Raw genomic sequence first — 72,089 nt, forward strand, 5'->3', positions numbered from 1 at the left:
GTATTAACTATGTAACTATGTAACTATGTGCTGCACCTCCTACATCTCCTCCCTCATGTCTGTCTACCACCCTACCTGTGTTCTTCATTCTGCCAACAATCCAAGATTATGATCTTTCATAATCCAGACCTCCCACTTTCATCTCCCACATTTCTCTTGAACTGCACCAGTTCTCTGGAATGTGCCACCTAGACAGTGAGAGTATTTGTCAATATCCACAGTTTTAAAAAGGTTGTCCACCTCCAGGGGCCTTTTTTGCAGACCTGCTCTGTGCCACCGAGTTCTGGCTGCTTCGGTCTCCTACTGCTGCTGCCGTTCTCTGGTCGGTCCTGCTCATCAACATCAGGGATCACATGTGCTGTTGCAGTCAATGACTGATCACAGAGGTGAACTGTCCCCCATGTGTCTTGTGAGTAATTGATGTGGTGCATGAGGGACACATCATTGCTGCAGCCATTCATTGTCCCACATGTGTCCCCGGTCAAACCGAATGTTGATAAGTGGAAACGGTTCAAGCTAGTGAGGAACTTAAGGAGCTGGAACTTGGCAAGAAGTCAAATGTGCTGTTGCAGCCAGTGACTAGCCACATAGGTGATGTGTCCCTCATATATCACATGAACAATTGATGTGATGTAGTGGCACACATGACTCTGGTCAAATGGATATTGATGAGTGTAGGCAATGAGTGAATGAAGGAGATGGAACTTGGTGGCAGAGATAAGGCGAGTATACATCCCTCTGCAGGTCCAACAATGTGAATTTGGGGGGGGGGGGGTGCTATAAAAACACATTTTTAGACAGTCCTATTACATTCCCTAATGTAACCCAATTTCTGCTTACACAATTATTCCTCAGAATTCAACTCTTTGATTTAACATATACCCCATACTGTAGGCCTGATATCTGCCAGTACTGCCCGTGAGGCATGCACATGTGCTCCTTCTGGCTCTTAAAGGGCCAGCACATGCATCGTAATCTTCCACAGCCAATGGATGGTCACCCAGGGATAATTATGGCACCTTCCCCTGTGGGAACGTGTCTAAGCATTAGGTTCCAGTTCGCTATTTCTTGCATTGCTTTCTTTTTCTTTTTTTTTTTGCTGTATACCAATTCCTGCCTATTTCCTGGATTATGAAACTTCGCTGTCTGTCCTAAATTCTTTCTGATATCCACAATGACCCTGAGTTGCCTGCCATGACCTTGGGCTGTTTCCTGGATTGCATATACCCTGCCTGCCCTGATCTTGGCCTGTTCCTGACTATGGTTTTTTCCTGGTCCCTCTATGTTCCAGACTGGTGTATTTTTAGCCCCATGGGTCAACAGTCACTTGAACAAAGACTACTACTCAAAAATAGCTGCTTGGTTGTTCCCCTGTAGTGAAGTATAGATCCCTATATAGGGGTTAAAGGATAAATACCAGAATACCAGGGGAGGGCCACAAATCTGTTCAAGTGGCGCAGTGGGTCTGTACGTGTTGCATAACAGTGATCCGCCATCCATACTGCACTTATTACTGGGCTGTGAAAATGGGAAAATATTTTTACCTACTGTATTCACATAATATATCTGTCCTTTGAAGGAACCACTGCTGGCTCATAATATAACCTTTAAGTAATTAGCTTGATAATTATCTTAAAGTTATTTTAAAATGTCAATGTGCATTTAGTAGTCTTGCTTTCAAATTGTGGCTATATTTTATTAATACTAATAGATTTGATGACACAATGTCAAATTTGTAATGGGCATTCCAGTATAGAGATTATGTCTATCTACAGTATATGAGTGTCTAGGTATTTTGTCACCGTTGCATTTTTTGTCAATATGTTAATAGTATAAAAATAAATTAAAAGGGTTATACAATACTAAAAACTGCCCCCCATATGCCTCGGCTCTTCTCAATGAATATACTCACCCAGGTCCCCGCTCCGCTCCTGGTCGCTGCATCGCCGCTGCCTCGCCGCTGCCTCGCCGCTGCCTCTCCCTGTGCGCGAATGAAAACATCCGGAGTCCGGGGGCGAGGGGGGGCGAGCCACCCTAACATCGCAGGTTACATCCCCGCCTGCCAATGGCTGCTCCCCCTGACACCGGACCAGGAGCGGCGCAGGGAGTGCAAAGCAGGGTAAGTTTATTCAGTTTGAAGAGCCCGGCATATGGGGGGCAGTTATTCCTCTACCAGGAATAAAAGAATCTGTTTCAGCGCATAAGCGGTGAGTGCTGTCCTTTTGTCTATTATCTGTGCAACAGTGTTGGCTGGCTTACCATACTCCTCATATAGGCTGGCTGCCTGTGCTATTGTGTACTGGCTGCAGTTGACATATTCCCATGTATGCTGGTTGCTTGTGTTGTGCATGATAGCTGTGGACTTTTGTAGGTATGTGTAAACAGTTTTCTGTGTCTTGTATACTCTCACGTGGGGCTAATGGTTCCCTGGTAGAGTGTCTGAACACCATGTGGCAGGGGTCTTCATTGCTTTGCTATTTAGATCTCTGGGTGGTATGCCTGAGAGACCAGTCTGTCTTTTGTTTCCAGGAAAGCTGTGTGCGGGGTGCTTGCTGTCCTGACCAGAGTGTTTGTACTTTGGCCTTGACTCATGTGGTCAGCCTGATCGTTCATTGTGTGTATTATTATCCGCATGGGTTCCAGTTTATGCTTTGATCCTGATTCTGTGTCTGGTTTCATGTCTGTTTTATATGCTCAGGTCCTGGCTGTGTGAAAAGGTCCCTGCAGTTATTACTATGGTGCTTGGACTTGGTAACATAAGGACAGTCGACCAGCCGGGGGCTTTTCTTTCACAATAAGATTTTTATCTATTGCTGTGCTTGCATGTCCACATAATGCTTAGCTGGACAAGAGACATGCAAGCTAGTCTCCTTTCCAAAAGGAAAATAAATTGTCTCATGCCAGGAACCCAGCTCTTTCTGGGGAAAGAAAGAAAACTTGCTTGGCTGCCTGAGGAGTATTGTAAGCTTATCAACGCTTCTCTGGTTTTAATCAGAAAAATATCTCAAAATTAGCACATCTTATGTCTGCTGGCATAAAACAGGCTTAGAAAATCTAATTTAAACATATTTTCCAGAAATCCAGAGGGGCATTGCCTGGTCTACAATACTCTGAACATGTACTGTGCCTGCTCTCCATAATGAGAAAGAGTACCTTCAAAATGATGCATATATTCTATTGCCCAGAAATCCAGAATAGCATTTTATGCTCTTTCTCACACTCTTTCTCAGCTTAGAATATGTCCACAAAATATATACGTTCTTGGAGAGACAGGTATAATTGATTTGTATACGAATCAAACTTGGAGGTGTTATTCAGTCAGTGTATAGTGGATTTACCCAGTGGCGGCGTTATATGGTCACTATATGGTCTATTATTTATTCACTGTATAGAGGTGTTATTCAGTCACTGTATGGTGGTATTGTCCAGTCACTGAATGGTGGTGTTATGCATTCACAGTATTGGGTGGGTTTGGAGTAGAGCGGAGGATGGGAGTGGTAGTGGCTCTGGCTGTAACGGTCAATCACAGTGGAAATCCTCTAGCTAATGCTCGATAGGGCCAGGGCACTGATAGGAGGAACCACCTTTCTTCCTTCCGGGCACACACTGATGTTGGGGCTCATGCCTGATGGTAGTTGGGGTGCTCTTGATGTTATAGCTTTGGTGACAGTGTGAGGCAGGAGGTGTAGGTTGCAATGGCCGACGTATGGTGCAGGAGTCAGTAGCCAGGCCGGTTGAAAGTAAACGTCTCTCTTTCAAAACACTGTTCCAAATAATTCACAGTGCTAATTCTCCCAGGCAGCAATATATACATTTGAGTAAGGAAGAAAATGATAGTGTCCTTTACTCTCTATCTTTCCACAGTCTCTCTCTGCAGAATCTATGGCTGGAAATATTACTCTTGCAATGGTGGCTGTAATTTTTAACTGAAGGATAAAGGGTTAAGATATGACTTACCAGGTAGTGTCCAAGTGTTAATGGTGTCTAAGCAATGTCCCTCTCACCGCAGTAAAGTCAGTAATTTACTGACCAAAGTGCTCGGGTGCTCTGGCCGAACACATCAGGATACTGGAAGTCAATGGGGGAACCCGCGCATTAAAATGAGGGGAGGGTGCCTGGTTCATAGGAAAATGTCAGAAATTGATGGAAACGCCACCGAAATGGTTCAGGAACAGCATGGGGAGGATGTCCGGATGCATCTTGGACTCCCAGGTCGCTGCTGGGAACGATGTTGTCCGAGTAGTACGCCAATTTTACAGACTGACAATAATACACACAAACAAGAAGATAAAAGCGATTTTAGAGGAAAAATTGTTAGGAAACATTCTTTCCTGTATATTTACTTGTATATAAAGTGCAAATGTTGCCAAAAATTACAAGGATGAGGCACTCCGATACAACCTGTATATCACATAAAGGAGGGCCTCATTCACATTGTGGTACAATTGTTCATGTAGTAGGAATCCTACACTCATAAAGCCTATGCAGTGAAAGGGCTGCCAAAAATTACAAGGAATCGGCACTCCAATACACCCTTTGTTACAAATAAAGGAGGGCATCATACCCAGCCTTGAACAATTATGATTGATGGCCTGCTGGTTACCCTCAAAAACATTTTGAGCAAGGCCCTGCTGATCTGACCATCTAAAACATTATGGGAGAGATCCTGCTGACCTGGGGCCGATCGCCTATAGGGATGTCTGCCCTATCAACCTGCAGGTGAGCTGACCCTGTAAAAGATTTTAGGTACGAGCCTGCAGGTAAGCTGACCCTCTAAAACATTATATGAGAGGGCTTGCAGATGAGCTGACCCTGTAAAAGATTGTAGGCGAAGGCATGCTGGTGAGCTGACCCTGTAAAAAATGTATATGCGAGGGCCTGCTGGTGAGCTAACCCTGTAAAACATTGTAGGTGAGGGCCTGCTGGTGAGCTGACCCTCTAAAAAATTATATACGAGGGCCTGCAGCTGAGCTGACCCATTATATGCGACGAATAAGCATGTTGATATGATGGAAGAGGAGAAGGAGGATGAGAAAAGAAAGATTCAACCATATATCCTTGTTTGTGGTAGAAGGGGTGCAATATAAACAACTCATTTAAAGTGCCTTTATATTTATCAGCTTTCCTCTGGTGGACTCGAGAAGGCATTGTCAATCCAGGCCTTGTTCATTTTTATAAGAGTCAACCTGTCAGCATTTTCAGTTGACAGGCAAATACGCTTATCTGTTATAATGCCACCAGCAGCAGTAAATACCCGCCTTGACAAAACTCTGGCGGAAGGGCAGACCAGCACCTCCAAGGCGTAGAGCGCCAGTTCGTGCCACGAGTCCAGCTTGGACACCCAGTAGTTGATCATTAAGGACGCCGGTCTGCTATTTACTCCTTCATAATCTTCCAAAAATGTTCCCTCCTTGTGACACTAGGCTGCTCATCATGGTGAGGGTGCTGACGGGATGTCATTGAAACTGTCCCAGTCTTTGGAGAGTGTTGACCTGCCTCTTTTGGAACTGTTGTGTGTTCCCCTCGTCTCCCCTCCTAGGTTGGCCAAGGAACTACGAACTCTCCTGCCAGTGGAGCAATTTTTCAACACGGATCTTCTGGTATTGCACCATTATGCTTGTCTTCTCTACCAGAGGAATGAGAGATGGGGTCGAGAAGGTTGAACAACCAGTAGTCAGTGTTGTCAAAAATGTGTATAACGTGCGGGTCATGGGAAAAGCAGCCTAACATGAAGTCATCCATGTGTGCCAGAATACCAACACGCAAGACTTTACTGTCATCATCAGGAGGATCACTCTCAATCTCCTTTTCCTCCTCTTCTGCCCACCCACGCAGAACAGGTGGAATTAAACTTCAATGTGTACTACCCTCTGTAGTGGAGGCAACCGTCTCCTGCTCCTCCTTTTCCTCTTCATAGTCCAATTTGCGCTGAGAAGACAAACTCAGGGTAGTCTGGCTATCACCCTAAGTAATGTCTTCCCCTATTTCCACCTCTTCCACATGCAAAGCGTTGTCCTTAATTGTGAGCAGCGAGCGTTTGAGTAGTGGGATGGTTACGCTGATAATAGCATTATCGCCGCTCACCACCTGTGTTGATTCCTCACAGAGGTCAGACATCCATGCCCATTCCTCACTTGTGAATAGCAGGAAGCTAACTGGAAATGTTGCAGCTGGTATTCCACTACTGCCCTCTTCTGCTCACAAAGCCTGGCCAACATGTGGAACGTAGAGTTCCAGCGCGTTCTCAGGTAGCACAACAGACAGTGAGCTGGCAATTTCAAGTGCTTTTGCAGCATTGACAGACCGGCTGAAGCTGTCGATGACTTGCAGAAATGTGCACACAGGCAGCGCACCTTCACCAGCAGCACAGGCAAATTCAGCTAGGTTTTGAGAAAATGCTGAACCACTAAGTTGTTTAAGACGTGGGCTAGGCATGGGATGTGTGTGAACTTGCCGAGCTCCAAAGCCGCCACCAAGTTACGGCCATTATCAGACACAACCATGCCTGATTCTAGGTTGAGTGGCGAGAGCCACAGTTCAGTCTGGTCTTTATTCTTATTCTTATTATTATTTATTATTAAAGCGCCATTCATTCCATAGCACTGTACATATGAGAAGAGGTATACATACATAATACAGACAATTGCACTAATCATAAACAAGACGAGTTACAAACTGGTACAGAAAGAGAGAGAGCCCTGCCCGTGAAGGCTTAAAGTTTATATGTAAGATCCCCTGCCATAGCTCTGCAGAGGTCTGCTGTTTGTCCCCTAAGTATATCAGCTTCAGTACAACATTCACCCAGTATTCCGTCAGGGAAATGTAGAGTCGCTGGCCGAATGCATTTGTCCATGTGTCCGTGGTTAAGTGGACCTTCCCAGTAACTGCATTGGTCAGGAAATGTGTGATGTTACGGGACACATGTTGGTGTAAGGAGGGCATGGCACACCTTGAAAAATAGTGGCGGCTGGGGACTGCATAAAGCGGGACGGCCGCCGACATGAGGCTGCAGAAGGTCTCAGTGTCCACAAGCCTAAATGGCAATATTTCCAGGGCCAGTAATTTTGAAAACTGTGCATTTAGTGCTATGGCCTGTAGGTGGGTGGCTGGGTATTTGTGTTTGTGTTCAAAGGCCTGGGGTAAGGACATTTGGATGCTGAGCTGGGATACGGAAATGGATATGGTCGCTCATGGTGCTTGTGAAGGTCCAGGTGCAGGGCAGGAGGCATCTGGGCCTGCGCCTTTGACAGGGGATTGTCAAGCACGTAACACAGGGGAAGAGGAGGCAGTGGTGTGACCCGCAGAGACTGATTGTGGAACCAGGTGCTCCGCCCACCTATTAGGGTGCTTTGATGCCATGTGGTGGATCATGCTGGTGCTGGTGAGGTTGCTGGTTTTCACACCCCTGCTCATTTTGGTACAGCACAGGTTGCAAATGACAATTCTTTTATCGTCCGCACTTTCAAAAAAAATATATATAAATAAATAAATAATAAAAAATCGACAGACTGCGGAACATCTACCCCTTGGCAAGGGAGATTGCCGCAAGGGGGGCTCCAGGGAACAGTTGTGGGCCTGTTTGGTGTGGCCCACCTTCTCCCTTTTGCCACCCCACTCCCTCTTCCAACCTGTTGCGGTGCAGCAGACCCCTCCCCCCTGCTGTCCTCGCTCAGCTTGCCACCTTCCCAGGTTGTGTCAGTGACTTCATCGTCCACCACCCCCTCTTCCACTTCCTCACTATAGTTATCCTCCTGATTTGTTGACCTAACAACCTCAGTTATTGACAACTATTTCTCATCCTCATCATGAACCTCTTGAGACACTAATTGCGGTTGACTTATTGGAAACTGTGTCTCACTGTTGATGCTCAAGAGTTTGGGAATCAGGGCACAATATCTCCACATGTCCCTCTTCAAGCGGGCTTGTCGAGAGGCCCAAATCAAGGAATGGCGATGAAAAGAGCTCCTCGGAATATCCGAGTGTGGGATCACTTGTTTGCCAAGACTCTCCATAGTGGGAGAAAGGAGTATCATGGTGAGGATTCTGTTGACCAGACTCTTGGCTACTGAGACTGGATTTTGTGGAAGACAGGGTGGTGCTTAACCGACTGGAAGCATTATCTGCTGCAATCCAGCCAACCACCTCGTCACACTTGTTTGACTTCCAGAGTGGTGTACTGCGCTGCTCTGCAAACTAGGACATGAAGCTAGGTATCGTGGATGAGTGTGTTTATTGTGCTCTGGCAGCAGGCACAGTTTAACCGCGCCCAGAGCCACGGCCTCTGCGTGAACCATCAGTAGCACGGCCACTTCCCTGTCCCTTCCTGTTCGCCTTGCGCATATTAAATTGTATACAGTAAAGAACAGAAGTATTTGAACACCCTGTGTTTTTGCAAGTTATTCCACATTGCACCACATTCACATTGTAGGTGCATTACCACTCTGAGAGACAGAATAAAAAAAAATAATTCAGGAAATCACATTGCATGATTTTTTAATAATTTATTTGTCTTGCACTGCTGAACATAAGTATTTGAACACCTGAGAAAGAGCAAGAATTCTGGCTCTCAAAGACCTGTTACTGTGCCTTTAAAAAGTCCACCTCTACTCCACTCATTCATCTAACTTAGTAGCACCTGTCTGAGCTCTTTAAAGACACCTGTCCACCCCACAGTCAGTCAGATGCCAACTACTACCATGAGCAAGACCAAAGAGCTGTAAAAAGACACAAGAGACAAAATTGTGGACCTCCACAAGGCTGGAAAGCGCTACGAGGCAATTGCCAAGCAGCTTGGTGAAAATAGATCAACTGTTGGAGCACTTGTTAGAAAATGAAAGAGGCTAAAGACGATTGTCAGTCTCGCTCGGACTTGGGCTCCATGCAAGATCTCACCTCATGGGGTATCACTAATGATAAAAAAGGTGATGAATCAGCCCAGAACTACAAGGGAGGAGCTGGTCAATGACATGAAGAGAGCTGGGACCACAAAAGTCACTGTCGGTAGAACACTACGCCGCCATGGTTTCAATTAATGCATTGCACGGAAGGTTCCCCTGCTCAAGTCATCAAATGTCCAGGCCCATCTGAAGTTTGCCAATGACCATCTGGATGATCCAGAGGAGGCATGGGAAAAAGTAATGTGGTCAGATGAAACAAAAGTAGAACTTTTTGGTCTAAACTTCACTTGTCGTGCTTGGAGTAAAAAGGGTGAGTTGCATCCCAAGAACACCATCCCTACTGTGAAGCATTGGGGTGGTAACATCATGCTTTGGGGGTGCTTTTCTGCGAAGGGTACAGGACGACTGCACTGTTTTACGGAGAAGACGAATGAGGCCATTTATTGTGAGATTTTGAGCAACAACCTCCTTCCCTTAGTTAGAGCATTGAAAATGGGGCGTGGCTGAGTCTTTCAACATGACAACGACCCAAAGCACACAGCCAGGATAACCAAGGAGTGGCTCCGTAAGAAGCATATAAAGGTTCTGGAGTGGTCTAGCCAGTATCCAGACCTAAATCCAATAGAACATCTTTCGAGGGAGCTGAAACTCAGTGTTGCTCAGCGACAGCCCCTAAACCTGACAGATCTAGAGGAGATCTGTGGGGAGGAGTAGGCCAAAATCCCTGTTGCAGTGTGTGCAAACCTGGTCAAGAACTACAGGAAATGTTTGACCTCTGTAATTGCAAACAAAGGCTTCTGTACCAAATATTAACACAGATTTTCTCAGGTGTTCAAATACTTATGTTAAGCAGTGCAAGACAAATACATACTTTAAAAATCATACAATGTGATTTCATGATTTAAAAAAAAAAAATCTGTCTCTTAGAGTGGGAATGCACCTACAATGTTAATTTCAGACCCCTCCATGATTTCTAAGAGGGAGAACTTGCAAAATCACTGGGTTTTCAACCAGTTCTTCTGTTCCTCACTGTCACACGTACAGTAGCACAGGTTTTTTAAGTGTATGTGCAAATAAAGTACACAGAATGTCACAGAAATTTTTAGGATGTGCACACGTTAAATATAGGTATAGCGTAAGTAATGTCACTCTCACCAGCGGCTAATAAAAAATTGCACTGAATGAATGTCACTGATATTTAGGATGCGCAAACGTTATACAGGAGGCATAGCGCAAGTAATGTCGCTATAACCAGCGGCTAATAAAAAATTGCACTGAATGAATGTCACTGATATTTAGGATGCGCAAACATTATATAGGAGTATAGCGCAAGTAATGTCGCTGTCACCAGCGGTTAATAAAAAATTGCACTGATTGAATGTCACTGATATTTAGGATGCGCAAATATTATACAGTAAGTATAGTGCAAGTAATGTTGCTGTCACCAGCAGCTAATAAAAAATTACACTGACGGAATGTCACTGATATTTAGGATGCGCAAACGTTATACAGGAGGTATAGTGCAAGTATTGTCGCTGTCAACAGCGGCTAATAAAAAATTACACTGATTGAATGTCACTGATATTTAGGATGCGCAAATATTATACAGTAAGTATAGTGCAAGTAATGTCGCTGTCACCAGCGGCTAATAAAAAATTACACTGAAGAAATGTCACTGATATTTAGGATGCGCAAAGGTTATACAGGCGGTATAGCGCAAGTAATGTCGCTGTCACCAGCGGCTAATAAAAAATTACACTGAATTGATGTCATTGATATTTAGGATGCGCAAACGTTATGCAGGAGATGTAGCGCTGGTAATGTTGTTGTCCCCAGCGGCTAATAAAAAATTACACTGAAGGAATGTCACTGACATTTAGGATGCGCAAACATTATACAGAAGATCTAGTGCTCGTAATGTCGCTGTCACCAGCGGCCAAACAATTGCGCTTAATGTCACAGATATTTAGGCTGCGCAAATGTAAAATAAAAAATATGGCAGAGGTTGTGTCACTATCAGAAGTGGCACTAACAATTGCATGCAATTTAGTGCAGGTTGCGTTAATAATTATATTGCTGCCAGATACAACAATAGTCCTTAAAAGGACGTTTGGGTCTCTAACAATTCCAAGCAATTTAGCGCAGGTTGCGCTAATAATTATATTGCTGCCAGTCATACAATAGTCAACAAGTTTTTTTACTAAAATACTACTATTTCACTCCCTACATTATCTGTCCCTTCTTCAGCACAGCTCTCCCTGACTAAGACTGAGCCGAACACGTGCCATAAGGTGCTATATAGCACCTGATGACGCATTCCAGCCAGCCAATCACTGCAATGCCAGTAGCCAACATGGCTACGGCATTACAGTGAGTGCCAGTACCTCCGCGCACATTTATTGGCTGTGTAAAGCATACTCATCCAACACTAATGTCTATTAAATACCATAATAAGCCCGAAAATTCCTTAAAGGTTGTTTCAGTATGTGTTCACGTCTGAATGGTATAGGCTGAATAATGCAGACCATACACCTTCCTCTCAGCTTTATGCAGGTATCAACAACATGTATTTCTAGGAAATTATTTAATTACTGGTTCAGTTGCATCCTTGCAATGTATGGTTTTAGTATTTTTACAATTTCTATGAGAAAGAATTTTTACACTCAGTGTACTTTATATTACTCTGGTATGCTGTGTGAGGGCAACACGTGGTTGCGCATGGACTAAAATACATGCTTTGAACAACGTGATATAATATGCCTCTCTATAATATGCCTACAGAGTGTACATGAGGACTATGAGGACTAGATGTATACTTATCATATACTTACATCAGGAATTCACCTTTGGCCTCCAAAATCATCCCTTGAAAAGGAGCAAATGCTTCATTTTAATACATTAAAATATGGAGTATAGTTATATCTCATTATTATGTCCCACATATACAGTTGAAAGAAAAAGTATGTGAACCCTTTGGAATGATATGGATTTCTGCACAAATTGGTCATAAAATGTGATCTGATCTTCATCAAAGTCACAACAATAGACAATCACAGTTTGCTTAAACTAATAACACACAAATAATTAAATGTTACCATGTTTTTATTGAACACACCATGTAAACATTCACAGTGCCAGGTGGAAAAGGTATGTGAACCCTTAGAATAATGACATCTCCAAGAGCTAATTGGAGTGAGGTGTCAGCCAACTGGAGTCCAATCAATGAGATGAGATTGGAGGTGTTGGTTACAGCTGCCCTGCCCTATAAAAAGCACACACCAGTTCTGGGTTTGCATTGACAGGAAGCATTGCCTGATGTGAATGATGCCTCGCACCAAAGAGCTCTCAGAAGACCTACGATTAAGAATTGGAGTATGCCGAAGTAGAACAACTGTACAGATTGAAAAAAAAAGACGAATATTCTAAAAAAACTAATATATTCGATATAGTGCTATATATTAATTTTTTATAATATTCTAAAACAAGAATATTTGAAAAAACGAATGTAGAGCAATTTACCTAATATAATTCTATATTTTTTTTTGTCTAATAGTTATGCATGCGGTGTGCCCCGGCATCCTCCATTGTAGGCATTTTTTACTGGGGATTGCCGTTATCTGCGGACCGCATGCGGAGGAATTGCTCCCCCGGTTATAGACACGCCACAGTGTCTGGGTTTGGAGCATCTCCACCTGTTTAGGCCAGTGAGTTTTTGTCTTTATGTGTATGGAATGTGCCACTTCATTGTGGTGGTAACGTTCTTTTGCCCATGGTAGCTTCTGTGTCACATGGTCTGTTGTGGGTTCGGCTCACAACTTAATTCTACCGCACAGTGCATTGGTGATACCACTATGGAGGCATGTGAGAGTCTGGCTGTGAGTTGGTTTCTAGCACTGTTTAGACCCTGTTCACACAACACGGGTAGTTGAGTGGTAGGACCCCATGCTTGCTGAGACACCATGACGTCATGCATGAGGGGCTCCGATATGTTCCTGACTGGAAGATATTGGCAAAGTTCTCAGCTTTTAACATCGGCTTGAGGAATAAGCTGGTATTGTCAGTTGCGTATCATTTAGGTGCATTTTTTTCTGTGATTTTTGTCTAAAAGTTTTAATTTTTTTCTCATCTGAAGTTCAGAAAAAAATTACGACTATATTGTTTTTTTTCCAATATTCGCTATATTGCTATATATACTTGTTTTACAATATTACGAGTATTCTGAAAAACAAATATAGCGCTATCTATAGCACTAGCTATATTGCTCTATATATTTGTTTTTTAGAATATTCGTCATTTTTTTCCATCTGAAGTCATGATTCCTCCCTGCTTAAGTAACTTAAGCAGGGAGGAATCATGACTTCAGATAAAAAAAATGACAAATATTCTAAAAAACTAATATATAGCACTATATTCCATAGTGCTATATATTCATTTTTGACCCACGTCTGTATTGATCGCATAATGTTTGCATATTACGCGATCATTAGCTTGCCAATTTTTCGAGTAAAAAAAATGTAGAATATAACGAATATTCGAATTCGCTAATATTTTATGAATATTCTACAAAATATTTGCAAAATATTGCGAATTTAAATATGACCCCAGCTGCTCATCACTAATCAGCAACAGATGCTTAAGCAAAAGAAACTACTTGTCCTTAGTCAGAGCTATAGCCAGGGACAAGTAATTTTTTATTTCCAAAACATGTAAGCATCTTTTCAGAACACTGTTGATGTTTTCTAGACTGTGACAATAAGGCCCTGGATTTTATTGGGAGTGCTGAAAATTGTTTTCTTTTTAAACATAACTTCAACTGGACTGACATTTCATAGACATATCATAGATGTTAGATCTGACACGACTCATATTACTTCATTGTATCTGGACCCTCCTCACTTTGCAATCATTTGCCATGAATAAGAAACCTGTCTGTGAGTCTCTTGCTCTCAAGTCAAAGATTAATTGGTCATTTATTCTAATTTGTAGCTAATAGCCGATTGCTATTTTTATCATTAATTGCAACTTTTGATGGTGTGCAGTATTGATTTTCTGTGCCTGTCAGGTTGCTCTTTTCAGTAACATTCATTCACCAGTAATACCTGTCCTGTACCGTGGTCTTCAGAAGTGGAATCTAATTAAAAAGCACTGAGTGATTTAGTAAATATGACCAGACTTACTAATGTGCCCCTTTAATGAAATTTCAGCGTTCTATTGATTTAATAAGCCCTTGTGTGTTACATAATTAACGTGGGACTTTAATGCAAATGTAAACTCTGCTGGTCTGCAACATATTTCACCTGTTAATAGAGGTAATAATATTATAACAAGTCTGGTCCTATTATTTCCAAACCTAATCTAAGAGAAAATACAACTTTCCCCATTCGCTGTGCATATGTATAATTATTTGAATAGAGACAAGTTCATGCTCTTTTTAAAGTGTTTTAAGTTTTGTATTACTTTCTGGATATGTAATTTTCTGATTTGTTATTCATAAGCCTTATTTAGCTTTATGTAAAAGGTTGTTTGAAAATGCAGCACTTTTTGGCTCCTGTAATGACAGATCCAATATATCACTCACTATATCACTGGATGGTGGTGTAAATTTGTGTGTCCTACCACTGAATAGCATGCCCTAATAATATTATACTGATGCGCCAGCGTATACACAAATAAGATATGTTTCACATACCTGTGCAAAAATGTGGTCTGAAAATACATACATACGTATTTGATAGTTCAAGGAAATAAGTTTTTTTCATTTTCTTCATAACATTGCTAAGAATATTCAGTTTTGTGGCTTAACCACTTAAGGACCACAGGTTTATACCCCCCTAGTGACCAGGCCCTTTTTTACAAATCGGCACTTCACAACTTTAACGGTTTATTGCTCGGTCATACAACTTTAAACCCAAATGAATTTTACCTCCTTTTCTTCTCACAAATACAGCTTTCTTTTGGTGGTATTTGATTGCTGCTGAGATTTTTCGTTTTTATGATATTAATCAAAATAGACCGCAATTTTCTCAAGAAAAGTGTATTTTTAGCTTTTTCTGGTAAAATTGTTCAAATATAATTACATTTCTATACAAGTTTGTGTCAGAATTTATTTTGCTACATGTTTACAAACTATGGTACAAAAATGTGAATTTCCGCATTTTGAAGCACTTTCTGAGCACCTGTCATGTTTCTTGATAGAGACAAAAACATGGCTAAGACGCAAGGTAAGTCACCTCAAGAGTAAGTATAGGAGTATATGCTCCAAGAACCTCCCCAAATATGCTACTGCTATCTATAGTGGCAAACTTGCACAAATAATAAGAATCAAATAAACTGCCTTGATGATTGGTGATGAGTCACAAACCCCATTTCACTGCCTGCCCTGTGAGAGATCTGAGAAGATCGGATAGACTAGCAGTATGTGAGTCTATCTGACAGGTCTTTCTGTGTTTTCTTTCTGTTTGTTGTTGTGGGCAGGATCCCACCTCTCCACAGGTTCTGCTCGTTAGCCATTTTAGAGGCTCTATTTAAGTCCGCCTCTTACTGCTCACTTTGGTGTTGATATTTTCCTTCTGGAGTTCTATACTGGTTGTTTGTGGATCGTCTACTTCCCGTTCGTCTCAAGCTAAGTCCTCCTGTTTTCTCCTTTGTATGTGTGTTGCTGCTAGGTCTCAGGGAGATGCTGGTCCCTTCACGGTGGAAGGTACCGGCTGTCTCATTCCTTTCTCCCCAAGTTAGGGTTTTCTACAGTGTCAGCAGGGCTTAGGTTCCAGCATATGAGTACATTCACTATCAGGATTTACTCATACTGTAAGCAGTCGGGGAGAAGCTCAGGGATTGTTAGGAGGTTACCAATCCCTCCTCCCTAGCTTTAGGTCCTAGTCTGTTTACCTATTGCTGTTTGTTTACTTGGTGTCCCTCTTATCCCCACTTGCCGTGACACCCTAATGCAGTGTTTAACAAATATGATGTGCAAATGATATCAAAATGTTGTTTTGCAACCTCATTAATTCATCACAATCTCTAGTGCATAATTGTAACTAAACAATGGTGCCAAACGTGCAATTCCACAAAAAATCACCCCATTTTGGGCCATTACTGTCAAAGATTCCTTTTGGTACGTTTTCTGCATAATGGTTATGAGTTAAAGTGTCTCGTAAATTACGAAAATGCTTCCATGTGATCTGTGGGAATGTTGGCAAAAGCATAGCCAAATTTTTGTCAGTCTGGAGCACTGCCCATTGTTTCCTGAGGATTCCCTGGACAGTGCACCAATCATTGTTAAATGGAGTGATAAATCTTACCACAGAATCCTCTTGTTTTTATTTGTGAACAGCAATTCACGAGATGACTTTTTTGCTCTGTCATAACCCTCCTTTATGGTATGTGGTCGGTAACCTCTGTCCAAAAAGCATTTTGATAAATACGAGGATTGTCTCTCTAAATGATGCTCATCGCAGTAGATCCAGCCGCATTCTGGGAAATTGTCCAACTGGAATAGATTGAATGACCTTCGGGTAATGGGAAGATGTAGCATGCAGGTGACCCTTAGTTGGCAAGGCCCAGGAGCAGGCCCTGTGCCCTCACCTGTCCTCAATCTGCCTCTGTCCTTTTCTGTTCCCTCACCGCAAGAAGTATTATATGCTGTATGCGGGCAAGTAGTGATAAAGAGAGTGGCATGGGAGCTGGTGTTGAGAGCGGTCAGGCTCCAACCCAGAGACAGTTGAGGAGGACATCAGTGACGTACAGACACTACTAGCTGATGATGATGTAGCTGATTACACTTGGGAGCCGGGTGACAAAGTGGCTTCATCATCATTGGGAGAAGAGGGTGTCAGCTTGCCCGTGAGCCAGCAAGTCGCTATCGTGGCCAGGAGTCAGCAGGATGGCAGCAGTGGCAGGTCGGAAGCCAAACGTGCCCAGGGTAGACCATACGCTTCGCAGGAGCCTACCTGCCCAGGAAGTAGCGGTGCAGAGGCTCAAGGAGGCAATGGCAGTAGAAGTCAGTCAATGCATAGTGTTGGGGGTAAAATCACCTATCACGCTGTGGCAGTTTTTTTTTAAGCAGCTAAAGGAGGTGAACGTGTCCATATGTAGAATCTGTGGGCAGAGGGTGAAGCATGGCCAGGCTGCCAATGTTGGCACTACGGCCCTGCGTCAACATATGCAGCGCTGCCGTAAAGTGGCCTGGGAGAACCGTGGCTCCGATGTGGATCAAACTAGATGATCCATGGTACCACACCAACACTTTGACAAAAGAGACTGGTTTCTTCTGACTAACTGCCTCAGCTACTATTCTGATGCTGCCACCCACCTGATGCCGCACATCTGATGCCAAGTGCTCCTTCTTTCACCCACCATCTTCGGCGAGTACTGGTATTGCCACCACCTCCACACTATGTCACCTTGCCACTCTGTGGCCTCCTCATGCTGCTCCTACCTCCACTCTATGTCATCTAGCCACTCTGTGGCCTCCTGATGCTGTCGCCACCACCACACTATGTCGACTAGCCACTCTATGGCTTCCTGATGCTGCTGCCACCTACAGACTCTGTGATTGGGTTAATCTGTGGTCTCTTCATGCTGCTTTCACCTTGCCACTCTGTCACCTTGCCACTCTGTGGCTTCCTGATGCTGCTGCCACCTCCACACTCTGTCATTGTGCCATCTCTGCTGTACTCAAATGCCACAAGCTGTGACTTCATAAACTCAACCAGAATTCGTAGCTCTCAAAAGCCGAAATCATTGGAGCGATATCCAAACCACTGGACACCCAGCGGAGGCTCTGAAGAATAGAAAAATGGAATAACCAAGTATCCATAACTGATCATAACCTTGCACCTCGACCTGCCTCCCAAGAATAACCGCAAAGGGATGGGAGGGAGGGCCAATTTGCTTCCACTTGCAAGATGAAGTGACCGGAACAGAGAGGGGGTATATGTAACCTTCAGGATTCCTGCACCCCCCCCATGCTGTCTAAGGAGGATCCCCAGTAAATTAAACCTTAATGGCCCTAATCTGACACCTACTTAACCATTAACATGACCAGACCAGACTCCCTAAACGCCCTACGGGGAAAAGGGAGGGATGGGGAGGTAACACCTTTAACTCACCCTTGGCCCCTTTACCCAACCTTGACCCATAACAAAAAACACTGACAACTGTGTCACTTTTTTGCTGGATGGTGATCGGCTAAAGCTTCTTTGTTAAAGCGGCAAACCTTAATAAACGATAATATTGGAGCAATATGCCAAACGCGGGACTCCCAGTGGGCAAGTAAAACCTTAATCATCAGAGCGGTATGCCCCCGCTGGACTCTCAGCGGGCAAGTACGCCATCTGCTACCACTATATCTCCCTGTACTCAAATGCCGCCACGGAGGAGACCTGTTCTCCCAACAGGGCTCCGACCACCACCCAGCAGAACTGAGTCTGTTTAAACCTTTCTTACAGGCCGGAAAAGGAATTGTCCCAACTAACATCCAAGGGGAAGACGCCATCAGGTCCTATTAAAATACAAGGCCAATAAGAAAACGGGTTGCATCAAAAAGGGGGCGTAGATACCCGTGATGATAACATAGTCCAACCCCATTTAAAAATACTAGTCAGACCACAATGGAGTACTGTGTACAGTTCTGGTCTCCCGTGAACAAGCAGACATAGCAGAGCTGGAAGGGGTTCAGAAAAGGGGAACTAAAGTAATGACTGAAATGAGGGAACTATAGTACCCTGAAAGATTATCAAAAGTAGGATTATTCACTTTAGAAAAAAGACAACTGAGGGGGGATCTAATTACCATGGATAAATATCAGGGGTCATTACAGGGATCTCTCCCATCATCAATCTACCCACAAGGACTGAGACTGTGACAAGGGGACATCCTCTGCGTCTGGAGGAAAGAAGGTACACAAACATAGAAGAGGATTCTTTACGGTAAGAGCAGTGAGATTACGGAAATCTGTGCCTGAGGAGGCGGTGACGGTGAGTTCACCAAAAAAGTTCAAGAAGGGTCTAGATGTATTTCTGGAGTGTAATAATAATACAGGATATAGCTGCAAGAGAGGGTTTGTTGATCCAGAGGACTGTAACCACTACACTATATAGCTGCAACTTCCCAATAACGGTGATGAACTACCGCCCTTTGATCTATACCTTTGTATTGTTTTCCTAACACCTTCCCATATATGGCCCAGAGCAACCCACTTGGGAGATTACCACCAACCATCCTACCACCAACTTCCTGAAAAAGACAGGGATCATCATATGTAAGGACACATGAGGTCCTGAGCTCTGGAATTGACAAGGGGCATTACCACAGCATGGGTCACCAGCATCACCGCGCCCCTGGTACAACTCTATACCAAACACCTCCGGAAGAAGTTATGACCACCTGAATTCCCGGATCCCTTTCCAAAAGACTTCCACCTCTCGACAACCAAAAAACACCCACCAGGCCTGTGGTCCTCTCTCCTCACAGAAGATATACGAAAGGCCAACACTCAAACCGCTGAACGCTACAAACCTGAAAGAAAAAACAATTAGCCCAAGCAGCAACACACATAGAGGATTTTTTTTTTTTTTAAAGACCAAGGTAAATTGTAAAACCACATAGGGGAAACCACGCTGATGGGAAAAGGAATTGGAGCCCCACCAAGTCATAACCGAATACTTAACTAACCGGCCAGACCGGACCGAAACCGGGCGGAGGGGAGGTACACGCCCCTTTATATTAAGTGGATTGTCATGCATAGACGGACCCCAATCCCAAGAGTACTATTACCCCGTAAAAAATCCTGGGATAACACCCCCACAACGCAGTGCGGACTCGAATGAAGAGACAAACGCCCTGGAGGAAATATCAATCAGCAAGAACAGAAGGCTGAAAAAGATGGGACATGGCTTTCCAGACTAAATACTCCCTAACTATACACATATCGCCTACCGTATAATGGAACGATATCTGCAAAATGATGCCTAGAGGGTCACCATGCCGACCTGTGAAGTCCTGTCAAGAGGACCAGTCAGTGTGTCTGACCCGCATCAAAACCTAGATCCATACGGGGAATAAAAGGCTGCAGTTTTACAGTGTAAGTCCACATATTGTGTTTGCATCAAGGCTCTACCCTGAGCGACGTCTACGAACGGACCTGGTTATCCACTTCTGGCTTACCATCTGATTATACCTGCGACTACTGATCCTGCAATATCCACCCAACTAGGGGCATCCCAGCTTCATAGAAACCTTGCGACTGCTACGTCCCAATACCGCCCTCCTGGCAACCAACTCGGCTGGACTAGAATAAAGTATTTTGTACTGCTTACATAGTGTACCTCTCCCTTGGATTCTGCCCTACTGGATCCCACCGAGGGGGGGCACGGAGGGTGGGGTTGTCATTGGCGGGGGTATTTGTCGCCAGCATGGGATCCAAGAGGGGCACCAACTGCAGAAACAGGGGCAGCAGGAACACCCTTTGGAGTCAAGCTATAGTAGCGGGTGCATGGTAATCTGGGGTGGAGGAGGGGGGCCTAATGGGCTACCACTGAGGCCCCCACAGTACTGTAGGGGCGCTGACTACAGAAACGGGGGCAGCAGCAGCTCCTCTGCAAGAAGACTATATCAGCGGGGGCACTGCAATACAGGCGGATTTCACGCACGGTTGCTAGGAGACTATCGGGATGGGGACCCGATCTTTATTATTTTCCCTTATAACATGGTTATAAGGGAAAATAATAGCATTCTTAATACAGAATGCTTAGTACAATAGGGCTGGAGGGGTTAAAAAAAAATTATAAATAATTTAACTCCCCTTAATCCACTTGCTCGCGCAGCCCGGCTTCTCTTCTGTCTTCATCTTTGCTGTGCACAGGAAAAGGACCTGTGACGTCACTGCGGTCATCACATGGTCCGTCACATGATACATCACCATGGTGATGGATCATGTGATGGACCATTTGATGAACGCAGTGACGTCATCAAAGGTCCTATTCCTCAAAGAAGAAGACAGAAGAGAAGCCGGGCTGCGCGAGCAAGTGGATTAAGGGGAGTTAAATTATTTATAATTTTTTTTAACCCCAGCACCCCTATTGTACTATGCATTCTGTATTAAGAATGCTATTATTTTCCCCTATAACCATGTTATAAGGGAAAATAATAAAATCTACACAACACCTAACCCAAAACCGAATGTCTGTTAAGAAGTCCGGGTTCGGTTCTGGGTACCAAACATGCAGATTTTTCTCATGCGAGTGCAAAACACATTACAATGTTTTGCATTTGCGCGGAAAAATCACGCATTTTCCCGCAACGCACCCATCACCAAAAACATGACGCCCGTGTGAAAGAGGCCTTAGAGATGGTCTATTTTTTTTTTTTTAATGGAAGCAACTCACACAAACTGCTCATTTAACAACAACATTTGTAAAGCGCTTTTCTCCCATAGGATTCAAAGTGCATAGATATGTCTCCAATCAATACAGGGTTTCAGGCTGGACTGTGTTACAGAGGAAATAGTCAGGTGTTCATAAATGCCAGGGTAAACTGGTGGCTTTTCAGTTTGGACTCAAATGCTTCCAGGGATGGGGATGTCCTAATTGGGTGTGGCAGGGAGTTCTAAAGTGTAGGGGCAGCATGATAGAAGGCTCTGTCTCCAAAGGTTTTGAGGTGGACTCTGGGGGTAGTCAAGTTATTAGATCCTTTTGATCTGAGATTGTGGGGGGGGGGGGGGGGGGGCGTGATGCAGTTGCAACAAGTCGTTGAGGTATCCAGGGCCTTGATTGTGCAAGAATTTGAATGTCAATAAGCCAATCTTAAAAAGAATTCTCAATTTTTTCAGTAGCCAGTGTAGTGAGCGAAGGGTTGGTGTTATGTGGCAATGGCAGAGTTGGCTTGTTAGTTCTGTACTAATTGCAGGCAATGCAGGTCTTTGTTTGGAAGGCCTGTATAGAGAACATTGCTGTAGTCCAACTGTGATGTGATGAAGGCATGAATAAGGCTTGGGAGATCAGCTGGAGGTATGAGGTCAGGTGTTTAATTTTTGCAATGTTCCTTAGATGAAAGAAGGAAAGTTTCACAACAGCTGAGATTTGATTCCTGAAGCTTAATTCCCCATCAATCAAGAAGCCCAAGCTGCGTATGATGTAGTACATCAAACCATATATCATTATGGTGCCCCCCATAGTAATGATGAAAGTGTCACCACTCAGATGTGCTTGCAGAATACTCCTCATAGAGGAACCAATTTCTCCTCATTTTATATTCACAGGTCATAGAACAAATATTTACACTTATGAATTTTTGTCTTAAGTCAAATATATGAATTGAAAGTGATAGCTGATTGAAAATCACATTTGATTTAACCTGGAACAGTTTTGCATATGAAAAGATTTTTTTTTTTTAAGTGAATTCAAGAACATAGAACAGAATTCAATGAACTCCCCCAGAGACCAAAGCAGAAGCCTTCATGTCTTATATTGTCTGTGGATAACAAGGATTTGCAAGCAGAATCATTTTTATTCAGATGTACAATCACCACCTCATCAGCATGCTTTAGGCGGGTCAGTTTCTAGGCACAAGTCCCCCTGGGCCCATGTCTGCAGATGACTTTACTTTGACTTCTGTTTAAAAGGAATGTAATTTGATCAGGTAGAAACAGACTTAATGCTGCAATGTCTACTTTTGTTTGCTGGTATTTAATGACTATTTCAAATCCTTCACTTCAGATGGAAGGTTGATGGAATACAATTTGATTTCTTATGATAAGTCGACCTTAGAGAACTCAGTACAGATCCACTCTCTGGTTTCACATGAAGGAAAAATGCAAAATGCATATTTTGTAGTCATATTAAAGATGGTCATCAGCACGTTCATAATGATATACCCTCCTGCCTCTGCAGTTCCCCAGAATAGGCAAACTGTTCTTGTTATATACTATTATGTAGTGTTATTTATTCTATTTAATATGTTCATGCCTTGTAATATAGCCAGCATAGCTTTTGTATGGATGAGATGGGGTTTGCTACCCTGACTAAGCCCCTGCAGGAAGTTATATACCGAGGACGAATCTAAATTTCCCTCAAGGAGAGGGAAATAGAGAGGAAAAATGGAGCGCACAATAGGGTAGTATGTTCAACCAGATAAATTCATCAAGTGAGAAATATCCAAACTCACCTTATAGAGTTGTGCTCAAGCAGGCACAACTCTACTGTAGACTTAATAGAAATAGGACCTTTATACCAGGACTGCAGCTTTTCAGGGATCAGGATCTCCCCTTATCAGGTTTCACAATAGTATAATAGATAATACAAATAGATAAATATTTAAAGACAAATCGTGTCTTAGCATTATTATTCATGGGATCGTTTCATATTGGATGTAACTCTCGGTCATGTGATCGCAAGTGCAAGCGTCCGGGTTCCCGAGTCATGTGATGCTTGCACTTGCGATCACATGACCGGGAGTTACATCCAATATGAAACGATCCCATGAATAATAATGCTAATTTTTATTCAACTGTAGAAGCGATCCTATGCATAAACCATGAGAATGGTTACACATTGTTGTTATGGTTCGGTTTTATGAATTCAGTCAGCACTCTGGATGACACCTGGTGATGGCTCCTCCCACAGGGGGCATCACCCAGGTGCATCCTTTGGGCGTTTTTTTGACACAATTTGTCTTTAAATATTGATCTATTTGTATTATCTATTATACTATTGTGAAACCTGATGAAGGGGAGAGCCTGATCCCGAAACATGTTGTTTCTATTAAACGAAAGAATTAATTCATTAAGACCGTCTTCACCAGTGATTTTGTGCCGACGCAGAACCTGCAGGAAGTTAGGTGTGGATCTTGTATCCGCCCCTAGCTCAGTCTAGTGCTGTCTAGAGTAAGAGGAGGAAGTGAGTGCTGTGACGTGCTCCATTCCTCTCAGGACTGGACCAAAGTTACAGAGAATCACCTTTTCTGAGGATTATCCACTGTAGTGAAAGAAATCACCATTTCTACAGCACTCCAGAAAAGAAAGAAGTAGTGATGATCCAGCATGCTTGGCCGAACACCAGTTCGGCCCAAGCACCTCGACGCGCGGCACATGGCGTTATTCAGCCGAATACCACATGTGCTCAAGCGCAATGTAGCCAATAAACGTGAAGGTAAGTACTGCCCTCACTGTAATGCCGCAGCCATGTTGGCTGCTGGCATTACAGTGATTGGCTGGTCGGCTCATTCTAAGTCAGGTGGAGCTGTGCTAAGGAAGGGACAGAGAGTGTAGGGAGTGATTTAAGAATATTTTTACCACCAAAACTTTTCAGAGACCAAAAAGTATTTTTAAGGACTATTGGCAGCAATATCTACAGTTGCAAAAAAAAGTATGTGAACCCTTTGGAATTATATGGATTTCTGCACAAATTGGTCATAAAATGTGATCTGATCTTCATCACAAGTCACAACAATAGACAGTCACAGTCTGTTTAAACTAATAACACACAAAAAAATAAATGTTACCATGTTTTTATTGAACACACCATGTAAACATTCACAGTGCAGGTGGAAAAAGTATGTGAACCCCTAGACTAATGACATCTCCAAGAGCTAATTGGAGTGAGGTGTCAGCCAACTGGAGTCCAATCAATGAGATGAGATTGAAGGTGTTGGTTACAGCTGCCCTGCCCTATAAAAAACACACACCAGTTCTGGGTTTGCTTTTCACAAGAAGCATTGCCTGATGTAAATGATGCCTCGCACAAAAGAGCTTTAAGAAGACCTACGATTAAGAATTGTTGACTTGCATAAAGCTGGAATGGGTTATAAAAGTATCTCCAAAAGCCTTGCTGTTCATCAGTCCACGGTAAGACAAATTGTCTATAAATTGAGAAAGTTCAGCACTGCTGCTACTCTCCCTAGGAGTGGCCGCCCTGTAAAGATGACTGCAAGAGCACAGCGCAGACTGCTCAATGAGGTGAAGAAGAATCCTAGAGTGTCAGCTAAAGACTTACAAAAGTCTCTGGCATATGATAACATCCCTGTTAGCGAATCTACAATATGTAAAACACTAAACAAGAATGGATTTCATGGGAGGATACCACAGAGGAAGCCACTGCTGTCCAAAAAAAATATTGCTGCATGTTTACAGTTTGCACAAGAGCACCTGGATGTTCCACAGCAGTACTTGCAAAATATTCTGTGGACAGATGAAACCAAAGTTGAGTTGTTTGGAAAAAACACACAACACTATGTGTGGAGAAAAAGAGGCACAGAACACCAACATCAAAACCTAATCCCAACTATGAAGTATGATGGTGGGGGCATCATAGTTTGGGGCTGCTTTGCTGCGTCAGGGCCTGGACGGATTGCTATCATCGAAGGAAAAATGAATTCCCAAGTTTATCAAGACATTTTGCAGGAGTACTTAAGGCCATCTGTCCACCAGCTGAAGCATAACAGAAGATGGGTGTTGCAACAGGACAACGACCCAAAGCATAGAAGTAAATCAACAACAGAATGGCTTAAACAGAAGAAAATGCGCCTTCTGGAGTGGCCCAGACAGAGACCTGACCTCAACCCGATTGAGATGCTGTGGCATGACATCAAGAAAGCGATTCACACCAGACATCCCAACAATATTGCTGAACTGAAATAGTTCCTTAAAGAGGAATGGTCAAGAATTACTCCTGACCGTTGTGTACGTCTGATATGCAACTACAGGAAATGTTTGGTTGAAGTTATTGCTGCCAAAGGAGGTTCAACCAGTTAATAAATTCAAGGGTTCACATACTTTTTCCACTTGCACTGCGAATGTTTACATGGTGTGTTCAATAAAAACATAGTAACATTTAATTCTTTGTGTGTTATTAGTTTAAGCAGACTGTGATTGTCTATTGTTGTGACTTAGATGAAGATCAGATCACATTTTATGACCAATTTGTGCAGAAATCCATATCATTCCAAAAGGTTCACATACTTTTTCTTGCAACTGTAGTTTTATCACATCCTGTGCTAAATAGCGAATAATAGTTAGGCCGCTGCAGACAGTGACATTAGCTGCGCCACATCTCCAGTTTAAAGTGTGAGCATCCCCAAAAAATCTGTGACATCCAGTGTCCTTTTTCCATAGACGGTGTCTGCTGCGGACAGTGACATTAGCTGTGCCACATCTCCAGTGTAAAGTGCGCGCATCCAAAAAATATCTGTGACATCCAATGTACTTTTTCAATAGATGGTTTCCGCTTCTGACAGTGACATAACCAGTGCCACATCTGCAGCGTAAAGCATGTGTGTTAACTCTACTACATCCGTATTTCATCCCTTTAAAAATGATTGCTTAATACCTGGACACGAACAAAATCATCATGCATCTCTACCTCGCTGTGAGTGCATATATATATATATATATATAATGTGTATATATATATATATATATATATATATATATATACAGGGAGTGCAGAATTAATAGGCAAATGAGTATTTTGACCACATCATCCTCTTTATGCATGTTGTCTTACTCCAAGCTATATAGGCTCGAAAGCCTACTACCAATTAAGCATATTAGGTGATGTGCATCTCTGTAATGAGAAGGGGTGTGGTCTAATGACATCAACACCCTATATCAGGTGTGCATAATTATTAGGCAACTTTCTTTCCTTTGGCAAAATGGGTCAAAAGAAGGACTTGACAGGCTCAGAAAAGTCTAAAATAGTGAGATATCTTGCAGAGGGATGCAGCACTCTTAAAATTGCAAAGCTTCTGAAGCGTGATCATCGAACAATCAAGCGTTTCATTCAAAATAGTCAACAGGGTCGCAAGAAGCCTGTGGAAAAACCAAGGCACAAAATAACTGCCCATGAACTGAGAAAAGTCAAGCGTGCAGCTGCCAAGATGCCACTTGCCACCAGTTTGGCCATATTTCAGAGCTGCAACATCACTGGAGTGCCCAAAAGCACAAGGTGTGCAATACTCAGAGACATGGCCAAGGTAAGAAAGGCTGAAAGACGACCACTACTGAACAAGACACACAAGCTGAAACGTCAAGACTGGGCCAAGAAATATCTCAAGACTGATTTTTCTAAGGTTTTATGGACTGATGAAATGAGAGTGAGTCTTGATGGGCCAGATGGATGGGCCCGTGGCTGGATTGGTAAAGGGCAGAGAGCTCCAGTCCGACTCAGACGCCAGCAAGGTGGAGGTGGAGTACTGGTTTGGGCTGGTATCATCAAGCTCAACACCCAGTCCTACTGCCAGTTTCTGGAAGACACCTTCTTCAAGCAGTGGTACAGGAAGAAGTCTGCATCCTTCAAGAAAAACATGATTTTCATGCAGGACAATGCTCCATCACACGCGTCCAAGTACTCCACAGCGTTGCTGGCAAGAAAGGGTATAAAAGAAGAAAATCTAATGACATGGCCTCCTTGTTCACCTGATCTGAACCCCATTGAGAACCTGTGGTCCATCATCAAATGTGAGATTTACAAGGAGGGAAAACAGTACACCTCTCTGAACAGTGTCTGGGAGGCTGTGGTTGCTGCTGCACGCAATGTTGATGGTGAACAGATCAAAACACTGACAGAATCCATGGATGGCAGGCTTTTGAGAGTCCTTGCAAAGAAAGGTGGCTATATTGGTCACTGATTTGTTTTTGTTTTGTTTTTGAATGTCAGAAATGTATATTTGTGAATGTTGAGATGTTATATTGGTTTCACTGGTAAAAATAAATAATTGAAATGGGTATATATTTGTTTTTTGTTAAGTTGCCTAATAATTATGCACAGTAATAGTCACCTGCACACACAGATATCCCCCTAAAATAGCTAAAACTAAAAACAAACTAAAAACTACTTCCAAAAATATTCAGCTTTGATATTAATGAGTTTTTTGGGTTCATTGAGAACATGGTTGTTGTTCAATAATAAAATTAATCCTCAAAAATACAACTTGCCTAATAATTCTGCACTCCCTGTATATATATATAGACACAGCGCGGTACAGATGTATGATGTCACCAGATGATTTCATACGTTTCACACACGCATAAATATATATAGGTCTTTTTGTTTATATATACATAAACTCCAAACATTATTCAGTATTCCAGTGAAAGGCCCCATCCATTACATACATCCCCCACTTAATTTGCATGGGATTATAGATTTTATATATACAGGTGAAACTTGAAAAATTAGAATATCGTGCAAAAGTCCATTTATTTCAGTAATGTAAATTAAAAGGAATTGCATTAATGCAGCTTAAAGTTAGAATTTTTTTAAAAGGTTTAATATTCTAGGCTCAAAGTGTCACACTCTAGTCAGCTAATTAATCCATATCCCCTGAGCAAAGGGGACCTAAAAATTGTGACTTTGGGGTTTCATAAGTTATCCAAATTATAACAAATAGAGACATGAAATATCTCGCTTTGCATGTAATGAGTCTATCTCATATGTTAGTTTCACCTTTTAAGTTGCATTACTAAAATAAATGAACTTTGCACGATATTCAAATTTTTCGAGTTTCACCTGTAAATTGTGAGTGGATTAGCTCTTGTTCAGGGGTCATTCTCACAATTAGCTTCACCACAGCCGGATTGCAGGTCCAAACGTGAGATTTATTTTCACAGCAACAACAAAACAGAACAAAATAAAAGCCTGACCGTCTGGGCTCTATCTAAATATAACATAACCTAGTCCCTGACTTAACTACAGGTTAGAGTTGATACCTTGCATCAGATCCAGCTTTTCCAGCCTAACAGTTCCCCAGCCCCCCAGCAAGTACGAGTCCATTTGGGGGATTGGGATCCAGCAGTCCTCCCGACTCTGACCTAGTGACCCTAGTACCACAGGAGTCACTGCGTCCCACAAAGTCCAGGCTATCACCTAGCCTCGTGGCCCCTCAGCCAGCCCGGCTGAGACCACTCTTCCAGAGCCTCCAACAGGACTCTGTTGCACAAAGAATCTCCCTCTGACTGACAGTCTGGGCTGGGCTCTAATCCCAGACTGATTGCGTCCCCTGGTGCTGCCTCAGACATGATGACGGGGAGGACACAGAAACTCCTGCCATGAAACTCCCTTATCACTGCCTCACAACATTATATATATATATATATATATATATATACATACAGTGGGATGCAAAAGTTTGGGCAACCTTGTAATTAATCATCATGATATTTCTGTATAAATCGTTGGTTGTTACGATAAAAAATGTCAGTTAAATATATCATATAGGAGACACACACAATGATATTTGAGAAGTGAAATGAAGTTTATTGGATTTACAGAAAGTATGCTATATTTGTTTAAACAAAATTAGGCAGGTGCATAAATTTGGGCACCACAAAAAAGAAATGAAATCAAAATTTAGTAGATCCTCTTTTTGCAGAAATTACAGCCTCTAAATGCTTCCTGTAGGTTCCGATGAGAGTCTGGATTCTGGTTGAAGGTATTTTGGACCATTCCTCTTTACAAAACATCTTTAGTTCATTCAGGTTTGATGGCTTCCGAGCACAGACAGCTCTCTTTAAGTCACACCACAGATTTTCAATTTTATTCAGGTCTGGGGACTGAGATGGCCATTCCAGAACGTTGTACTTGTTCCTCTGCATAAATGCCTTAGTGGATTTTGAGCAGTGTTTAGGGTTGTTGTCTTGTTGAAAGATCCAGCCCCGGCGCAGCTCCAGCTTTGTCACTGATTCCTGGACACTGGTCTCCAGAATCAGCTGATACTGAGTGGAATCAATGCGTCCCTCAACTTTGACAAGATTCCCAGTCCCTGCACTGGCCACACAGCCCCACAGCATGATGGAACCACCACCATATTTTACTGTAGGTAGCAGGTGTTTTTCTTGGAATGCTGTGTTCTTTTTCCTCTGTGCATAACGCCCCTTGTTATGGCCAAATAACTCAATTTTAGTTTCATCAGTCCACAGTTCCTTATTCCAAAATGAAGCTGGCTTGTCCAAATGTGCTTTAGCCCACCTCAAGTGGCACTTTTTGTGCTGTGGGCGGAGAAAAGGCTTCCACTGCATCACTCTCGCATACAGTATCTCCTTGTGTAAAGTGCGCCGAATGGTTGAACGATGCACAGTGACTCCATCTGCAGCAAGATGATGTTGTAGGTCTTTGGTGCTGGTCTGTGGGTTGACTCTGACTGTTCTCACCATTCGTCGCTTCTGTCTATCCGAAATTTTTCTTGGTCTGCCACTTCGAGCCTCAACTTGAACTGAGCATGTGATCTTCCATTTCCTCAATATGTTCCTAACTGTGGAAACAGACAGCGGAAATCTCTGAGGCAGCTTTCTGTATCCTTCCCCTAAACCATGATGGTGATCAATCTTTGTCTTCAGGTCATTTGAGAGTTGTTTTGAGACCCCTATGTTGCTATTCTTCAGAGAAAATGTAAAGAGGAGGGAAACTTACAATTGACCCCCTTAAATACTCTTTCTCATAAATGGATTCACCTGTGTATGTAGGTCAGGGGTCACTGAGCTTACCAAGCCAATTTGAGTTCCAATAATTAGTTCTAAAGGTTTTGGAATCAATAAAATGACAACAGTGCCCAAATTTATGCACCTGCCTAATTCTGTTTAAACAATTATAGCACACTTTCTGTAAATCCAATAAACTTAATTTCACTTCTCAAATATCACTGTGTGTGTCTCCTATATGATATATTTAACTGACATTTTTTATCGTAACAACCAGCGATTTATACAGGAAAATCATGACGATTAACAAGGTTGCCCAAACCTTCGCATCCCACTGTATATATATATATATATATATATATATATATATATATATATATATACGGTTGCAAGAAAAAGTATGTGAACCCTTTGGAATTATATGGATTTCTGCACAAATTGGTCATAAAATGTGATCTGATCTTTATCTAGATCACAACAATAGACAATCACAGTCTGCTTAAACTAATAACATACAAAGAATTAAATGTTACTATGTTTTTATTGAACACACTATGTAAACATTCACAGTGCAGGTGGAAAAAGTATGGTGCTATTGTGCAAACTGTAAACGTGCAGCAATAGTTTTTATGGACAGCAGTGGCTTCCTCTGTGGTATCCTCCCATGAATTCCATTCTTGTTTAGTGTTTCACGTATCGTATTTTTGCTAACAGGGATGTTAGCATATGCCAGAGACTTTTGTAAGTCTTTATCTGACACTCTAGGATTCTTCTTCACCTCATTGAGCAGTTTGCACTGTGCTCTTGCAGTCATCTTTACAGGACGGCCACTCCTAGGGAGAGTAGCAGTGCTGAAACTTTCTCCATTTATAGACAATTTGTCTTACCGTGGACTGATGAACAGCAAAGCTTTTGGAGATACTTTTATAACCCTTTCCAGCTTCATGCAAGTCAACAATTCTTAATCGTAGGTCTTCTGAGAGCTCTTTTGTGCAAGATATCATTCACATCAGGCAATGCTTCTTGTTAAAAGCAAACCCAGAACTGGTGTGTGTTTTTTATAAGGCAGGGCAGCTGTAACCAACACCTCCAATCTCATCTCATTGATTAGACTCCAGTTGGCTGACACTTACCCTCCAATTAGCTCTTGGAGATGTCATTAGTCTAGGGGTTCACATACATTTTCCACCTGCACTGTGAATGTTTATATGGTGTGTTCAATAAAAACATGGTAACATTTAGTTCTTTGTGTGCTATTAGTTTAAGCAGACTGTGATTGTCTATTGTTGCGACTTAGATGAAGATCAGATCACATTTTATGACCAATTTGTGCAGAAATCCATATCATTCCAAAGGGAGGTGGTCGGTTGGATTGCAGCAGATAATGCTTCCAGTTAGTTAAGCACCACTCTGTCTTCCACAAAGTCCAGTCTCAGTAGCCAAGAGTCTGCTCAACCCAATCCTCACCCTGATCCTCCTTGCTCCCACCATGGAGAGTCTGGGCAAACAAGTGATCCACACTCGGATATTCCTAGGAGCTCTTTTCAGCGCCATTCTTTCATTTGGCCCTCTCGCCAAGCACGCTTGAAGAGGGACAGATCTTGTGCCCTGATTCCAAAACTCTTGAGCATCCACAATCACAAAAAGATGATGGTGGGGAATGGCAATTACTGTTTAATGAGGTGGATGATGATGAGACACAGTTGCCAATAACTCAATGGCAAATACTGTCTCAAGAGGTTGATGAAGAGGATGAGACACAGTTGTCAAGTAGTGGTTAGGTCAACAAGTCAGGAGGATGAGCAGAGTTCGGAAGTGGAAGAGGAGGTGGTGGACGATGAAGTCACTGACCCAACCTGGGGAGGTGGAAAGCCGAGCGAGGACAGCAGTATAGAGGGGGAGGGATCTGTTGCACCGCAACAGCCGGGAAGAGGCAGTGGGGTGGCAAAAGGGAGACGGAAGGCCACAGCAAACAGGCCCACAACTGTTCCCCGGACCACCCTCTTGCATAATTCTCCCTTGCCAAGGGGTAGGTGTCCCGCATTATGGCGCTTTTTTTAGGAAAGTGCGGACAACAAAAAAATAGTAGTTTGCAACCTGTGCTGTACCAAAATGAGCCAGGGAGTGAAGACTAGCAACCTCACCACCACCAGCACGATCCGCCACATTGCATCCAAGCACCGTAATAAGTGAGATGAACGCCTGGGTCCACAATCTGTGTCTGCGGATCACACCACTGCCTCCTCTTCCCCTGTTTTACGTGCTGGCCAATCCCCTGTTGAAGGTGCAGGCCTGGATGCCTCCCGCCCTGCACCTGAACCTTCGCAAGCACACCAGCGACCACATCCACTTCCGTGTCCCAGCGCAGCGTCCAAATGTCCTTACCCCAGGCATTTGAACGCAAGCGAAAATACCCAGCCACCCATCCACAGGCCATAGCACTAAAAGCGCAGCTTTCCAAATTACTGGCCCTGGAATTGTTGTCATTTCGGGTTGTGGACACTGATGCCTTCCGCAGCCTGATGTCGGCGGCCATCCCCGCGTTACACAGTCCCCAGCCGCCACTATTTTTCAAGGTGTGCCGTGCACACCTTACACCAACATGTGTCCCGTAGCATCACATGTGCCCTGACCCACGCAGTTACTGGGAATGTACAGTTAACCACGGACACATGGACAAGTGTGTTCGGCCAGTGAGGCTACATTTCCTTGACGGCACACTGGGTAAATATTGTGGAGGCTGGGTGTGAGTAGTACCCTGGGATGGCACAGGTGCTACCGACGCCAAGGATTACGGGCCCCAATTCCATCAGGGTTTCCGCCACCACCTACTTTAGTGGCTCCAACCCCCACTTATCCTCCTCTGCGTCGTCCTCCACTTCCACCTCTAAATTATCATCTTGTAGCACCAGTCAGACATCAGTCAGTAGCTGGAAGCAGTGAAGCACTGCAGTGGGGAAGGAGCAACAGGCCGAGCTTAAACTGATCTGCTTAGGTGACAAGCATCACACCGCTTCAGAGCTGTGACAGGGGATAAGAGACCAGACTGAGCTGTGGCTCTCACCACTCAACCTACAACCAGGCATGGTTGTGTCTGATAATGGCCGTAACCTCGTGGCGGCTTTGGAGCTCGGCAAGCCCACACACATACCATGTCCTAGCCCACGTGTTCAACCTAGTGTTTCAGTAGGTTTCTCAAAACCTACCCCAATTTGCCTGAGCTACTGGTGAAGGTGCGCCACGTGTGTGCCCATTTCCGCAAGTCATCGTCAGCTTCCGCCGGTCTGGCAACGCTGCAGCAATGAGCAAAATGGTGCAATAATAGAAGGTCCTTGTGAAAAAATTGCTCCAAATATTTTCAGCTGACAACGCTGGCTGCAGAATTTGTAGTTCCTTGGCCAACCAAGGGGGGGGATACGAGAAGAACACACAGCAGTTCCAACAGAGGCAGGGCAACACTCTCAAAGGCCTGGGACAGTTTTATGACACCCCACCAACACCCTCAACCTGATGCGCTGCCTAGTGTCACAATTTTGGAAGATGGTGAAGGAGTACGTAGCAGACCATGTCAGCGTCCCTAGTGATCCCTCTGTGCCTTGCAACTATTGGGTATCCAAGCTGGACACATGGCACGAACTGGCGCTCTACACCTTGGAGGTGCTGGCGTGCCCTGCCGCCAGCGTTTTGTCAGAGAGTGTATTTAGTACTGCTGGGAGCATAATAACTGATAAGCGCATTCGCCTGTCAACTGAAAATGCTGACCAGTTGACTCTTATAAAGATGAACAAGGCCTGGATTGCCCCTGACTTCTCTACTCCACCAGAGTAAAGCGGCTGAACATAAAGGCACTCTAAATGTGGCTTTTATGGTGTATTGAATACACTGTATTCCCATGCACCCCTTCCACCACTAAAAAGGGCATATGGTTCAATCTCCCTTTTCTCGTCATCCTCCTCCTCCTCCTCAATCATATCAACATGCTTATTAGGCTGCCCTCGCTCCTAAAGTTTTAGAGGGTCAGCTCAGCAGTAGGCCCTTACCCATAATGTTTTAATGGGTCACCAGCAGGCCCTCGCTCATAATGTTTTAGAGGGTCACCAGCACGCCCTTCTTCATAATTTTTTTGAGGGTCACCAGCAGGCCCTCGCTCATAATGTTTTTGAGGGTGACCAGCAGGCCTTCGACCCATAATGTTTTAGAGGGTCACCAGCAGCAGGCTCTCGCCCATAATGTTTTTGAGGGTCACCAGTAGGCTCTGACTCCTAATGTTTTAGACAGGTCACTAGCAGGCACTCGCCCATAATGTTTTAGAGGGTCACCAGTATGCCCTTGTTCATAATGTTTTTGAGGGTCACCAGCAGGTCCTCGCCCCTAATGTTTTAGATGGTCAGATCAGCAGCCGACCCTCACCCCTAATGTTTTAGATGGTCAGCTCAGCAGCAGACCCTCACCCCTAATGTTTTAGATGGTCATATCAGCAGCAGGCCCTCGCCCCTAATGTTTTAGATGGTCAGATCAGCAGGCCCTTGCTCCAATCGTTTTTGAGGGTCACCAGCAGGCCATCAATCATAATTTTTCAAGGGATTCCCTCCTTTATGTGTAATAAAGGGAGTATTGTAGTGCCGATTCCTTTTTTTTTTGGCAGCCCTTTCACTTAGTGCATAGGCTTTATGAGTGTAGGAGTCCCACTACCTGAACAATTGTACCACAATGTAAATTAGTCCCTCCTTTATACGATATACAGGTTGTATATCCTTTTCATAAATTTGCACTTTATATACAAGTAAATATACAGGAAAGAATGTTTCCTAACAATTTTTCTTCTAAGGGTACTTTCACACTAGCGTTATTCTTTTCCGGCATAGAGCTCCGTCAAAATAACTGATCAGGTATATCCCAATGCATTCTGAATGGATAGAAATCCATTCAGTTTGCATCACTATGCCTTCCATTCAGTCACTGTCAGGCGTTTATGTCCATCCAAAATGCCTGATCAGTCGCCGGAATGCCGGCATTAATTCCCATTGACTTGCATTAGTGCCGGATCCGGCATTGCGAAACAACTGAAGGACGGATCCGTCCTTCCGGTCTGCGCATGCGCAGACTGGGAAAACTGGGAAAAAGACTGCAAGACGGATCCGTCCATCCGCATGACAAGCAGAGAGACGGATCCATTCTTGCAATGCATTTGTAGACGGATCCGCACCCGGATCCGTCTAAAAATGCTGTCAGTCTGACGACGGAACTGTCTGCCGGATCACACTAACGCTAGTTTGAAAGTACCCTAAAATAGATTTTATCTTTGGTTTTGTGCACATTATTGTCAGTCTGTAAAAGTGGCGTACTACACGGACAACATCATTCCCATCAGCGACCTGGGAGTCCAAGATGCATCCAGAAATCCTCCCCAAACCATTTTGGTGGTGTTTCCATCAATTTCTGACCTATTCCTAATTACCAGACACTCTCCCCTCTTCAGAGCAGGGGGTGCCTGGTTTAATGCTCCGGTTCTCACCCGAGCATCCCGAGGTGTTCTACTCGAACACCCGAGCACTTTGGTGCTCGACCAACACTAATAGACATGCTCATGTAGTTGTTTGCCTCATGTATATCTTTTCAATGTTTTTTGTTTTCTTGTTTCCATCCTGTATGTAGCACTGTTATTGTACCCAACCAAACCCATAATGCACTTCTCCATTTTCTGCCACAGCTCTAGTGCCGCCCCTAACAACGCCCAGCTAGTTTATAGCTCCTCCCACTCAGCTAGTTACATAGACACTCCCATATCATTAGCCTTGTTGCTGCTTTGACACACCCATTGACATGACATCACAGGAAATAAGAAAGAGCTGCATGGTCATGTTCATGTGACCACAGCTCAGAATAGAAGATAGGAGCAATATTGGTAAAAAAGAAAAACAAAATTACCGCCACCTTCATAAATAATTATGTTAAAGGATTTTGATGCAATCCAGAAAAAGCCTTTAAAGAGTAATTCAACTTTTCTAAAACCTTCTTTTAGGGTCCATTCACATGTCCATGATGTGTCCGCATCCGTTCCACAAATTGCAGAACAGGTGCGGACACATTTATTCTCTATGGGGCAGGAGTGACAGCACACAGTGTGCTGTCCGCATCCGCATTTCTGGAGCGCGGCCCCCGATCTTCTGCTCCGCGGCTCCAGAAAAAGATAGAACATGTCCTATTCTTGTCCACATACAAGAATAGGCAGTTCTATGGGGGTGCCCGCCGGGTGTTTTGCGGATCCGCAATACGCTACGGATGTGTGAATGGACCCTTAATGTGTTCTAAATAGCCCAAAATTTTTTGGGGGGATATATACTTTATTAATCAATAAAACTGTTTTCCAACTCAAATAAGCACCCAAAGTGCTTGGTTATATCGCGTCTTAAAATTATTATTCTAGTACAGAACTGCCATGTGCTGTACTGGAGTATGGATTTGACTGGGGGCCGCATCGCTGCTCCTGCCTGTGTGCGCCCCTCAAGCTTGGCTATTTTCTGTACCCTGTACAGATGCAATGCCAGAATTTAGCTGAGCGGAGCAGGTTCCTACCTGAGTCCACTCTGTTAAAGGCTCTCTATAGCACATTGGTACAGGAGTGCTATAGAGGGTATATGTTTTGAGTCTTTCGCCCTTATCCTTTTAAGAGCCTAAAATACTCTGGTATACTGCTATTTAGACTGACTAAATGTGAGTGTGTTACTATATTTCATTTGGGGCACCATTTTATATTTTGCCAGAGTCAGATATTGTTTAAAACTGGCCTTGTTTGTATCCAAACCTCTTTTACTCCCAACCAGTCAACATTCAAACCCAGAGACTCCTGTGTGTTACAGGCAGTAGTTCTTTCATCTAGTTGCTGGTGAAGTTGGACAGCTCCTTGATGACTCTATTGTCTAAGTCTATGCCCTTTGAGATGTATTTCTTTGCTTCCCCGATTAGCCTTGCACTTGAACTTCCAATATAAACCTGTTTCTAACAGTTACTCAATTGCTACATTACTGTGCTTTTTGACTAGTTCAGTGCCCCTGTGCTGCTTTCACATGGCTGCATTCCTGGACCGTCCACAGCTCACATAAGCTGAACTCTGGTTTATGATGCTGTGAGACCAATCTTTCAGGTCTACGGTCCCACACTCAAATGATGCACTGATATGGGATAGCGCATCTAATAGTATCAGAACAAACTGACGCACTGAGTTTGGTTCACAAGAGCTGTGGCCAGTCAGTGAAATGTGTCCGCCAATGTGGGCCATGTAAAAGCAGCCTAATGCTATGTACAGCTGCTACTTTTCTGTGTGCTAAATTTGCTTCTGAGCACTTCTCTACCTTATGGTATACACTGTTGCCCCATATATCTGTGTAGTGAACCTAGACTGTTACATGACTACATTCTTTTCAACTTGTTTTAGACACTGCTTCCAGAGATTGAAACAACCATGCATTTACATACATTTTATTTCCCTTTGCTTACAGTACTGTATATAGCACCAACATATTATGACATGCTGTTCACATCAGTCCTTGCTCCAGTGAGGCTGACTACCTAATCTCTCTCTAATCTCAGAAACACATCTAAGTCAAATTCATAGGAGTCGTGTAAACTACCATTTTTTGGGCTTGTTAAAACTACAAGCACATGGAGGAAACCCATGTAAACACATGAAGAACATATAAACTTTAAGCAGATGTGGACCTTGGTTGGATTTGTAGAATCCTAGTGCCATAAGGTAACAGAGCTAAAGACTGAGCAAGCATACTAGCCCAAGATATGTTTTCTTTTCTTTGCCCATATTCCTACAGTTGCAAGAAAAAGTATGTGAACCCTTTGGAATGTTATGGATTTCTGTACAAATTGGTCATAAAACATGATCTGATCTTCATCTAAGTCCCAACAATAGACAATCACAGCCTGCTTAAACTAATAACACACAAAGAACTAAATGTTACCATGTTTTTATTGAACACATCATGTAAACATTCACAGTGCAGGTGGAAAAAGTATGTGAACCCCTAGACTAATGACATCTCCAAGAGCTAATTGGAGTGAGGTGTCAGCCAACTGGAGTCCAATCAATGAGATGAGATTGGAGGTGTTTGTTACAGCTGCCCTGCCCTATAAAAAACACACACCAGTTCTGGGTTTGCTTTTCACAAGAAGCATTGCCTGATGTGAATGATGCCTAGCACAAAAGAGCTCTCAGAAGACCTACGGTTAAAAATTGTTGACTTGCATAAAGCTGGGAAGGGTTATAAAAGTATCTCCAAAAGCCTTGCTGTTAATCAGTCCATGGTAAGACAAATTGTCTATAAATGGAGAAAGCTCAGCACTGCTGCTACTCTCCCTAGGAGTGGCCGCCCTGTAAAGATGACTGCAAGAGCACAGCGCAGACTGCTCAATGAGGTGAAGAAGAATCCTAGGCTGTCAGCTAAAGACTTACAAAAGTCTCTGGCATATGCTAACATACCTGTTAGTGAATCTACGATATGTAAAACACTAAACAAGAATGGATTTCATGGGAGGATACCACAGAGGAAGCCACTGCTGTCCAAAAAAAAACATTTCTGCATGTTTACAGTTTGCACAAGAGCACCTGGATGTTCCACAGCAATACTGGCAAAATATTCTGACCGGGGAGGGCCCTCTGCATTCACATTCTACTGTCATGGCTGCTGGGGAGGGGTGGGGTGGCAGGAGCAGTGGAGCAGTATCATCTCCTTTAGCAGTAGCTCGAGTCTAGAGTCACTGATGAGCATTTTTCTTCATCCGCATAGTAAAGAAACGTCTCACCAGCAGCTAGACGTAGAGCAAAATCTGAACCAGTAGGTGGTGGCATACTTGGACAGCACCATGCCAGCCGTCATTGAAGATCCTCTGGACTACTGGGCAGCCAAATCGGATTTGTCGCCGCAACTGGCCGAGTTTGCCCTGGAAAAGCTGTCCTGCCTGGTCATTAGTGTGGCAGGGGCAATAGTTAAGGATAACTCGCCTGCCCACCCAAAATGTGGAGGGACTGACCTTTGTCAAGATGAATCAGGCATGGATCAGCCAGTATTTCCACCCTCCAATTCATCATGCATCAGACTAGATCATCCATGGTGCCACACCAACACTTTGACAAAAGAGACCGGTTTCTTCTGGCTACCTTCCTCAGCTACTATTCTGATGCTGCCACCCGCCTGATGCCACACATCTGATGCCAAGTGCTCCTTCTTTCACCTACCAACTTCAGTGGTTACTGGTATTGCCACCACCTTCACACTATGTCACCTAGCCACTCTCTGGTCTCCTGATGCTGCTCCCACCTCCACTCTATGTCATCTTGCCACTTTGTGGCCTCCTGATGCTGCAGCCACCTCTACACTATGTCACCTAGCCACTCTTTGGCCTCCTGATGCACCTCCAAATTATGTCACCTTGCCACTCTGTGGTCTCGTGATGCTGCTGCCACCTCCAAACTATATCACCTTGCCACACTGTGGCCTCATGATGCTTCTGCCACCTCAAAACTATGTTACCTTGCCACTCTGTGGCCTCATGATGCTTCTGCCACCTCAAAACTATGTTACCTTGCCACTCTGTGGCTTCCTGATGCTGCTGCCACCTCCACACTATGTCACCTAGCCACTCTATGGTCTCCTCATGCTGCTGCCACCTCTGCACTCTGTCATTGTGCCACTCTGTGGCCTCCTGAAATGTGTCCGCCAATGTGGGCCATGTAAAAGCAGCCTAATGCTATGTACAGCTGCTACTTTTCTGTGTGCTAAATTTGCTTCTGAGCACTTCTCTACCTTATGGTATACACATACTGTAATCCTGTGTTGTCACAAGTTCACAACAATACTTAATGCACCATTCAGTAATATGTAGTCAGATCTGCTAAACTGTTAAGTTGCACGTATTGCACAAAAATATTTGCATCATTAATTACCGATTTGCAAAATTGCGAATATATTGGAGCACTCTATCTGCATATAAAGCTATTGTAATGTTCTGCCATGCCAACCATTTTCTCCAGTCTCAGGAAACTTCTAGCAGCTTGAAAAATGTAGTAAAAGGGACCCACGCCTGTATTGCGCACGCATTAAGTGAATATTATATTGCTGGTTTTTGCAATCAAGAAGATAATTGCGAATTGGATTAAATTACGAATATTTGCCCAAATATTTGCAAAATATAGTGAATTTGAATATTGCCCCTGCTGCTCACTAGTCACCTTATGCTGCCTCTACCTCCACTCTATGTCACCTTGCCACTCTGTGGTCTCCTGATGCTGCTGCCACCTCCACACTATGTCACCTTGCCACTCTGTGACCTCCTGATGCTGCTGACACCTCCATACTTTGTCACCTTGCCACTCTGTGGTCTCCTGATCCTGCTCCTACCTCCACTCTATGTCACCTTGCCACTTTGTGGTCTCCTCGCGCTGCTTTTACCTCACCACTATGTCATAGGGACACTCTGTGGACTTCTCATGTTGTTCCCACCCTCCCCACTTTATGACTGGGACATATTTAGCCTTTTTGGCTTGGCTGACATCATGATTTATTTGACCGTTCTTCTGATCTGTCAGAAGGAAGGTAAAATGATACACACAACAGATCCTCTCTGTGTAGCAGCTGTAAGGCCTATATGGTCCCATCAGAATTGGTTTATGATTATTGCAAATATTCCATTCATGTGTCATCTATGTTTTGGATCCACTCCTGTTTTTATTGGCATTGGCAATACTGATGGATTACTGGCCAAATGCTGACTGAGTGAAGGCGGATACTCCAGAGACAGGATCCGTTTTGTGGGGGCTATTGTTCTGACAGATCAGAGGAAGGGCAAAATGATCAGTGACGTCAACACAAACTAACTGATGACACCCTCTCCTCTCTGTCGGGGTTCTGTAGACATCTATGTGGAATCAGCTGACAACGTTGTAAAAGGAGTGCAGCCAGGAAATAGCACTTATTTTGCCGCAAATAAATTTGGATCAAAACAAATTTTCCCAAAAAAATTGGTGAACCGGTGAATCGAATTTTGGAAAAATTCACTCATCTCTAGTCCGCAGCTATTACAGAACTACAATGCTTAGCCATGTAGTGTCAGGATAGGTCCTAATAGCAGGTACATCATACATTGATTACTTCCCTTCTAACGTAAACAGGTTTTCACCACCTAGATGTGAAGGAAGCATCTGCTTTCAACAGCCCAGATATAACAATAATAAATACTTCCTATTTGCATCTACATGATACAATTTCTGAAGCAAGTGGGATTAATATTTTACAGCTGTCAGATAAGAGAATGGCTGCTGTACTGTGACACCATATCATGAAATGACAGTGAGATTTATTAGTGTTCACACACCATGAAAGAGAGGGAGGTCTGCGGCAGCGTCGCACTAACTGAGATAGCCACAGGATTTGTAGCATATGACAGAATTTTCCCTTCTTGAACGGTGAATCTTGCTTTCTGTTCTTGTCTCCCATCATCTTTTTATGCTTGTTGACTTGACAAGAATTCGTTCTAAAGTGTTTCTGCAGTTTAAATTGATTGGAATAAAATAAGGTCCAAGTCCGACCTGGTGTTTTTTCCTCCGAATTACATGCCTGAAAAAAGCTTTCATTGAGATATGTCAGAAATTTTTTTCAGCAGTTCTACAAACAACCGCTGCTGTGGATTCATGTCTTTTAAGATTTCTTTGAAAATTCTCTATTTGTAAAGTGAATAAAAAGTGACCACTTCTGTGACAGAAAATTCAACAAAAGATGAAAGAGTACTGCTCATGAGCAGTAATAATTGGTAAGGCAGGTGGAGAACTGAATGCATGGCATATATTTAGAAAAATAAACCAAACATTAAAGGGATTGTCCGAATCTTTATGAATGTAGCCACAGCCACTAAATGTGATGAAATAAGCTATACCCACCAGTTAATCCTCTGCAGCTTCCAGCACAGATCACAGGTCCTTTCCTACAGGCTTTATTTACTTGGCTGCAGAGATGATGTTCTGTATACACCATGTCATTGCTGCAGCCTAACACTGGCCTCAGAAGTATTCATTATGTGACCAGTGAGGCCACTCATTGACTTCAGCATACACTTGGGGTATATTGCAAGTCACTATTGTAGCCAAGTAAACAAAGCCCATAAAGTCAATATCAAATTGGGGTGAAAAAACTGTCTAGTCTACTGCTATTGGGGTGTCCACCAGGTTTACTGTATAAGCAATTCTGTTAGGCCTTGATTCTCAATAGCGATGAGCGGCAGGGGCAATATTCGAATTTGCGATATTTCGCGAATATTTGGGCGAATATTCGCCATATATTCGAGAATTCGCGAATTCATGATCTCCAGGCATTATTTTCTTGATTGCGAAAATTTGCATACAATTTTCGCATAAAAATTTGCATGAACTGGTATTTTCACAAAAATCGAATATTCGCAATTACGAATATATTTTGCGAAATTCGAAATATTCGCAAATTCTCAAAGTGCCGATATTCGCGATTAAAATTTGCAATTCGAATATTCGTGATCAACACTAATTCTCAAATTCGGGTTAATAACGTATCTACTTCTACTGTTATTGGGGTGTCCAACTTGTTTAATAAACAATTCTATTACCAAGTTTCTGAAGTCTTCCATCCAACTGCAAGATGTCTTGAAAATGGTCAGGAAAATGGTCAGAACGTGATGTCAGTAACAGTTCTATTTATTGCTTGTCATACATGGGCCTTATATACATTCATGCATACATACAAGAATAGCTGCAGCTCTCATTACAATAGTAGCAGTTCCTTATACAGACAGGCAGCGCTTATTATAATAATGCTGACTAGAAACTTTTCCTTATAAAGACAGGAGGTAAATGTATATATAGTCACCCTTCAATATGATGTCACCCAACCTCCTGTCCTTCATACAGATTATACAGCTAATTCTGTTTAACCCTTCAATCCCCTCTTAAGTCATGAATATGACTTATCTTTTCTCTCTCATAGAGAGGTAAGTAGCATATGATTGTCAAGGGTCTGTGGGTTTTGGACACATTACACAAAACATCTGTATGAGGGAAGGAATACATTGGATGCAACAACATATAGCAATCAAGGAAGCAATTATAATTGTAATACTGATAAATAATGTTCTTAACCAACTCAATAACCAGTCCCACCAAGAGGATGACTCAACATCTTTCCTGATATTATTAGCAATTTCATGTAACCCTTGAATATGGCACTGGATTGATCTGGAATGATCAGATAAATTAAAACAACACATTCCTTTAAAATCTTGACATCCTATATTATGTTTAAGTAACAGATAATCTACAGCAAATCTAGTTTCTAGCACTGCTCCTCTTATGCCTTGTATATCTAAAAGCATGTCTGATAAGGCAATAGAGGTATGATTCAGAGATTTAGGTAAGTCACATGCAATAGAATTTATAGTACGAGCATTATATATAGCCAGTCCAGGCACTCCTAATATAGAGGCGCCCAAACTTGTATATTCTGTACGGCTGAGAAGGGGTAGAGTAGAGTCACAGTCTGCTGATAAAGTCTTGGTAACTGATCTATAAGCTCTCCTGGTTGGGGGTTGACTGGGAACAGCCAAAGTCAGCCTGGATAACGCACAGGGTCCTCCATTAACATTAGCAGGAATGTAATTGTAGGTGCTGTGACCACAAGACGAAAACCATCCTTTAGGGAGCATTATATTATAGATAAAACTGGGAGTCACAATGGTCTTATTACAACTCATGGAATTATCCAGGGAGCTAGCAAGTCTACTATTCTTTTTACAGGTGTCGTCAATATAATCATATACACTATTCTTAGGTAATCCACTTTTTATGTCTCTATTATCACAATATAAAGTCATATCCTGGGAAAAAGTAAAACAAGTTTCTGCTGCAGTCACGTTAATAGTAGTTATCCTAATATTATCCCTGCTATTTCCTAATTTCTGACACTCCCCACAGAAGTAATACAAAGGAATAAAATATTGTGTATTGTTAGCCATCGACCAGACTTCAAGGAGGGAATTCATCGGGTGTAGGTACAGCAATAACACATGTTTTTATAAGATCCCGTGGGCTCTGTAAGTCTTTAAGGCACAATGAACTAACATTTAGGGCATTTGCCATCCTGACTATACTATTCTGTTCAGAATAAAAGGGGACGGGAGCCAAGGGATCTTGCTCCTTAGCTCTTTTATATACTGACCGATTATTTGGTGCACCGCAGAAGAAACTCATTTCCTCTGGGTGATAAATACATATAGTAATAAGCCAGACTGGCAAGAAAACACAAAGATTAATAATTATCAGCAGACAAACAAATCTCTCAGAATATTGTGGGGTCATCATCTTCAGCCTGTGGCAAGGCACATTTCAGGGAAACTTCTTCTGAGTTCCCCTCTTTGTTCAGGGAATTCACACTTGCTTCACACTCTTTGTCTTCGTCTGTCACCGGAGAAGAAACCTCAGGGACACTTTTCACTCTGCTAGCGTGAATCCAGATTGGAGCCTCTTCTGTGAGAATTGCTGTTCTGGTGACTGCTATCACTCGGGTGGGTGGTCCAAACGGGAACTCAATCTGTTTTCGTCCTTTTGCCAGGCGCTGGACTATCACCACATCTCCTGGTTGGAAAGGATGCGTAGGTTCCTGTGGAGAGAAAGGAGAGACGGAGCAACATCTCGTTCAATTTGATCTAAAGTTTCTACAAGTTTCCTCACATATTCTGCCTGTACTACTTCTTGATCCCCTTTTTCTATCACAGGGGCCTTTGGACCCCAGGGAGTCGGGAAGGGTCTTCCCATTAGGACTTCAAATGGTGAGTAACCAGTATTCTTATTAGGCTGCATCCTAATTTCTGCTAGGGCTATAGGCAAGAACTTTTAACAATTAGTGAATGTGCCTCCAGTAATTTTCCTTATTTTCTATTTAATTGTTCTATTCATTCTTTCTACTACTCCTGAACTTTGTGGGTGATAAGGGAGGTGGAACTTCCAGTCAATCCTAAGGGCTTTGGAAAGCTCCTTACATACCCTGGACGCAAAAGCTGGGCCATTATCTGAGTCAATTTGAACAGGACACCCCCATCTAGGGATGATCTCCTGTAACAAATTTTTCACCACAAATGGTTTCATTGGTGGTAGGAAAGACCTCCGGCCATCTAGAGAACAGATCCACAATTACAATGGCATACTCCTGCTTTCTTCCTGTCTTTGGGATATGAGTGAAGTCAATTTGTAAGTGAGTGAATGGTGAAGTTGGGTAATTCAGATGCTGGTGTTGGGCCTTCTTTGAATTATTTGGGTTGTTTCTGAGACATATAATACATCGTGAAACATAAGCTTGTACCTTTGATCTAAGACCTGTTATAAAAAAATCTCTCTGAATGAGGTCAGTGGTTGCCTGTGCTCCCCTATGGCCAAGACCATGATACTGTGCAATTAAAATTGGGGTGCTTGCAACTGGGATACATGGCTTCCCCTCTTTGCAGAGAACACCCGTATTAGGGTATTGTACTACACCGACCGACTGCCATTCCATTTTGTTGCTACTGGTAGCCAAATCCTGGAGGTTGAGCAAATAGATTGTCAGTAAGGGTAATGTCTGGAACTAGGGAGGGCATTTGAACTGTTGCTGCCCTTCTAATAGCAGCCTCATTTGCTGCCTGATCAGCCAGGGCATTCCCTTTAGTTATGTGTGTTTGTAGACCAGTATGTGCCTTACAATGGATAATAGCAACTTTGCTTGGTAATTGGATGGCGGCCAGGAGATCATGGACCAGGGTGGAATGAGAGATTTGTCTCCCATCTGCAGCTATGAAGCCTCTCCTCTGCCAGATTACCCCATGATAGTGTACAACCCCAAAGACATACTTGGAATCGGTGTATACATTTACATCATTCCCCTCAAAAAGACAGCAAGCTCTAGTGAGGGCAATCAGTTCAGCAGCTTAGGCCGACTGAAAAGGTATAGGATTTGATTCCAGTATAACATCAGGGAGCTGAACCACAGCGTATCCTGCATTATAAGTGTTGTCATTAGGGTGGGAACAAGAACCATCCACAAAAATATCAGGTGCTCCTTCAATGGGTGTGGACTGTAAGTCAGGCCTAGGTGAGGTATGCACATGTATAAGTTCAGTACATGCATGGGGAGGAGGCAAATCCTCCTGCTCTCCTTTGTAGCCAAGGAGGGCATTCAGTATAGCCATTGGACCGAATGTAGGTGCTGAGTATTTGATATGAAGTTGAGGATTAGATAGCAACAAAACTTCATATCCACTCAGTCTTTGTGCTGACATATGTTGCATATGTATGTTCTTCAACAGGGCCTGAACATTGTGTGAGGTATGTAGAGTAGTGGGATGACCTAAGTTGATAGGCGTGGCCATCTCAGCGACCATAGCACAGGCTGCCAAACTCCTGAGACACTGAACCTGTACGGGAACCACTTTTGAGAAAAAAGCAACAGGGCGGAATTTACCTCCATGATCCTGCGCCAGGACTCCTGCCATGGTTTTACAATTGTCCCTGGCAAATAAGTTAAGCATCACGCCATAGTCGGGTAGCCCCAAACTAGGACTTGAAACCATTGCACACTTCAAATGACTAAAAGCTTGTAACATGTCATCAGACCATTTAATGAAGTCATGCATCTCAGTATTAGTGGCTTGTCTCAGAATATTATCATAGTAGGAACAATCAGCAATCCATTGGCGGCAGTAACCAATCAGGCCAAGAAAGGTCAACATGTCTTTCTTGGTTTGTGGGCGGGCAGACCCAGTACGGCGGTAATTCTGTCATGGCTAATTCTCCTCTCACCTTTACTGAGAACAAAGCCCAAATACTCAACACTTTCCATACACCATTGTAATTTCTTCCTAGAAACTTTGTGACCGCTTTCAAATAACCACAGTAGTAAACTAACACAGTCTGCCTGGCAGGCCTCCCGAGTAGAACTACATATGAGGAGATCGTCCACATATTGTAGAAGGACAGAACCATGAGGGGCAGTCCAAGGGCGCAGTGTAATTTGGAGGACAATGGAGTGGAGGACTACTGGGGAGTCTACGTAACCCTGAGGCAGTCTACACCAGGTATACTGGCGAAATTTAAATGTGAAAGCAAAAAGTGTCCGTGTCTCCTTGTCAACTGGGACAGAAAAATATGCATTCTTTAAATCAATAACAGAGAAAAACTCTGCATGGGCAGGAATAGCTGATAGCAGAGAGGGTACGTCTGGAACCACAGGGGCTATGGGTATTATTTATGCATTTACTGCTCTAAGATCCTGGACAAACCTAAAGGTATTATCTGCCTTTCTCACTAGATTAATAGGTGTATTATAGGGGGAAACAATTTCCCCAATTACCCCTGCCGTTAGGAATTCCATCAATATAGACTCAATCCCCTTTTCTTTTTCTGGGGAAAGGGGGTATTGTTTAATGTAAACAGGTGCAGTTCCGGGCTTCAGCATTGCCTTATATGGTGTACAGGAGATAAGGCCAACATCCTGGTCAGTATGTGCCCAAACCTCAGGAGGTACTGTATCAAGTAGCGGATCCTGAGGTTGGCATTCCAAATATAAAAAACAATTATCCTTTGGAACATGAATGGGCATAACTGAGGATGTGACATTTAGGTGTCCCGTCCTGCTAATCCCCAACTGCAACTGTAACAGAACAAACAAATCTCTCCCTAATAAATTCATAGGACAATTTGGAATGATCCTAAAACTGTGTGTGAACATTGACTGGTGCTGGTATGGATGTTGGATCGAGAGGGGAGGAGTTTTACAAGATCTGGTCAGTATCCCATTAATTCCCACAGAGGGCTCAGCATCCTCTCTTGGACCACTATAATAATCCTCAGATATAGTACTACTAGTAGCACCAGAATCCACAAGAAAAGGGAGAGGTCGTCCCTCTATGGTCAACACAATCAGTGGAGATTCCTTATAGTGGTTTGTGATGAGAGTGAATGCTGGGACACAGACCCCCGGGTATCCTCATTGTGTGCTGCCCCCAGGCTATGGGAAAACGAGGGGTATTATTCTGGGGCCGTGTCAGTGGTGGGGGAAGATCTCGGATCTGAGATTGTGGGTAAGGTTGGTCTTCTGCCCCTTCCCTTATTGTGCTGATTTGAGGGACAATTCCTATCCTGAGTTTGGTAAAGGGCCTCTTTAGGTCTTACTATTTCAAAACAACCCGCCGTATCCTTCTCCTGTAATTTATTGTGGAATTGATCTTTATTAAGACTAGGCCATTCGGAGACCATTTGTTTAACAGTAAGCTGGAGATGTGGCTGCAGATTGGTAAGGAAAGTCTGAATGAGCATAGAATGCATATGATCCTGAATACTCATTCCTGCCTCCAGGGTCCAAACCTCATTGAACCTCTTCCAAAAGGCTATAACAGACTCTCCTGATTTTTGTCTACAAGCTACAGCAGTAGGCAATGAAGACCTAGTCTGAAAACACCTCTCCATTTCACACTGAATTTCCTCCCACATTGTGTCTATGCCTGCCTCAGTATTTAGTTTATAATTACCAGCCGTCATATTCGGAGGCTCTATAGTGCTTATAGAGGGGACCTTACTCCAATCCCAGGGGGAATTATGTCCAACTATCCCATCTATTATAAGGCGCATATCCTCCTGTGTCAGACATCTCCCTTTACAAGCTCTCCTCAAATAATGAAACGTCCCAGATGAAGATGAAGAGGGTTCAGGGCAGTGTTTAACAATCTTATTAATATCATCTATGTCAATAGCTTTTCTCAACAAGGTGTCCCCTACAGTCATAAAAGGGAACTGTTCCTCAAGGTCACTGTCCACATCAGGATGAGGTATATGTGCAGGTTTGGGAAAATACTTTTGTGATCTAAGGCTCATGTGAGCTATAACATCCCCAGTAGGGATGAGCGAACTCGAACTGTATAGTTCGGGTTCGTACCGAATTTTGGGGTGTCCGTGACACGGACCCGAACCCGGACATTTTCGTAAAAGTCCGGGTTCGGGTTCGGTGTTCGTCGCTTTCTTCGCGCTTTTGTGACGCTTTCTTGGCGCTTTTTGAAAGGCTGCAAAGCAGCCAATCAACAAGCGTCATACTACTTGCCCCAAGAGGCCATCACAGCCATGCCTACTATTGGCATGGCTGTGATTGGCCAGAGCACCATGTGACCCAGCCTCTATTTAAGCTGGAGTCACATAGCGCCGCCCGTCACTCTGCTCTGATTAGCGTAGGGAGAGGTTGCGGCTGCGACAGTAGGGCGAGATTAGGCAGATTAACTCCTCCAAAGGACTTGATTAACTGATCGATCTGCAGCTGTGGATCATTGAGCTGCTGATCCTCAATTGCTCACTGTTTTTAGGCTGCACAGACCGTTTGTCAGTCTCATTTTTCTGGGGTGATCGGCGGCCATTTTGTGTCTTGTGGTGCGCCAGCACAAGCTGCGACCAAGTGCATTTAACCCTCAATGGTGTGGTTGTTTTTTGGCTAAAGCCTACATCAGGGTGAAGCTGTCACACCAAGTGCATTTAACCAGCAATAGTCTGTTCATTTTTTGGCCATATACAAAATCAGGGGCAAGCTGCGCCTGTCACCAAGTGCATTTAACCCTCAATGGTGTGGTTGTTTTTTGGCTAAAGCCTACATCAGGGTGAAGCTGTCACACCAAGTGCATTTAACCAGCAATAGTCTGTTCATTTTTTGGCCATATACAAAATCAGGGGCAAGCTGCGCCTGTCACCAAGTGCATTTAACCCTCAATGGTGTGGTTGTTTTTTGGCTAAAGCCTACATCAGGGTGAAGCTGTCACACCAAGTGCATTTAACCAGCAATAGTCTGTTCATTTTTTGGCCATATACAAAATCAGGGGCAAGCTGCGCCTGTCACCAAGTGCATTTAACCCTCAATGGTGTGGTTGTTTTTTGGCTAAAGCCTACATCAGGGTGAAGCTGTCACACCAAGTGCATTTAACCAGCAATAGTCTGTTCATTTTTTGGCCATATCCCAGTCTAATTCTGTCACTAAATCCATACCGGTCACCCAGCGCCTAAATACTAGGCCTCAAATTTATATCCAGCTAAATCTGTCCCTAGTGCTGTAGCTGGGCGAGTTATTTAGTGTCCGTTCAAGCACATTTCTTGTTCTGGGTTGAAATACAATTCCCAATTTAGCAATTTCATAATTTAGTGGTTCCTGCTATATCAGAGCTATTTGAAATCTATCCCAAAAAGGGTATATAATATTGAAGGTGCACATTGGGTCATTCAGAATAACTTCACACACACCCGCTACTGTGTATTTCCAAGTCTAATTCTGTCACTAAACCCATACCTGTCACCCAGCGCCTAAATACTAGGCCTCAAATTTAAATCCCTCTAAATCTCTCGTTACCCACCGCTGTACTGTTGTTGCTGGGCAAGATATTTAGTGTCCGTCAAAGCACATTTTTTGTTCTGGGTTGAAGTACAATTCCCAATTTAGCAATTTCATAATTTAGTGGTTTCTGCTATATCAGAGCTATTTGAAATCTATCCCTAAAAGGGTATATAATATTGAAGGTGCACATAGGGTCATTCAGAATAACTTCACACACACGCTTCTGTGCATTTCCAAGTCTAATTCTGTCACTAAATCCATACCGGTGACCCAGCGCCTAAATACTAGGCCTCAAATTTAAATCCCTCTAAATCTCTCGTTACCCACCACTGTACTGTTGTTGCTGGGCAAGATATTTAGTGTCCGTCAAAGCACATTTTTTGTTCTGGGTTGAAGTACAATTCCCAATTTAGCAATTTCATAATTTAGTGGTTCCTGCTATATCAGAGCTATTTGAAATCTATCCCAAAAAGGGTATATAATATTGAAGGTGCACATTGGGTCATTCAGAATAACTTCACACACACCCGCTACTGTGTATTTCCAAGTCTAATTCTGTCACTAAACCCATACCTGTCACCCAGCGCCTAAATACTAGGCCTCAAATTTAAATCCCTCTAAATCTCTCGTTACCCACCGCTGTACTGTTGTTGCTGGGCAAGATATTTAGTGTCCGTCAAAGCACATTTTTTGTTCTGGGTTGAAGTACAATTCCCAATTTAGCAATTTCATAATTTAGTGGTTTCTGCTATATCAGAGCTATTTGAAATCTATCCCTAAAAGGGTATATAATATTGAAGGTGCACATAGGGTCATTCAGAATAACTTCACACACACGCTTCTGTGCATTTCCAAGTCTAATTCTGTCACTAAATCCATACCGGTGACCCAGCGCCTAAATACTAGGCCTCAAATTTAAATCCCTCTAAATCTCTCGTTACCCACCGCTGTACTGTTGTTGCTGGGCAAGATATTTAGTGTCCGTCAAAGCACATTTTTTGTTCTGGGTTGAAGTACAATTCCCAATTTAGCAATTTCATAATTTAGTGGTTTCTGCTATATCAGAGCTATTTGAAATCTATCCCTAAAAGGGTATATAATATTGAAGGTGCACATAGGGTCATTCAGAATAACTTCACACACACGCTTCTGTGCATTTCCAAGTCTAATTCTGTCACTAAATCCATACCGGTGACCCAGCGCCTAAATACTAGGCCTCAAATTTAAATCCCTCTAAATCTCTCGTTACCCACCACTGTACTGTTGTTGCTGGGCAAGATATTTAGTGTCCGTCAAAGCACATTTTTTGTTCTGGGTTGAAGTACAATTCCCAATTTAGCAATTTCATAATTTAGTGGTTCCTGCTATATCAGAGCTATTTGAAATCTATCCCAAAAAGGGTATATAATATTGAAGGTGCACATTGGGTCATTCAGAATAACTTCACACACACCCGCTACTGTGTATTTCCAAGTCTAATTCTGTCACTAAACCCATACCTGTCACCCAGCGCCTAAATACTAGGCCTCAAATTTAAATCCCTCTAAATCTCTCGTTACCCACCGCTGTACTGTTGTTGCTGGGCAAGATATTTAGTGTCCGTCAAAGCACATTTTTTGTTCTGGGTTGAAGTACAATTCCCAATTTAGCAATTTCATAATTTAGTGGTTTCTGCTATATCAGAGCTATTTGAAATCTATCCCTAAAAGGGTATATAATATTGAAGGTGCACATAGGGTCATTCAGAATAACTTCACACACACGCTTCTGTGCATTTCCAAGTCTAATTCTGTCACTAAATCCATACCGGTGACCCAGCGCCTAAATACTAGGCCTCAAATTTAAATCCCTCTAAATCTCTCGTTACCCACCGCTGTACTGTTGTTGCTGGGCAAGATATTTAGTGTCCGTCAAAGCACATTTTTTGTTCTGGGTTGAAGTACAATTCCCAATTTAGCAATTTCATAATTTAGTGGTTTCTGCTATATCAGAGCTATTTGAAATCTATCCCTAAAAGGGTATATAATATTGAAGGTGCACATAGGGTCATTCAGAATAACTTCACACACACGCTTCTGTGCATTTCCAAGTCTAATTCTGTCACTAAATCCATACCGGTGACCCAGCGCCTAAATACTAGGCCTCAAATTTAAATCCCTCTAAATCTCTCGTTACCGCTGTACTGTTGTAGCTGGGAAAGTTATTTAGTGCCCGTCAAAGCACATTTTTTGTTCTGGGTTGAAGTACAATTCCCAATTTAGCAATTTCATAATTTAGTGGTTCCTGCTATATCAGAGCTATTTGAAATCTATCCCAAAAAGGGTATATAATATTCAAGGTGCACATTGGGTCATTCAGAATAACTTCACACACACGCTTCTGTGCATTTCCAAGTCTAATTCTGTCACTAAATCCATACCGGTCACCCAGCGCCTAAATACTAGGCCTCAAATTTATATCCCGCTGAATTTGAATACAATACATTGGGCCAAATAATATATTTGTTGTTGTGGTGAACCATAACAATGAGAAAAACATCTAGTAAGGGACGCGGACGTGGACATGGTCGTGGTGGTGTTAGTGGACCCTCTGGTGCTGGGAGAGGACGTGGCCGTTCTGCCACATCCACACGTCCTAGTGTACCAACTACCTCAGGTCCCAGTAGCCGCCAGAATTTACAGCGATATATGGTGGGGCCCAATGCCGTTCTAAGGATGGTAAGGCCTGAGCAGGTACAGGCATTAGTCAATTGGGTGGCCGACAGTGGATCCAGCACGTTCACATTATCTCCCACCCAGTCTTCTGCAGAAAGCGCACAGATGGCGCCTGAAAACCAACCCCATCAGTCTGTCACATCACCCCCATGCATACCAGGGAAACTGTCTCAGCCTCAAGTTATGCAGCAGTCTCTTATGCTGTTTGAAGACTCCGCTGGCAGGGTTTCCCAAGGGCATCCACCTAGCCCTTCCCCAGCGGTGAAAGACATAGAATGCACTGACGCACAACCACTTATGTTTCCTGATGATGAGGACATGGGAATACCACCTCAGCATGTCTCTGATGATGACGAAACACAGGTGCCAACTGCTGCGTCTTTCTGCAGTGTGCAGACTGAACAGGAGGTCAGGGATCAAGACTGGGTGGAAGACGATGCAGGGGACGATGAGGTCCTAGACCCCACATGGAATGAAGGTCGTGCCACTGACTTTCACAGTTCGGAGGAAGAGGCAGTGGTGAGACCGAGCCAACAGCGTAGCAAAAGAGGGAGCAGTGGGCAAAAGCAGAACACCCGCCGCCAAGAGACTCCGCCTGCTACTGACCGCCGCCATCTGGGACCGAGCACCCCAAAGGCAGCTTCAAGGAGTTCCCTGGCATGGCACTTCTTCAAACAATGTGCTGACGACAAGACCCGAGTGGTTTGCACGCTGTGCCATCAGAGCCTGAAGCGAGGCATTAACGTTCTGAACCTGAGCACAACCTGCATGACCAGGCACCTGCATGCAAAGCATGAACTGCAGTGGAGTAAACACCTTAAAACCAAGGAAGTCACTCAGGCTCCCCCTGCTACCTCTTCTGCTGCTGCCGCCTCGGCCTATTCTGCTGCTGCCGCCTCGGCCTCTTCCTCCGCCTCTGGAGGAACGTTGGCACCTGCCGCCCAGCAAACAGGGGATGTACCACCAACACCACCACCACCACCTCCGTCACCAAGCGTCTCAACCATGTCACACGCCAGCGTTCAGCTCTCCATCTCACAAACATTTGATAGAAAGCGTAAATTCCCACCTAGCCACCCTCGATCCCTGGCCCTGAATGCCAGCATTTCTAAACTACTGGCCTATGAAATGCTGTCATTTAGGCTGGTGGACACAGACAGCTTCAAACAGCTCATGTCGCTTGCTGTCCCACAGTATGTTGTTCCCAGCCGGCACTACTTCTCCAAGAGAGCCGTGCCTTCCCTGCACAACCAAGTATCCGATAAAATCAAGTGTGCACTGCGCAACGCCATCTGTAGCAAGGTCCACCTAACCACAGATACGTGGACCAGTAAGCACGGCCAGGGACGCTATATCTCCCTAACTGCACACTGGGTAAATGTAGTGGCAGCTGGGCCCCAGGCGGAGAGCTGTTTGGCGCACGTCCTGCCGCCGCCAAGGATCGCAGGGCAACATTCTTTGCCTCCTGTTGCCACCTCCTCCTTCTCGGCTTCCTCCTCCTCTTCTTCCACCTGCTCATCCAGTCAGCCACACACCTTCACCACCAACTTCAGCACAGCCCGGGGTAAACGTCAGCAGGCCATTCTGAAACTCATATGTTTGGGGGACAGGCCCCACACCGCACAGGAGTTGTGGCGGGGTATTGAACAACAGACCGACGAGTGGTTGCTGCCGGTGAGCCTCAAGCCCGGCCTGGTGGTGTGTGATAATGGGCGAAATCTCGTTGCAGCTCTGGGACTAGCCAATTTGACGCACATCCCTTGCTTGGCGCATGTGCTGAATTTGGTGGTGCAGAAGTTCATTCACAACTACCCCGACATGTCAGAGCTGCTGCATAAAGTGCGGGCCGTCTGTTCGCGCTTCCGGCGTTCACATCCTGCCGCTGCTCGCCTGTCTGCGCTACAGCGTAACTTCGGCCTTCCCGCTCACCGCCTCATATGCGACGTGCCCACCAGGTGGAACTCCACCTTGCACATGCTGGACAGACTGTGCGAGCAGCAGCAGGCCATAGTGGAGTTTCAGCTGCAGCACGCACGGGTCAGTCGCACTACAGAACAGCACCACTTCACCACCAATGACTGGGCCTCCATGCGAGACCTGTGTGCCCTGTTGCGCTGTTTCGAGTACTCCACCAACATGGCCAGTGGCGATGACACCGTTATCAGCGTTACAATACCACTTCTATGTCTCCTTGAGAAAACACTTAGGGCGATGATGGAACAGGAGGTGGCCCAGGAGGAGGAGGAGGAGGATGAGGAAGAGGGGTCATTTTTAGCACTTTCAGGCCAGTCTCTTCGAAGTGACTCAGAGGGAGGTTTTTTGCAACAGCAGAGGCCAGGTACAAATGTGGCCAGCCAGGGCCCACTACTGGAGGACGAGGAGGACGAGGATGAGGAGGAGGTGGAGGAGGATGAGGATGAAGCATGGTCACAGCGGGGTGGCACCCAACGCAGCTCGGGTCCATCACTGGTGCGTGGCTGGGGGGAAAGGCAGGACGATGACGATACGCCTCCCACAGAGGACAGCTTGTCCTTACCCCTGGGCAGCCTGGCACACATGAGCGACTACATGCTGCAGTGCCTGCGCAACGACAGCAGAGTTGCCCACATTTTAACCTGTGCGGACTACTGGGTTGCCACCCTGCTGGATCCACGCTACAAAGACAATGTGCCCACCTTACTTCCTGCACTGGAGCGTGATAGGAAGATGCGCGAGTACAAGCGCACGTTGGTAGACGCGCTACTGAGAGCATTCCCAAATGTCACAGGGGAACAAGTGGAAGCCCAAGGCCAAGGCAGAGGAGGAGCAAGAGGTCGCCAAGGCAGCTGTGTCACGGCCAGCTCCTCTGAGGGCAGGGTTAGCATGGCAGAGATGTGGAAAACTTTTGTCAACACGCCACAGCTAACTGCACCACCACCACCTGATACGCAACGTGTTAGCAGGAGGCAACATTTCACTAACATGGTGGAACAGTACGTGTGCACACCCCTCCACGTACTGACTGATGGTTCGGCCCCATTCAACTTCTGGGTCTCTAAATTGTCCACGTGGCCAGAGCTAGCCTTTTATGCCTTGGAGGTGCTGGCCTGCCCGGCAGCCAGCGTTTTGTCTGAACGTGTATTCAGCACGGCAGGGGGCGTCATTACAGACAAACGCAGCCGCCTGTCTACAGCCAATGTGGACAAGCTGACGTTCATAAAAATGAACCAGGCATGGATCCCACAGGACCTGTCCGTCCCTTGTCCAGATTAGACATTAACTACCTCCCCATAACCATATATTATTGGACTCCAGGGCACTTCCTCATTCAATCCTATTTTTATTTTCATTTTACCATTATATTGCGATGCTACCCAAAGTTGAATGAACCTCTCCTCTGCCTGTGTGCTAGGCCTAAATATATGCCAATGGACTGTTGCAGTGGTGGCTGACATGAAGCCTGATTCTCTGCTATGACATGCAGACTAATTCTCTGCTGACATGAAGCCAGATTGTCTGTTACGGGACCTCTCTCCTCTGCCTGGGTGCTGGGCCTAAATTTATGACAATGGACTGTTGCAGTGGTGGCTGACGTGAAGCCTGATTCTCTGCTATGACATGCAGACTGATTCTCTGCTGACATGAAGCCAGATCGTCTGTTACGGGACCTCTCTCCTCTGCCTGTGTGTGTGCTGGGCCTAAATATATGCCAATGGACTGTTGCAGTGGTGGCTGACGTGAAGCCTCATTCTCTGCTATGACATGCAGACTGATTCTCTGCTGACATGAAGCCAGATTCTCTGTTACGGGACCTCTCTCCTCTGCCTGTGTGTGTGCTGGGCCTAAATATATGCCAATGGACTGTTGCAGTGGTGGCTGACGTGAAGCCTCATTCTCTGCTATGACATGCAGACTAATTCTCTGCTGACATGAAGACAGATTCTCTGTTACGGGACCTCCCTCCTCTGCCTGGGTGCTGGGCCTAAATATATGCCAATGGACTGTTGCAGTGGTGGCTGACGTGAAGCCTCATTCTCTGCTATGACATGCAGACTGATTCTCTGCTGACATGAAGACAGATTCTCTGTTACGGGACCTCTCTCCTCTGCCTGTGTGCTAGGCCTAAATATATGCCAATGGACTGTTGCAGTGGTGGGTGACGTGAAGCCTCATTCTCTGCTATGACATGCAGACTGATTCTCTGCTGTCATGAAGCCAGATTGTCTGTTACGGGACCTCTCTGCTCTGCCTGTGTGCTAGGCCTAAATATATGCCAATGGACTGTTGCAGTGGTGGGTGACGTGAAGCCTCATTCTCTGCTATGACATGCAGACTAATTCTCTGCTGACATGAAGACAGATTCTCTGTTACGGGACCTCTCTCCTCTGCCTGTGTGTGTGCTGGGCCTAAATATATGCCAATGGACTGTTGCAGTGGTGGCTGACGTGAAGCCTCATTCTCTGCTATGACATGCAGACTGATTCTCTGCTGACATGAAGCCAGATTCTCTGTTACGGGACCTCTCTCCTCTGCCTGTGTGCTAGGCCTAAATATATGCCAATGGACTGTTGCAGTGGTGGCTGACGTGAAGCCTCATTCTCTGCTATGACATGCAGACTAATTCTCTGCTGACATGAAGACAGATTCTCTGTTACGGGACCTCTCTCCTCTGCCTGGGTGCCGGGGCCTAAATATCTGAGAATGGACTGTTCCAGTGGTGGGTGACGGGAAGCCAGATTCTCTGCTATGGAACCTCTCTCCAATTGATTTTGGTTAATTTTTATTTATTTAATTTTTATTTTAATTAATTTCCCTATCCACATTTGTTTGCAGGGGATTTACCTACATGTTGCTGCCTTTTGCAGCCCTCTAGCCCTTTCCTGGGCTGTTTTACAGCCGTTTTAGTGCCGAAAAGTTCGGGTCCCCATTGACTTCAATGGGGTTCGGGTTCGGGACGAAGTTCGGATCGGGTTCGGATCCCGAACCCGAACATTTCCGGGATGTTCGGCCGAACTTCTCGAACCCGAACATCCAGGTGTTCGCTCAACTCTAATCCCCAGCACCAACAGCACCAGCAGCTGGATCCTGACCACTTTGATCAGGCATAGGTTGTGGCAACTGCGGAGGTGGCTGCAGGAGCTGGGGAGCTGTAGGTGGTCGGATGTCAGTAACAGTATATGCAGTCAGTAAATCTAAGTCATCTTTTGAAAGGGATGGATATATCTGTGGGATATTTCCTAAATAGGGAGGAGGGGGCTTCTGGAGTGAACCCCTAGTCAATTATTTTTCTAACTCATGCTTCTTTTTATATCCCTCCTGGTTCTCTGCCTTCTGTCTGTGAACGGTCCTATTTGGTCTATCATACCAGTATGGTGCATAAGCAAGCTAATTTTCCCCTCCCGACTGCATATACTGCATATCCCACTGGGGTGCTGGACCGTAATATGGGTAAGCTTCATTGTCACCCAAACGTAACCCTTTTACCATGTCCATATGAAAGGTGTCATTAGCCCCTACCCGAGGGAACTAATTTATACTCCTCATTGCCTCTGTCCATCCCACCATATTATCCACCCAGGGAGTAACTAAATAATAATCAGTCCCACAGACCCGGGCTACATAATCCCTACATTCGGAGGGGGTGGAGAGACCTTTCCTTGCTTTGCACCAATGTCATATAACTGAATTGAGATGGAGGCAGAGCAAAATTGTCCCCAGGACGGGCTGTACAGAATCGTGAAGGACTTATGTTTATGCACAACCACCTGCTCAACTGTCTGTTAATATGATCCCTTAAAACAGTTACTTGCGTTCACCAGTTACTGGGTTAGAAGGTCATCCAGGACACACACAATAAAGTTAGTACATTTGTCTCAGTATCAATTGCTGCTTACCGTCAGCATAAAAAATTACTTAATGCTTTATAACATCATAATATAACAGAAAGCCTAAGAAAGCGACAGAAAAGAAGTAATATACAGGGGGTGACAAGAGAAATCAAGATGCAGGCACTATATGAAGTCTTCCCAAAAGAATTCCTCTGGTATATCCTTCCCCAAAAGATATAGCTATAAAATACTTCCCTAAAGAATTTATCTGTGTGACCTGGCCAGGAGTCTATTTACAGTCTATCTTCCCTAAAGACAGACACCATTTTTTTACTATTCTATCTTGCCTAAAGATAGATTCCAATTCTTTCAGAGTGTCTAAAGCGGATTCAAAATAGAAGCAACAGAAAATGTTACAGAAAGCATCGGAATGTCCCCCAGTCGTTAGACAGGAATGTTCCGTTACTTACCGAATTCCTGTGTATTCTATTCCACGGACAGACCCCCCAACTGAAAGTGTATTTCCTTCTCAATGCACCTTGATTCCTTCCTTTGTCCCCGAAGACAGGCCCTGAGAACGTGTCAGTGACAAATGCAGTATGATGTCAGTAACAGTTCTATTTATTGCTTGTCATACATGGGCCTTATATACATTCATGCATACATACAAGAATAGCTGCAGCTCTCATTACAATAGTAGCAGTTCCTTATACAGACAGGCAGCTCTTATTATAATAATGCAGACTAGAAACTTTTCCTTATAAAGACAGGAGGTAAATGTATATATAGTCACCCTTCAATATGATGTCACCCAACCTCCTGTCCTTCATACAGATTATACAGCTAATTCTGTTTAACCCTTCACCCAACATCGCCTCATATGCAACATTTCCACCCATTGGAACTCCACCCTGCACATGTTGGACCAACTATATGAGCAGAGAAAGGCTGTGAACGATTTCTTGATGATGCAGGCAGACAGAAGCACTAAGGCAGAATGGGCTGGGTATGTCTGATTTGTAGTGTTTTGTGACAAATTATTTGTAACAAATCAAATTTTTTGGCTAACTTCGGCTAACTTTTCAAAACTTTCCTGATCTGTAAAAGCTGCTATACTGTTACTAAATAAGACAAGCAAAATGTTACTAAAATAAACTGTTACTAAATAATACCATTAACTCATATAGTACCAGCGCCGTACAAGTAAACAATGCCAAAACAGCCATTTTTTTCACCTTTTCTTACAAAAAGTCTAATACCAAGTGATCAAAAAGTCTTATGTACCCCAATTAGGTACCAATTAAAAAGTCACCTAATCCTGCAAAAAAATGAGTCCCTACTAGTGTTTTTCGAGCACCATAGTGCTCGGGTGCTCGGACCAAACACATCGGGATGCTCGGGTGCTCTACCAAGCGCCCGAGTATAATGGAAGTCAATACATCTTGGACTTCCAGGTCGCTGCTGGGAACAATGTTGTCCGAGTAGTACGCCACTTTTACAGACTGACAATAATACACACAAAACCGAAGATAAAATCGATTTTAGAGGAAATATTGTTAGGAATCATTCTTTCCTGTATATTAACTTGTATATAAAGTGCAAGTGCTGCCAAAAATTACAAAGAAGAGGCACTCCAAAATAACCTGTATATAACATAAAGGAGGGCCTCATTTACGTTGTGATACAATTGTTCAGGCAGTGGGACACTCATAAAGCCTATGCACTGAAATTACTAAAAAAAAATTACAAGGAATCGGCACTACAAAACACCCTTTGTTACACATAAAGGAAGGCATCATACACAGCCTTGAAAAATTATGATTGATGGCCTGCTGGTGACCCTCAAAAACATTTGGAGCAAGAGCCTGCTGATCTGACCATCCAAAACATTATGGGCGAGGGTATGCTGCTGCTTTGGTGACTCTAGATAACCTGGGGCCGATCGGATGTCCCTGTGACGGCAACGATCCATTCGGATGTCTGCCCTATCAACTTTCGATGTTGTTTTCTGTGCGAACCACGGTGACCACAGGTAAGGGGAAATCAGTGTTCGATTCCGAAGAGGGAGCCTGAGAAACGGCTACGTCTACCACATCCATCAAGGCAGCATGTGTGCAAATTACCTATTAGGTAAAATTAGGTGAGGGCCTTCAGGTGAGCTGACCATGTAAAAGATTGTAGGCGTGTGCCTCCAGGTGAGCTGACCCTCTAAAACATTATATGTGAGGGCCTGCAGGTGATCTGACCCTCTGAAAAATTATAGGCGAGGGCCTGCTGCTGAGCTGACCCTCTAAAACATTATGGTTGAGGGCCGGCTACTGAGCTGACCATTTAAACAATTATGTGAGAGTGCCTGCTGCTTAGCTGGCCATTGAAAAAAATTTACAGTGTTCAAAGCAGGCTTGGTCGCCTGAATACTTCAGCTATAAATAATGGAATAGGACTCCGGTTCCATTTTGTTGGTTTTCGGAACTGGGGCCATGATTAAGAGGGATGGCCATGATTAAGAGGTGAAATTCTTGGACTGGTGCAAGATGAACTAAAGCGAAAGCATTTGCCAAGAAAGTTTTCATTAATCAAAAATGAAAGTCGGAGGTTCGAAGACGATCAGCTACTGTCATAGTTCCGACCATAAACAATGACGACGAACGATCCGGCTGGATTATTACCATGACCCGCCGAGCTGCTTCCGGGATTCCAAAGTCTTTGGGTTCCGGGGGGAGTATGTTTCAAAGCTGACAAAGTATACTTTATGTCACAGATACATTTTTGAAGCACACACTACACTGCAGATGTGGCCCTGGTAAGGTCACTGTCAGAAGCGGACACCATGTACGGAAAAATTACAATGTATGTCACAGATACATTTTTGTAGCGCACACGTTACACTGCAGATGTGGCCCTGGTAAGGTCACTGTCAGAAGCGGACATCGTCTACGGAAAAATTACATTGTATGTCACAGTCTGTCAATAGGTAATCAGAGCAGCTCTCACCTGTCTGGAGTTCAATTCCTGGAGGCACGGACCGCTTCCACACCCGGTTAGAAGTATTAAATGAACATAAAAAAAAGGAGACAGGTCAAGCCTATCATGAGTAAGGGCTGTAATCTTTCTGTTGCCTGAGATGCGTAGACCTACAGTGTTTGTACCTGGATATTTTTTTAATATTTGTCTACAATAAAGTGCTACTGGAAATTCCGTAAGAATGGCTGGACCTATCTCCTATTTTTTGTATGTCACAGATACATTTTTGAAGCGCACACTTTACACTACAGATGTGACCCTGGTAAGGTCACTGTCAGAAGCGGACACCGTCTATTGGAAAAGTACACTGGATGTCACAGATATTTTAGGGATGCGCACACTTTACACAGCAGATGTGGCGCATATCATTTAACTGTCCGCAGCGGACACCATCTACGTAAAAAGTGCACTGGATGTCACTGATATTTTAGGGATGCACACACTTTAAACAGGAGATGTGGCATGAAAAATCTTCCTATTAACCTCCCTACACTTCCTATGCACAGCTCTCCCTAAAGCCGAATGCACACGGTCGTGGAACACGGACGTGAGCGGTCCATGGTATCCCGGCCTGGCATCCTGCTGACAGCAGGAGCACACGACGTCATTGGTTGCTATGACGCCGTGCGCTTCATGCCGCTGCTGCACTACAGTAATACACTCATATGATCTATACGAGTGTATTACTGTAGTGCAGCGGCGGCATGAAGTGCACGGCGTAATAGCAACCAATGACGCCGTGCGCTCCTGCTGTCAGCAGGATGCCAGGCCGGGATACCACGGATCGCTCACGTCTGTGTTCCATATTCGTGTGTATTCGGTCTAACACTGAGCAATTTAGTGCAGGTTGCGCTACAAACATATATTGCTGCTGTCACACACAATAGTCCAAGGACTTTTGAGTCTCTGAAACGTTTTTGTACAAAACAATATACAATTACACTCCCACTCTCTGTCCCTTCCTATGCTCAGCTCTCCCTGACTATGAATGAGAAGAACATGTGTCATTGGGAAGCTAATCATTGTAATGCCAGTAGACAACATGGCTACTGGCATTACAGTGAGGGCAGTACTTACCTGCACGTTTGGGGAGGAGACTCGAGCATGGCGCTCGAGCACATGCGGTACTTGGCTGAGTACCACCATGTGCCGAGCATCGAGATACTCGAGCTGAACAGGTGTTCAGCCAAGCAGCATGCTCGATCATCACTAACCCCCACATAAGACAATCACTCAAAAAATAAAAACCAATGGCACCCGTAAACTAATCTATTAAAATCTGCTTCAAAAGCGCTCCTTCAATTATAAGTCCTGTCATGTGCCCCCATAGCAGTTTACCACCACATATGGGGTGTTACTGAATTCAGGAGAAAATGTGTAACAAATTATGGAATACTTTTTCTCCTGTTATCCTTGGGAAAATGAAACATTTTAGGCTAAAGCAACATTTTATTGGAAGAAATTAAAGAGGTCAATGTGCTCAGTACCCCCTTATTATATTCTTTAAGGGGTGTAGTTTCCAAATTCCAAAAATGGTCTCATCAAATACAAAATGGTGCCTAAAAACCATTCTAGCAAAATCTGCCTCCAAAATCCGTATGGCGCTTTATTCCTTCAGACCAGGGCAACGTGCCTATAGAGCAGTTTACCACCATGTATGGGGTATTTCTGTAAACTACAGAATCAGAGTGATATATATTGAGGTTTATAAATAGTATAAAATAGCAGGCGGCACTCAGCTCTGTGGATATCACATTCCTTTATTCGTTTCAGTATTCTGTGTACACAGAATGTACACAGAATGCTGAAACGTATAAAGGAATGTGATATCCACAGTGGTGAGTGCCGCCTTCTATTTTCTACTATTTATGGATAGAGATGGCCTTGCGGTTCACCCGGCGGTCGTTTCGCGGCGAACTTTGCTCGTTGGCTGTTCACCGAAGGGGCGAACATATGGCGATATTCGCGCCCGCCATATTCTTTTACATTGTGAAGAACTTGACCCATGACACACCCATTAGGGACACAAAACACTAGCTAATAGGGCCACAAAAGTCCTTTTAAGGACTGGTATAGGTGTACTATCGATAGGTGTGTTATACTAAGGGGTGTAATATACTTATAATATACAGTACTTTCTAACATATAAAGTGCATTTGTATTGTGCAGCAGTTGTGTGCGGGTCTGCTGCGATACTGCAGCCACACAGAGTGCCAAACGCTATTGGAACCTATAATTTCTACTGGTGTGATTTACCAGTTGCCCCCCCCCCCCCAAAAAAAAAACTGATTGAAGCAGGGTTGTTATATACCAATAATATACTTTCTATATAGTGCATTTAGGTAGTGCAGCATTTGTCTGCTGTTTTGCTGTGTTACCGCAGTTACACAGAGTGACAAACACTATTGGAACCAATAATTTCAACTGGTGTGATTTACCAGTTGCCCCCCAAAAATCTGATTAAGGCAGGGGTGTGATATGCCTTCTTGCACAAATACTGCTCTTCTATAGAGACTTTTTTTCACATTTTGAAAATGACAGGCAGAGGAAGAGGCAGGCCTTTCCGCAGGGGTGGCAGGGGTCGGGCAGGTGCATCAGGCCGCAGCCTAAGTGGGAAGTTGCAGAAGGTGCGGGTGATTACGTCAAAGGATGCACCAGACTTGGTTGAGTGGCTCACTCAGCCTTCTGCTTCTGCACCCTCCTCATCTTCTCTATCTACACCCTCTTCACTCTCTGCTGTGTGCACCCCCAAAGACACCACCACCACCACCATATCCCCTCTGCTCGAGTCAGAGGAGTTATTTTCCCATCCATTACAAGACCTTTCTTTTGTGCAGCCATTATTGGCATCGGATTAGGAAGAGGAGGTATCAATGGTCGCCACCCAGCAGTCTGACGACAGTACCCAGATCAGCCCAAGGAGGGTGGTCCCCGCTGTTGCTGTCTAATCTGAGATCTCTAATGTCAGTGGTGGTGAAGGTGACAAATCCAATGATGACGTGTCAATGGACATCACGTGGGTGCCCACAAGAGAGGAAGATGAGGGGAGTTCAGAGGGATAGACGAAGCAGCAGATAGGGAGGAGAATGAGGAGAAGCAGGCAGAACTTACAGTGCACAGGAGTCAAAAAGCAGACTGCTAATGTATCTGGAACGAGCCATTCACCATGCACAGCCACATCTGGCGCTCCCAGGATGCCGACACAGCCACTCCACCACTTCCAGTTTAGTGAAAACGGGGGCCTTCATGCTCCAGTGTTTGAAGAGGGACCCCTGTATAAAAAGTATAAAGGGCAAGGACCAGTACTGGGTGGCAATGTACTTAGACCCCCGGTACAAACACAAAATGGCAGAAATGTTACCACCATCACAGAGGGCTGTCAGAATGCAGCACTTCCAGGCCTTGCTTCGAGAAATGCTGCATTCTGCTTTTGAGGGCGCTGGCAGAGGAATTTCCTCTTACAAACAATTGCGGGTAACAATCCAACAGCACATGCAAGAAGAGGGCAGTTTGAAGATGTGTTGGTCACTTTGGATATGAGATCATTCTTGCAGCCAACCCATTGCCAGCTGTCCTCCAGATCCTCAGGGAACACCTAGACCGACAGGTGTCTGACTACATCGGGTTGACTGCCGATGTGGACGCTCTGAGAAACGATGAACCCCTGGACTACTGGGTGTGCAGGCTTGACCTGTGGCCAGAGCTGGCACAATTTGCCATGGAACTGTTGGCTTTCCCCTCGTCCAGTGTCCTGTCCAAAAGGACGTTCAGCGCAGCAGGAGGGATAGTGACCGATAAGTGCAATCGCCTAGCTCACAACAGTGTGGACTACCTCATTTTTCAAAAAATGAATGAGGCATGGGTCTCGGAGGAATTCAACACATGTAACGAGTCGACCACATTTGATTGAATTTCCTCATGACAGCCCACAAATCATGGTCCCTGTCTTAGGTAAATACAGCGGCATAAAAGGCCTTTTATGTCCGTTGAATGCCTAATTTTTGGGGCCTGTACTGGCCGATATTTACATATTTATCCTGTGACTGCCTAATGTACCTCTAGCCACTGAATCCAAAGTTCTTTGTTGTCAGGTGAATGCCTATTGACTAATTTTTTGGGCCTGTACTGGCCAACAGTTAAATTTTTTCTCTCTAGCCACATAATCACACCCTTGTCTCACTCCTCTGCCTTTCATTATGGTGGCGTATGAACCGCATTCACCATAAGGACCTTCTAATATCACAAGGTCATGTGACTGTGCCCCCCACCCTGTAATATGCCCCTTACCCTATACTGTGCCCCCTTATACCCTGCATTGTGCCCTCTTACACCCTGTGCAGTGCCCTTACTCATTTCCTGTACTATGCCCTCTTATACACTTTTATCCGGTCACGGTATGGCGGTGTTATCCGGCCACTGTAGAGATATTATTCAGTCAATGTATGGTGGTGGTATACAATAACTGGATGGACATAACTGTATCCCTTTCCCTGCCCACGCCATCCTTTTTTAGACCTGGCATGAGAGGGAAAAATATGCAGATTGCGGTGCTATGGACCTTTGCGCCACATTCTGTGTCAGAAATACACCTAATATAGACGTATTTCTATATAATAAATGATCACCTAATTGTATTATCATTCGGGGTTAGACATAATATCTTAATATTTTTTAGATTCTAGTGTATTATACTGTGCCCTGTATTTCCCAGTAGAAAATGATTCTTGGGAAACACAGTCCTCATCCCTGACCACTAAGACCAGGTAGCGCTCTGTCAGTACATGGCAGCCTCCTCCACGCTGCTCCACTGTATTCTGGTGCTTATTCTGACACTAGGGCTGGGTTCACATCTTATTTTTGCCATCCATTTAATGCATACCAAAAATGTATGTTTAAGGCCCCATGCACACGGCCGTGTTTCACAGCCGTGTGCGGGCCGTGGAACCGCGGCCTGGATCCCTCCTGAGAGCAGGAGCGCACGGCGTCACTGGTTGCTATGACGCCGTGCGCTCCCTGCTGCCGGCACAGTACAGTAATACACTGGTATAGATCACACCAGTGTATTACTGTACTGTGCCGGCAGCAGGGAGTGCACGGCGTCATAGCAACCAGTGACGCCGTGCGCTCCTGCTCTCAGGAGGGATCCAGGCCGCGGTTCCACGGCCCGCACACGGCTGTGAAACACGGCCGTGTGCATGGGGCCTTAACAGATGCCTCAGACTGATGCAGTACAGTGGCGTCCATTCACCATACAGTTCCATGGTAGAAAAAAAATGTATGTTAACGTATGCATTTTTTTAATAGACTCTGGAGGATACAAAAACGTGGAGTGCTGCACATTTGTACAGGGAGTGCAGAATTATTAGGCAAGTTGTATTTTTGAGGATTAATTTTATTATTAAACAACAACCATGTTCTCAATGAACCCAAAAAACTCATTCATATCAAAACTGAATATTTTTGGAAGTAGTTTTTAGTTTTAGCTATTTTAGGGGGATATCTGTGTGTGCAGGTGACTATTACTGTGCATAATTATTAGGCAACTTAACAAAAAACAAATATATACCCATTCAATTATTTATTTTTACCAGTGAAACCAATATAACATCTAAACATTCACAAATATACATTTCTGACATTCAAAAACAAAACAAAAACAAATCAGTGACCAATATAGCCACCTTTCTTTGCAAGGACACTCAAAAGCCTGCCATCCATGGATTCTGTCAGTGTTTTGATCTGTTCACCATCAACATTGCGTGCAGCAGCAACCACAGCCTCCCAGACACTGTTCAGAGAGGTGTACTGTTTTCCCTCCTTGTAAATCTCACATTTGATGATGGACCACAGGTTCTCAATGGGGTTCAGATCAGGTGAACAAGGAGGCCATGTCGTTAGATTTTCTTCTTTTATACCCTTTCTTGCCAGCCACTCTGTGGAGTACTTGGACGCGTGTGATGGAGCATTGTCCTGCATGAAAATCATGTTTTTCTTGAAGGATGCAGACTTCTTCCTGTACCACTGCTTGAAGAAGGTGTCTTCCAGAAACTGGCAGTAGGACTGGGAGTTGAGCTTGACTCCATCCTCAACAAGGCCCCACAAGCTCATCTTTGATGATACCAGCCCAAACCAGTACTCCACCTCCACCTTGCTGGCGTCTGAGTCGGACTGGAGCTCTCTGCCCTTTACCAATCCAGCCACGGGCCATCCATCTGGCCCATCAAGACTCACTCTCATTTCATCAGTCCATAAAACCTTAGAAAAATCAGTCTTGAGATATTTCTTGGCCCAGTCTTGACGTTTCAGCTTGTGTGTCTTGTTCAGTGGTGGTCGTCTTTCTGCCTTTCTTACCTTGGCCATGTCTCTGAGTATTGCACACCTTGTGCTTTTGGGCACTCCAGTGATGTTGCAGCTCTGAAATATGGCCAAACTGGTGGCAAGTGGCATCTTGGCAGCTGCACGCTTGACTTTTCTCAGTTCATGGGCAGTTATTTTGTGCCTTGGTTTTTCCACACGCTTCTTGCGACCCTGTTGACTATTTTGAATGAAACACTTGATTGTTCGATGATCACGCTTCAGAAGCTTTGCAATTTTAAGAGTGCTGCATCCCTCTGCAAGATATCTCATTATTTTTGACTTTTCTGAGCCTGTCAAGTCCTTCTTTTGACCCATTTTGCCAAAGGAAAGGAAGTTGCCTAATAATTATGCACACCTGATATAGGGTGTTGATGTCATTAGACCACACCCCTTCTCATTACAGAGATGCACATCACCTAATATGCTTAATTGGTAGTAGGCTTTCGAGCCTATACAGCTTGGAGTAAGACAACATGCATAAAGAGGATGATGTGGTCAAAATACTAATTTGCCTAATAATTCTGCACTCCCTGTATACATCAAACCGATAGGAACAAAAACATTTCAAGGCTCCAGCAGGGCACATTTTTGAGAGTTTTCCTTTAAGATGCATAAAAAATGGCCCCTGATTAAAATACATATTTTTGTGGGAAATTTTGCCAATGATCCCCCTCTGGTATATAACTGTCCATGTTGTGGGACTATTTGTGTACTTCTAGTAAGTATTTGGTGGCTGCAAATATGATGGGGCCCTCCGCGAAAGAACATTTGTTCGCAAACGCGTTCGTGAACCATCCCGGCCGAGTGTCATCCATCACTATTTATGGACTTTCTGTATTCTGATCAGGCTTGTGCACCACAGATGCTGTTGTGACACGGTTGTTGCATAATAAGGTGACTACATGTGTTGACGGAGGGCTGTGTCGCATCTTACCCTCTCTCCTTTTTTATATTGAGGTTTATTTTGCTGTTAACTCTTGCTGTGCTGGAAGAAAAAATTGATTAACAAAAAAAAAATACACAAAAAATGAAATTTCACCTTGATTTTCCTTGAATTCTTGTGAAACACCTCAAGGGTTAACAAAGTTTGTAAAATCGGTTTTCAATAATTTGAGGGGTGTAGTTTCTAAAATGGGGTCATATATGGGTGGTTTCCATTACGAAAGCCCCTCAAAATCACTTTATAACTGAATTGGTGCTTAAGAAAATGGTTATGGAAATGTTGGTGAAAATTTTAATTGCTTCTAAAATTCTAAGCCTTCTAACGTCTTAAAGAAATAAAATTAAATTTACAAAATTATGCCAAAATAAAGCAGACATATGGGGAATGTTTATTGATTAAAGGTGAAAAATATCGAGTCAAATTTACCACTACCGTGATGTACAATGTGTCCTGAAAAAACTGTCTCAGAATGGCTTGGATAAGTAAAAGCATTCCAAAGTTATTGGCACATAAACTGACGCAAGTCAGATTTTCAAAAATCGGCCTGGGATTTAAGATGAAAAGTGGCTTGGTAGTAAGGATCGACCGATTATCGGTTTGGCTGATATTATCGGCCGATATTCCTGTTTCTCCAAGTTATCGGTATCGGCATCTAAACTGCCGATACCACTGATAATGTGAGTCTCTGAGTCCACCATGTCTTTCGGCTGCCAGTGTCAACTATTGTGGGAGTACAGGAGAGACTATGCGTGTGGGCGTGCCTGCCTGGAACGTCCCCAAACAGAACTCTGTAGGCAACTCTAGTCGATGTGACTGACGTCATTGGAGGCAGGAAAGTGGTCAGTGTATAGGGCAGAGTGGAGAAACAGAGTGCCTGCCGAGATCACAGTCACTATACACTTGTGCTATGGTAATAATAAATACGTGCGCCGTCATTGTTACCTACAACCTCATATTTTTATATACCACATATACTATTATACATATACAGTGTGTTATGTATTATATATACCTCATACTACATCATACACACATTATATAGTATGTAATTGTAATGTCTGTATGATGTAGTATGAGGTATATATATAATACATATAACACATTGTATATGTGTTATATGAGGTATATATAACACAAAGTATATGTTATATATATTATTATCAGGTATATAAGGACTCTAAAGAGTGCATGATGTAGTATGAGTAAGGTATATGATATATAACACACTGTACAGTATATGTGTTATATGAGGTATATATAACACACAGTATATGTTATATATACAGTACTATTATCAGGTATATAATGACTCTAAGGAGTGTATGATGTAGTATGAGTGAGGTATATGATATATAACACACTGTATATGTGTAATATTATGAGGTATATAAGAAGTCCTAATATACCTCATAATATTACACATATACAGTGTGTTATATATATATATATATATATATATATATATATTATACACCTCGCTCATACTACATCATACACTGTCCTTATATACCTGATAATAGTATACGTAACATATACTGTGTTATATATACACCTCATGGTATTATACATATACAGTGTGTTATATGTATTATATATCTCATACTACATCATACACACATTATAATTACATACTATAATGTGTGTATGATGTAGTATGAATATGAGGTATATAATACACATTGTATATGTATAATAGTATGAGGTATATATAAAACACAGTATATTTTATGTATACTATTATCAGGTATATAAGGACTCTAAGTGTATGATGTAGTTATGAGCTAGGTATATATAATATATAACACACTGTATATGTGTAATATGAGGTATGTATAAGGAGTGTATGATGTAGTATGAGGTTTAACGCACTGTATATATGAGGTATATATTTATATACCTCATAATATTATACATACTGTATACAGTTACAGTGTGTTATATATTATATATATACCTCAGCTCATATACTACATACGTACACTCCTTATATACCTCACAAGCTTTTATTGTTCTATATATATATTTTACCCCCCCCCCCTCGATTCCACATATTTCTTGCGCGCTGTTCCTTAATCTGTACTGCTCCTAAAAGGCTAATAGCACTAGTAGTCATGTAACCCTCTTCTTTCAATGCAGATGGATGCACAAAGAAAAAGTAAAAGTATAGTTTGGGACTATTTTAGTCAACCCACTCCAGGACGGGCAATGTGCAACCCATGCAAAACCAATGTGAGCATGGGATCTGCAACTGCAAAAACAAAGAATACATCAAATCTTTGGACCCATCTAAGAATTAATCATGTTGAATTATCCAAAGAGGACCTTTCATCTGGCAAAACATTGTGAACTAAGTGTCATGATCTGTACAGCGGCGCCCAGGGATCTCACTGCACTTACTATTATCCCTATGTCCTCCGGTATGTTTGGTCACTTGGTTGTAGTAGGAGGAGACTTCCCTTGCTCTCCTGGGCGTCTCCTTCTCCCAGGCTGTAGCGCTTGCCAATTGCAGCGCAGAGCT

This window comes from Bufo gargarizans, chromosome 2 (assembly GCF_014858855.1).
Source record: "Bufo gargarizans isolate SCDJY-AF-19 chromosome 2, ASM1485885v1, whole genome shotgun sequence".
NCBI lineage: Eukaryota > Metazoa > Chordata > Amphibia > Anura > Bufonidae > Bufo > Bufo gargarizans.